The sequence below is a fragment of the Alnus glutinosa genome, chromosome 1 (assembly GCF_958979055.1).
Source record: "Alnus glutinosa chromosome 1, dhAlnGlut1.1, whole genome shotgun sequence".
Classification (NCBI taxonomy): domain Eukaryota; kingdom Viridiplantae; phylum Streptophyta; class Magnoliopsida; order Fagales; family Betulaceae; genus Alnus; species Alnus glutinosa.
The window spans coordinates 770,238-840,552 of NC_084886.1; the positions used below are offsets into that span (position 1 = coordinate 770,238).

The 70,315-nt window shown below is 35.6% G+C and overlaps 7 protein-coding genes across 16 annotated transcripts in view; 2 read left to right on the plus strand and 5 right to left on the minus strand.

Moving 5' to 3' along the window:
- Nucleotides 1-54: 54 nt before the first annotated feature.
- Nucleotides 55-2,902, minus strand: LOC133864006 (protein TIFY 9). Its single transcript, XM_062300191.1, has 6 exons — nt 2,600-2,902; nt 2,344-2,509; nt 2,155-2,242; nt 1,972-2,074; nt 1,712-1,769; nt 55-406 (listed from the first exon to the last, which is right to left on the minus strand). Exons 1-6 carry the CDS (start codon nt 2,703-2,705, stop codon nt 370-372), a joined length of 558 nt encoding a protein of 185 aa, XP_062156175.1. The 5' UTR covers nt 2,706-2,902; the 3' UTR covers nt 55-369.
- A 13,326-nt stretch (nt 2,903-16,228) lies between these two features.
- LOC133858374 (protein WHAT'S THIS FACTOR 1 homolog, chloroplastic-like) lies at nt 16,229-18,074 on the minus strand. The gene has a single exon (XM_062293832.1). It carries the CDS (start codon nt 17,703-17,705, stop codon nt 16,380-16,382), a length of 1,326 nt encoding a protein of 441 aa, XP_062149816.1. The 5' UTR covers nt 17,706-18,074; the 3' UTR covers nt 16,229-16,379.
- Nucleotides 18,075-23,672: 5,598 nt separating this feature from the next.
- LOC133864017 (elongator complex protein 4) lies at nt 23,673-34,871 on the minus strand. 5 transcript variants are annotated; one of them, XM_062300219.1, is made up of 10 exons: nt 34,696-34,870; nt 34,316-34,428; nt 34,081-34,230; nt 33,727-33,953; nt 33,553-33,628; nt 32,902-33,058; nt 32,051-32,129; nt 31,218-31,377; nt 31,040-31,131; nt 29,635-30,435 (listed from the first exon to the last, which is right to left on the minus strand). In XM_062300219.1, exons 3-10 carry the CDS (start codon nt 34,211-34,213, stop codon nt 30,268-30,270), a joined length of 1,092 nt encoding a protein of 363 aa, XP_062156203.1. In that variant the 5' UTR covers nt 34,214-34,230; nt 34,316-34,428; nt 34,696-34,870; the 3' UTR covers nt 29,635-30,267. The 5 variants fall into 5 exon arrangements, with proteins under 5 accessions (XP_062156195.1, XP_062156186.1, XP_062156203.1 ...); XM_062300211.1 differs by lacking the exons at nt 34,316-34,428; nt 34,696-34,870 and adding an exon at nt 23,673-24,073 and having other exon boundaries at nt 30,235-30,435; nt 34,081-34,305; XM_062300202.1 differs by lacking the exons at nt 34,316-34,428; nt 34,696-34,870 and adding an exon at nt 28,471-28,681 and having other exon boundaries at nt 30,235-30,435; nt 34,081-34,305.
- On the minus strand, nt 25,196-26,391 carry LOC133864048 (probable ribose-5-phosphate isomerase 3, chloroplastic). The gene has a single exon (XM_062300247.1). It carries the CDS (start codon nt 26,234-26,236, stop codon nt 25,385-25,387), a length of 852 nt encoding a protein of 283 aa, XP_062156231.1. The 5' UTR covers nt 26,237-26,391; the 3' UTR covers nt 25,196-25,384.
- A 9,155-nt stretch (nt 34,872-44,026) lies between the features above and the next one.
- Nucleotides 44,027-48,940, plus strand: LOC133864058 (pyruvate dehydrogenase E1 component subunit beta-1, mitochondrial). 5 transcript variants are annotated; one of them, XM_062300265.1, is made up of 16 exons: nt 44,028-44,147; nt 44,335-44,409; nt 44,548-44,622; nt 45,159-45,239; nt 45,327-45,353; nt 45,468-45,530; nt 45,798-45,884; nt 46,362-46,487; nt 46,647-46,780; nt 46,873-46,945; nt 47,043-47,108; nt 47,839-47,877; nt 47,959-48,083; nt 48,171-48,285; nt 48,499-48,604; nt 48,744-48,940. In XM_062300265.1, exons 2-15 carry the CDS (start codon nt 44,359-44,361, stop codon nt 48,565-48,567), a joined length of 1,131 nt encoding a protein of 376 aa, XP_062156249.1. In that variant the 5' UTR covers nt 44,028-44,147; nt 44,335-44,358; the 3' UTR covers nt 48,568-48,604; nt 48,744-48,940. The 5 variants fall into 5 exon arrangements, with proteins under 5 accessions (XP_062156274.1, XP_062156249.1, XP_062156256.1 ...); XM_062300272.1 differs by having other exon boundaries at nt 48,882-48,940; XM_062300290.1 differs by having other exon boundaries at nt 44,027-44,147; nt 44,335-44,382; nt 48,499-48,940.
- A 1,400-nt stretch (nt 48,941-50,340) lies between these two features.
- Nucleotides 50,341-60,023, minus strand: LOC133858362 (uncharacterized). The gene is made up of 6 exons (XM_062293819.1): nt 56,537-60,023; nt 54,456-54,561; nt 52,474-52,781; nt 52,272-52,373; nt 51,331-51,574; nt 50,341-50,581 (listed from the first exon to the last, which is right to left on the minus strand). The coding sequence occupies exons 1-6, from the start codon at nt 60,021-60,023 to the stop codon at nt 50,341-50,343; spliced, it is 4,488 nt and encodes a 1,495-aa protein (XP_062149803.1).
- Nucleotides 60,024-65,517: 5,494 nt separating this feature from the next.
- Nucleotides 65,518-70,315, plus strand: part of LOC133864089 (uncharacterized protein At2g33490) — a 7,413-nt gene continuing 2,615 nt past the window's right edge. The window contains exons 1-7 of one of the 2 annotated variants that reach the window (XM_062300302.1): nt 65,518-65,851; nt 66,279-66,351; nt 67,017-67,091; nt 67,825-67,886; nt 67,974-68,042; nt 69,803-69,831; nt 70,018-70,225. In XM_062300302.1, coding sequence (XP_062156286.1) covers nt 65,738-65,851; nt 66,279-66,351; nt 67,017-67,091; nt 67,825-67,886; nt 67,974-68,042; nt 69,803-69,831; nt 70,018-70,225 — 630 coding nt within the window. In that variant the 5' untranslated portion in view covers nt 65,518-65,737. The remainder of the gene's footprint in view (nt 65,852-66,278; nt 66,352-67,016; nt 67,092-67,824; nt 67,887-67,973; nt 68,043-69,802; nt 69,832-70,017; nt 70,226-70,315) is intronic. The other variant, XM_062300311.1, reaches the window with a different exon arrangement.

Genomic DNA, 70,315 nt, shown 5'->3' on the forward strand with positions numbered 1-70,315 from the left:
CGGAATTCAATCTAAAGTACAAAGAAAAGGTTAATATACATGTGACACCACCAATAATAAAATAACTTGATAAATAATAAACGAATGGCTTCAAAAGCCCACATGGATAGCCGACCATACGAAGGTCTAGAGGAAGGAGGCAGCGAATAATAATAATAATAACACCAGTCGGAATTGTCAAAGACATACAACACCCATTAGTCATTACTAAAAACGTGAACCACCTCCGTGGTCCCCTACCAAGCTTTTCTATTGGCACTCCATCTGTCTTAAGAGGATAAAGCTTTTACTAGAATAAAGCTTAAATCCTTGGAGGACATAAGCATTTTACAACTATTTGTGTTATAGCCATCTCCTGTCAAACGCGTATTAGGTGCAACAAGCATACGGCGAAACCGAAGTCAACCTGCAGAAATATCAAATCCACGTGTTATTCATTTTACGCGGAACATCCCTGTTATGCAATTTCTTATATATATATTATAAGACACTAAACGTTACCCCAAAAAAAAAATAAGGACAAATAACTTTGCCGTGAATAGAAAATGTCTATAATCATGGTCATCTCAGGTCGGCATGGCAACCCCAGTCAACAACCGCGTGCATCATTTACGGAATGAGAATTCCAGCAATTGATTATGAATTGAAATAACCAGTAATTTGAACGGTACATAGAAAGGGAGTCCATCCGGAACAACCTATCCAAATAAATTTTAAATTGTCCGGCCAACAATTGGGTTAACGGGATCGGGATTCCCTGTTTGGATTGTAGAAAACTTGATGTAATTGTGAGACTCCCGCCTCAGGATCGGTTCAATTCCCGCCCAAGGAAGGTGAACCTATCGGGGGCGTCTTTCAGAATTATCCGGCAACAAACAATTGTAGGAGATCTCTAATAATAGAGAATTTCTATCCAAGTTACGGATTACAAGTAGAGAAGTCTAAACATTTACCAGTTGTATTTCTAATAATAGTCCGTGTGAATCCTTTATTTAAGATGTTCCATATTGATATTGTTACGTACCAAAATAAGGCTAATTAAATTTAGACAATGTGGGATTAAAATGGGTATTATTCTTAAACTAGGAAACTGTTTACTAAGATAATCCCAACTACCGCGAGATATGAGTAAATCTTAGCACTTGTATCCATATCTCAACAGTAGATTCAAGATATCATATCCCTTTTTAGATAGAAGATATGGTAGAGTCAATCATTACTTCAAATCCTGTTCCCTCTTCTGATTATTGGGTGGATCGAAATAACTGATAGTTCCTCCAAATTTATCTAAAAATCACCTTGAATGATAATCTTTATCCTTTAATTTCAATCAAATTCCTTGCAGGAAATACTTTTTTTTCGCAGAATTTAGTAGTTTAAAGTAAAAGAAAGAAAAGAAAAAAAAAAAAAAAAAAAAAGTCTTGTATTATAATTGTGAACCTTGGTCTTCTGAAAGAGATCACAATATTCTTTTATTGAACGATTTATGATCCTTGAAATATTGCACAGATTTTTAATTTGAATTGTAAATATCAAACATTCCCATTTCGTGATTAAAAGTTTACTACATCAACAAGTTTGTAAATGTGTTATTAGTTTTAATGACAGAAATAATTAGCTCACTGGAAACTAATTTCACGAACAAAAGCACAATTATAAAGAGAAGACGATTTTAAAAGCATGAAACGGCTAGTATCCAACAGGGGTTTACCTCTCTTTGCGTTTCTCTAAGAATCTTTGCAACGACTTTCTTCGCGCAATTGGTAGATCTGCAATAGTCACCAATAATTCCCTTATTTAGAAGCAAAGTATTACTACATAGTTAGCATTATGTGCAATGATTTTGAAACCCCTGCCTACCCCATTATCATTTCTAGCACTATTGCCAAAGAAGAAAGACGAAGAAAAAAAAGTTGCTTCAATATTACGAAGTTAAAACTTCCAACACAAGTGAAAATAAGTGTCACTAACCCCCGTTTAGTGTATCGAGCAGCTGTTGTTGGTCGCTTGAAGGAACTGAAAGTTTCATCGAATCGAATGTTCTTTCCAGAGCAAGCTTCAAAATGTTCTCCGCCTGTATATGTACAATCGTCCCAATTACACCCCAAAAAAAAAAAAAAAAAAAGAAAAAAAAAAGGTTTAAATTAATCAAACCTTGTCTCGAGGCGCATCGAAAACCGAGACGGTCCCGTTGTAAAATATCGTTAAAGGTGCTGTATCTGAAAGGCTCTCTGGGATAAGCCTGGAATTTTTTTTCAATGTAAAATTTCCATGGTTCCAGAAAAAGAAAGAAAGAGAGGAAAAAAAGAAAAAAACAAAATAAATGTGAAATTATCTGAGTACCTGAGTGTAGGAGGAGTATAGACAGGTAAAGCCGGACTCGAAGGCACCGAAATCGAAATCTTTGAAGGAATCGGATTGCCGCTTTCGCAGCCGTGGTTCACAGAACCGGAGGCAATCACGGATTTGAGAACTTGAGGGTTGATCTTGGAAATGGCGCTTTGCATTCCTGCAAAAGAAAACGCAGCCTTCAACACCTAATGCATAACACATATCGAGAGCCAAAGAAATAAAATTGTGAATCAAAGTTCAAACCGACCTCGAAAGCTTCTCTGGCGATCAAGAAACTTCTGGAACTGAGATTTGGAAGAGTTCTCTTTCTCCATTCCGAAGAAATCGAGCTCAACAACGGTTGCCCTCGACATATTCTTCGTCTTTTCGGAGCTGAATGAGTTGGGTTTTGGGTTGAAGAGGAAGGGTGATATTTGAAACGAATGAGAGCGTTATAAAAGGCCGTAAATGATAGTCACGAGGGACATGAGATTTGAAAGAAATGACAGAGCGACAGAGAGAGAGAGGGAGCGCCTGTAGCTCTAAATGCCACACGTCTTCCACGAGGTGTCATACACAAAAGAAAAGAAACAGGGTCCAACTTATTTATATATAAATATAATACAACTAAACTTCGCTTTATTTTCCAGCTCCAGTCTCTCCGACTCTCTCCCTCCGCTACTCCGGTTTGACTCCTGCATTGCTGGCTTAAATTTGTTGAATATTTCTACGACAGATATTTGGAGCTGTGGACTAAATTAACTTGTTTGACAACTTTGCCCCTAAATTTGCTTTTATTTTTGAGAAAAATCCTTAAATCAGTTCTTGGAATTTGACCCTTTCACAAGTATATTACCTCTTTAAATTTTAAAAACTGACATCACTCCATATGATTCCCTATCTATAAATAACTTCGTTAGTATAAATTTCAGCCATTTTTTTTTTTTTTTAATGAGGATCATGGAATTACATATTTACCTTATAAAGAGAAAAAATTAAAAAAATAAAGCCAGGTGGTTGATCATCTCTTTTAAGGGTTTGAAGATGGTTCGGCCATTTTCATTGTCAGAATTTAAGAGTGGTTAAACTACCTCAAATTCAATTGGCCGACTATCCTATTTTTACTCTTTTTTAAAATAAATAAATAGATTTGTAATTTTACAATGAGTCATGGAAAAAATGGTCTAAATTTGTACTAAATTAATTATTTATCACGTATTTATATCAAAGAAAATGATTTATCACTTGTTTTTTAAAACTCAAATAGTTATTTGTCAATTGGCCAAAGCCCATTAAAATGGTTTTAACAATTTTCCTTTTTGTGTAATATTTCCGGTAGGCAGTGCCGTTTCCTGGTCTTGCTTTTTCTAGATGCTATATGTAATTTCCAAGGTGTTTTGTCTAACTTCTTTTTTGGCTTTTTGAATGGGTCTCTCGCTTTTACTAGTTCTTTACTCTTTTTCTTTTTTCTTTTCCTTCCGGTTTGAGCCTTTGAAATTTGAACAATATGAATCACATTTCGATAGAGGCCTGATTTCTAAAAGCATTCAAAGTATCTTCTTTTCTTTCTTTCTTTCTTTCTTTTTTTAATTTTAGAGAATAAAATTACTTTTATTTTTCTATTCAAATACACTCCTCAATAGTTTTTTTTTTTTTATCTTTCTATATATTAATTAAATATTCTTTCTTTACAAATATATGTTCATATCTACCCTTACATTTTTTCACAAAATTCCAACACAATCTCGAATAAAAAGCAATGAGATAAGAGAAAAAAGATAAATATTTTATATCAAATAATTGATAGGAATCACTTTTGACTCCCTACAAATTAGGTGGAACAATAGAATTCCCAACACTTAAAAGACCATAGTTTTTTGTGATTTTATATATATATATATATATATATATATATATATATATATATATATATATATTTTTCCTATATATAAGAAAGAAAATAAACAATACTAAAGCTGTTGAGATTTGAGAATGCTCTAAAGTTATTCCTTTATTATCATTTGCATGAAGTAGTTTATTTGGCATCAAGAGTTCTATTTTTAGGTTTGGATTGGACGGCAAGAAACTGGGCAGAATGTCTTCTTTTTCTTTTTTTCTTTTTTTCTTCTGTTCTTTTTTTTCTTTTTTTTTTAAGTCTTGGCTTTTTGAACAAACTTTACCAGGCTTTTGAATTCATTAGCTAAAAATTTCCAAATGTTAGGGATAGTTTGGGTGCACGATTTTTTTTTGTATCATATTCTATTACTTTATATTATATTCAAAATTATAAATACAGAGATAATTTCTTTTTTAAAATTATGTTTGGATGATTTAAAAAACCTGAGCTAAAATTAGATAAAAGTTATAAAATTTTAGTAAAATTTTAATTCTAAAAAAAAAACTAAACATGTTTAAAATATATATAAATAAAAATAATAAAAATTTGTTACCTAACATGCTCTTAGAATCCCAAAACCGTAGCCCAAAATTCAGGTAGGACGATTAATACGGTTGTCCTCATTTTTCTGGGTACATGGGAAAATCATGTCTATATTTAGAATAAAATTGAGAAAAATCATTTCAAAATTATATTAAATTTTACAATATTTAATAGTGCTCAAGGTATCATATGATTTTTTCATAAAAAAAAGAAAAAAGAAAAAGAAAAAGAAAAAAAAAATATCATATGATTTTAAATGACATGGTAATCTATACAACATTACGAATTTACGACATATACTTAGTTAGTTAGTTAGATGCTGTAAAAAGAGAAAGGACAAAAATGCCCTTCAAATATGAGAAAAGCTCATTTAAAATTCATTTGAACTTAAGAATTCAGTTTCTATGAAATAATCCCTCTCCATTTCATTTTAAATGAAAGAGAAAAACGAGTTACTATTAGCCTCCTCCTGTTATGCCTAGATTTACGTCAATTTAAATTTGAAGAGATCAATTTATAGTTGAACTTTTTTTTTTTTTTTTCGAAATATTTGAATAAGGTCATTATTCATTAACTCTAGCTAGAAAATATGGAAATTATGGTGGAATCCTTTTCTATACCTTAAGAATATCTAACTGAATTAATTAGATGATCATACCACAGGAAAAACAAAAGAAAAATAGAATAGATGATAGATAACTAATTTGGTATATCATTAAGTTATTTAAAATAACATACTTGTTTTAAACGTTGAACTATCGTTGAATTTCTTATATGTTTTTATTGTTCAGAAATAAGATTAAGATTTAACTCCAAAACGTACCCTTCTTCACCATCCTAAAACATTTTAATTATTGCATTGTGAACAGTTCAAATATTATAAAATCAATTAAGGATTTATTTGGGTGTATGATTTTTTTTTTTTTAATTTTTTTTATTCTTTTGTACTATTTTCAAAATTGTGAATACCCAAAAAAAAATTAATTAATTTTTGGATGGTTTAGAAAACAAAATTCAAGAAATGTGTTTGGAAAGGTGAATTAAATTGAATATAATACAAAATTTATTTTTGGGTGATAGTGGTTTTTCCTTGTGAAAAAAAAACAAAACAAAATGGGTTCAAAAAAATTTGAGTTGGGTTGAAAAGAAAATTGAGTAGGGTAACCAATCGATTAAATTGGTTTGAATTGAGTTTGGTTTATGCCAAGCATGAATTTAAAAAAGAACAATTGAAAATAGTTAAAAAATAATAATAAAAATAAACATCCAAAAATTATTCCACACCAATATTACAATTACAAATATTTTTGGCTCTCAACTTATTACTAAACAATAGGTCATAATTATTTGATTACATATATGCAAGGATAGAATCAGGGAGCAAGAGGTTCATTAACCTTTTCCGGTTTAAAAGTTTGTTCTTATTTATTTTGGGACTTCAATTTTATTTTATTTTTCAATTAAATTATTGCAATTTGGGAGAAGGATAAATGGAGACGAGCCGGTCCTTATCCATTTCAATATCTGTTTCCCACAATTTGCTCTTGATATATGCCTAATCTTGTAGGACTGGGATTTACAATAAGTAATTGTAACTAGTCTTTAAGCATTCTCAATTGATTATTTATCTCTCACTTTTAGCTAAAATAGCTAAATAAAATTATAAAAAAAGTCTTACATCCCATTATCTACTAAGGGTCCGTTTGGGTTTACGATTTCAAAAAGTGCGATTTAAAATAACGATTTTAAAATATGCGATTTGAAAAAAGTGATTTTTAAAAACGCAGTTTAATATTTAAAATCGTGAATTTACCTTTAAAATTATACGTTTTAAAAAAAGCATCACCTTATCTGCGATTTGAAAAAACAGATTTTCTGCGTTTTCAAATTGCTATTTTTAAAAACGCAATTCCCAAACGATTTATGTTCTGCGATTTGGTTTAAAATCGTACTTATTGTCTACGAAATCGCAATCACAAACGCACCCTAAATATACAAGGAGATATATTAGTTGCACAACAATTTTACACAATAATGCTGATGTGTCCAATATTTTCATTTTTATTTTTATTTTTTTAAATGTTGGATACATCGATATTGTTGTATAAGAGTTATACAAATAACATATCTCAAATACAAAATACATTTGGAGATAGAGATATGTTAGCCGCATAACAATTGTACAACAATTCTAAATGTTGGACACATTTAGAATTGTTATGCAATTGTTGTGTAAGAGTTTTGCAAATAGAGTAATGATTCAAGGGTTTTGATTCCTACACTTCACACGTACAACAATTGCACAACACCTCCTCACATGGGAGTGAGCTCCACACACTGGGCCCCACCCCATATGAGGGGGTGTTGTATAATTGTTGTGATGGTGTTGTAAATCCATCATTTTCCATGATTCAATGTCACTCAAAGATATAATTTTTCACTACCTTACCTATGTGGCAAGGTAGTCACTCACTACTTTTTAAGTTTTTTTATTTTTTTAAAATAAATTAAGGTGAGACAAACTTGCAATATAGGCAAGGTGGTGAAAAGTTGTATACTTAAGTAGTAGTGAATCATTACTCTTGCAAATAACATATCTCTTTGAGATATGATATGTTTACAACTTCTATACAACTCCAACAATTTATTTTAAAAACAACAATTAGATATGTAGAACCTACATGTATGAAAAGATATCCAATTGTTAGTTTGAAAAGAAAAAAAAAAAAAAAAGTCGTTAGAGTTGTATAAAAGTTGTAAACGTTTCATATCAAAATCGTATTGGTATTTACAGCTTTTTTTCAATTTCATTGATGATATTAATTTTAATCGAACTTGGACACTATAGTATAAACAGTTCAAAGATTGCAACTCTTTCTATAGTATGGTGCAAAATAGTGGTGAACTTTAATGACAGTTTAAAAAATTATTGTGTTAGAAAAATGACCGTTTTAACAAAATGATCATTGTAAAATAATAACTGTAAGAAAAATGTTCGAACATAACTGTAAGGAAAAGAGAAAAAAAAAAAAAACATTTGAAAAAAAAAGAGGACAGTAAAAAAAATACAATGTACTGTAAAAGAAAATGAAGGAGTTCATCTCCTATATATAAAACCAATGCATTGCTGGTTTATTTCATTAAGGAAAATACAACCCTTTTTTTTTTTTTTAATTTTTATTTAGAGTGATATTTAGCTCATAGCTTATTCATTATCGTTATTTGGTTTATTGTGATGGTTCTTCGGTGATACTGTGTTGGTGATGATGGAGAATAGCGTGGTGATTATGATGCTAAAGATGAGAGTTTTATTTGGTTTTTTTTTTTTTTTTCTTCTAGAGATGAGTTTTAAATTAAAATGAATAAAATATTTTAAAATTTATTATTTTAATAAAATATAGAAGGACTCTAGATAAATTGTTGGATTAAGGTCTTGAAAGGTGATTAGCTAAATTAACAAAAGTGAGTTTTGGTAACCATTTTGTATAAAAATTTACATAAACTATTGTGAGTGCTCTTACCTGAACTCTTTTATAGTAATTTGGAGTTACTTTAAAAATCCCTTCCAATTTTGTATATGCAAAAATCTAAGGTTGAAAACATGCATGTTTGGGTAAAAAAAAAAAAAAATCAAATATTGTTTTTCAAATATCAAATTCTACTCATATTTTATCTAACTTTTTTTAATTTTGTCTAAAATTTTCTAAACTATCTAAACACAAATTTAAAAAATAAATTCTATCTATATTCTTAATTTTTTTTAAAATTGAACATCCAAACGAGTTATTTTAACCCTCCTCTCTATCTCTAGGGCCTGCCCATTGAATATTTTGAAATAAGATTCATGTGCAATTTATAGAATTCCAACATTAGTGATCTCTAAGAGCACTAGCAGCAGATTTTTAACAATTTTCTCTATATTTAGGGAACAAAACTACTTTTTGCTTCTTTATAAAAAAAACTCAACAATAAATTTCCTTACATTTTCCTATATCAATTAAATATTATTTGTTTACTCTTATTTTATTATTTTTCTCTTTTTCCTATTTTTTTCTCTCTTTCATATATCAATTAAATATATATATTTTTTAAATTAAAATAATACATATGGAATGAATAGTAGACATGTATATATAGGGAATTATTATTTATTCCCGACCCCCTCATTCAAATATAAAGCATTAGCTGTAAGAGGTTTTTTAATATTTTTTATGAATTTTTTTTTAAATATAAAGAAGAGAGATCCGGCTTCCATGCGGTAGTTTTTACTATCGCATGGATGCTGTGAAAATTCTTGTGGTCCATATTTAACCACGTGTGCTACAACATGCTCACCTCCCAATGTTTCTCATCGCAGCCTGCATACAATATAAAGGCTTTACTCTTGTAGTTAATTAGCAGTTATTTTTCAAAAAGTCCCTACAAAACAAAGAAGATAACGAAAATAATACTAGAAAATATTAAACGACAATTTGTTTCTTATTTTTGTTTTGAAAAATATGTACATCCTGATGTAATAATGTAAACGAAAAAAAAAATATTTTTGTGTTTTTAAAAGAGAGAAACCAAAAGATATAAAATAAAAATTTTAACAAACATGAGAGATAATCCTCTGGTTTTTTCTTTTTCTAAGCATACCTGCTCACTTTAATATTTATTGTTTATTTGGTTGTCAAAGTATTGTAATGATCAAACCCCACCCCTGCCATCCATGTGAGTAGAGCTGTAAATAAATTGAGTTTGAGTGAGTAGTGTATGTGTAAGCTTGACTCATTTAAATTTATTATGAACCTAAGCTGAGCTTAAGCTCATTTATCACGAGCCCAGGCCGAGCTCGAGCTCATGACGAGTTTTAAAAATTCAGCTCAAGTCGGCTAAATGAGCTTAAGTCGAGCTTGAGCTCATGATGAGTTTTAAAAATGAAGCTCAACTCGGGCGTGTTGTAAGTTATATAATTTATTTAATATACAAAAAATAGAGATGAGCTCATTTAAAAATTAATATTACATTATATAACATATAAAAAATATATATTTATATTGTATGTTAAATAAGCTATATAACTTACCAAAAAAATAATAATAATAAATGATGTAAGGATTATTAAATATCCTATGATAATACTTGTAACATATAATGAAGTGATTACATGTCATATGCCAAAATGTTATATTATTATATGATTATAATCCTAGTATATTACATGAATAATATGATTAATTATCTGGATTGTCATTATATCATATGACAAACAATTAAGTATATTGATATTATTCACATTTACTATTTTATATACATATAACCAATTAATATATACTGACCAATGATCATTATTATTTGTTACTTAATTTATGTTTACATATAGTATGTTTTTTTATTAATATATATACTATATTATAAAAATGTTATATATAGGAGTCGAGCCTTAATAAATGAATTGATTCTTATACGAGTGGGATAACGAGCTTTAATCGAGTCGAATTTATACGAATTTGTATTATTTAATCATCGAGCCTAATTCTGTATTTATGAATAGCTCGTTTAATAATCGATTCGAGCATAAATCAAATTTATTTGAGTCAATTTCAAATAAATTCACGAGTAAATCAGCTCATTTACACCTTTAAATGCGAGTTTCGGGAAGAAGCATAAAGCAATTATTGAGCGACTAAATAAGAAACAAATTGTCGTTTAATATCTTCTAGTATTATTTTCGTACCTTCTTTGTGTTGTAGGGACTTTTTGGGAAACAACTGCTATTTAACTACAGGGTAAAACTTGGCTGGGGCAAAGCTTCCGGAAATCATCCGGAAGTTTTGCCTATCAATGGCATTTTCGTAAATATTTAATATTTACAAAAATGCCATTGATAGGCAAAACTTCCGGATGATTTCCGGAAGCTTTGCCCCATCGTAGCACTGCTCTTAACTACAAGAGTAAAGCTTTTAAATTGTAGGCGGACTTGCGGTGAGAAACCTGGGGAAGTGAGCATGTTATAAGGCACATGGTTAAATATGGGCCACAAAAATTTTCACAGCATCCATGCGGTAGTAAAAACTACCGCATGGAAGCCGGATCTAAAGAAGAGATTCAATATATGATAACTGTTATTAGTATTTTAATAAGCAAGTCGGTAGAGATTAGGTCCATTTGCCCAAATAGTTGGTTCGGTAAGTTGTCGGAAAGCTGGGGGGCAACAAGATATTTTTGTGCAGTTGGCACTTGGCAGAATTGCCCAAGTCAAGGGCGTGCGTAGTGCGCCAGTGCCTCGCGATAGCATCATAGCAATAGCCGGTAATGTAGACGCAAACAGTGAAGCTCAAGAAGCACGTGACTGAAACCTTTTCAATCACGTGTATAGACTTCCGGAGGCCACCAATACGTTTTGATAGCGTGACAGCAAAAGTCAGACGCAACCTAGAGATTCCACAAAAAAGCAACACTTGGCACGGTCTCTCCAGAGCTTTGATAATTGACCAACCCATTATTTTTCTAATTTTTCTAATTTTTACTTTTCTTCGAAGACCGACTTCAATTTTCGAACATTTAAACAACGTGATCAGAACGCGATGTCCACCTAATCCCGAAGAAGCGGGCCCCATTATTACTACTTTTGCCCACCGCTACACGCAACAACAGCCATGCTACTTTTTATTTATTGGTCTTCGGCACGCATATTGCAATGCTAAAAAAGAAGGCAAGTTTAACGTGTTTCCTGGGGATGGGAATAATGTCTGAAATTGCGTCCATTCTTTTTTGACAAAAAATTCTGATATCATTGAACCCATGAAAATAGAGCACGATACTATATCAGCGTAATATAACACTTATAATTAGGAATTTCTGCCATTCATAGTTGGACCGTGATGACTTGTTTAATAATTGTTTTGGCTAATTTACGATTAACAAAAGAATTTATCTACCCTTTTAACATGACCAATTAGCCAATCATGCATACAATTAAGCACCCTTTAAATTTTATCAATAATTTGACTGTACCTACTTTAATTTCGTCTTTGAAAAATGATAACATTTAATATTAATTGGGAGCGCATTGCCTTCCAATAAAATCTTATGTAAGCTCAAGTTTATTCTAAATTTTGCCGCATGTAGGGTAGCCAATGCCTTAACCACAACATACTCTATATTCTCTAATTTGGTCAAGCTCTTTGCTGCTAGAAAATAGTTCTCGTGATCCCTCTCGCTATGATTCTCATGCCCATTTGCCCATTGGTCTTATCGATGGCAAGATCTCAAATTACTTTTTGCAAGCCAAACGTAGGAAAGAACATAAAGACTATCTTCCGTTTCACATATATATATATATATATATATATATATGTTGATGCTAATTCCGGTCGGTGAAGCAGAAGTTACCGCAGGTGGACGCGACCGACTGACCTGCAAAGACAAAGGACGCACAGTGGGTTTCCCCAGCGGTCCTCCTCCGACGCCCAAATTAGATGAAGTATATTTTGAGAGAGAGAGAGAGAGAGAGAGAGAGAGTTCAGAACTTGTATCTAAAAAAAAAAAAAAAAAAACTCACTAACTAGGCCTCGTTATTTATAGGCAGCTGTCATCAGGGTTAGGTAGGAATATTCCGACTTTTAGGACACAGTGATTCCCTGTGCATAAATAGAACCAAGGTACGCCCATTGCAGTGATGGGTAGGTGGGCTCTTTAATGACGGAACGTGGGACTTCAGTAAATCTCAGATCTTCAGGGATTCAGTCACCTAACCGTCCTCCTTCATTAGCATCGTTATTATTACCACTTGTCGGTTAATGGAGCATTCGACACCTCCTGCTCGGGCAACCTGGGTCGGGGCCTCACCCACTCGAGAAGAAGGCTTTTATCGGCAACGTGGCACCCAACACCTCCCGCTAGGTGGGGACCCTCCCCTCTCGGGAAGGTGATTTTATCAACAATATATATATATATATATATATATATATATATATATATATATATATATATATATATATATATAAAAGGAGTATAATTTCATTTATGTTCACTCCATCTCTTTCTCCTTGGGATTTCAAGACTTCCAGAGCTCGATCTGCGGACAATGCCGCAAAACCCTGAATCTAATTTGATTCAAGCCAAGCAAATCATATCATATGCAATGCAAACAATGATAGTGAGAGCTTTGCCAGAGCCGCCACTTCGATAAGGCGATAAAACTCACAACTCTGTTCCTCCGACCTGCCTCCTCTCCCGAACAACCATGCTTCCATGCACCCTTGCAAAACAGTTACTTGGTGATCTAATCTTGTCACCCTCCATAACTCCAATCCAATGGAACACACTTTGGTACGCCTCCTCCTCCATCTCTCATCCCATATAGTCACCTCCGTCGCAACTCCAGAGCTGTAGCCCATAGTTTTATTCTAAGCATATAGTTATTGGGTTCTTTGATAGCTTGCAAGCTAACTCTCCTTTGATTTCCAGTGATTTGCTTATAGCTGGGCACTTGGGAAGGCATGTAAGCCGTGAGGTATGAGATGATGGTTGAAAAAATTTAGGGTTAAGTACTCCTCTGGTTTCTGAATTTTGAAAACTTTATTTTTTAGTTCTTGAGTTTTAATTTGTATCACAGATAATACATCAGTTTTAGAAAATGATCGAATAAGTACCTCGGTTAACTTCTCCGTCTAAAAACTAACGGACTGCCACGTGTCAACTTCTGAGGTTGACACGTGACACTATGTAAAAAAAATTAAAAATTAAAAAAAAAATAATATTAAAAAAAAATTGAAAAAACAAGAAAAAAAAAAAAAAAAAACAAGGGGTGGCTGAGCCACCCCCTTGGCTGGTCTGGGGTGGCCGAACCACCCCCCCCCATGGGGTGGTTCGGCCACCCCCAAGGGCCAAAACCTATCTTGATTTTTTATGGGGGGTGGTTCGGCCACCCCAGACCGGTCAAGGGGGTGGCCGGCCAGCCCCCATGGTTGCCAAGGGGGGTGGCAGCTACCCCTTGTTTTTTTTTTTTTTTGTTTTTTCAAAAAAAAATTTTAATTCATTTTTAAAGATTTTAAATTTTTTTTATATAGTGCCACGTATCTCGTGGCCGTTTGTTAGTTTTTGGACGGAGAAGTTAACCGAGGTACTTATTCGGTCATTTCTCAAAACTGAGGTATCATCTGTGATGCAAATTGAAACTCAGAGACTAAAAAATAAAGTTTTAAAAACTCAAGGACTAAAAATGTGTTTAACCCAAAAATTTAACATAATCTAAACCTACAAAGTTCAAAATCAAATATATATATATATATATATATATATATATATATATATAATAAAAAGAATATCCGCATCCGCATACTTTAAAATCGCTAATCTTCACATGAAATAAAATAACAACTTACCCCAAAAAATAAAAATAAAAAAACAGAGCTTAATTAAGGAACTTAAAAATCAATCATGCACCACAAGTTTCAGGTAATCTTCGCTGCATATATCTTATATTCCATCTCAGCCATCTTGGTAAGGGTCCCATCTCCCTAGAAGACGAAGAAAATTTTGAAACTTGCTTCTGATTGGCCCCAAATCCGTCCTTCAAACCAAAAATTCTGGTTCCGACCGTGATTGCAAGAAATGAATCGCAACAATCGGATTTACTCTTGACTTTCCAATTGCTGATGCATTGAACGTGCATAAAGCTAGTGGTTGGAAGCTCAACCACGCAGCTTCAAATTTTGGGGAGAATAGTTACGGTTGGGTGGTAATTAATGCCTGCAGGTGGAGTTAAAAACATGCGGGCTGGCGGCCGCAAAAATCAGGGCCGATTTGGAGAGTTTTGGGTCGAATTCATTTGAAAAGCCCAAAAGAGTTGGATTTGGAAAATGAAACCCAAAAGAGGCTTTGCCCAAAACAACACAACTGCATGCGATTTTGAAATTGTGGGTTCACGTGAATTCAAACTCATGGTCCACAGGAAATTAGCATATGTGGAGATATTCTGGCCCAAAAACCTTGCATCATTTACTTGATTAACCGTAAAGATCAAAATTCTATGATTTTTAACCTGTCTTCATAATGCAATGTATCCCAAACAAGAAACCAATGATATGCTCTTTAAGCAAGTTTTCATTCGACTGTTATTTTAAGAGTAATGATATTTAGTAGACTGATATACGATTGTCATATAACTTGATGATGTGTTAATAAAAACCAATCATTGGATCAAATACTTATTAAAAAAAGAAGAAGTTAAAGGTTGATTTCACTGCATGCCATGCCATGTCATCACAATTATATGAAAATCGTATAATAATATATTCAATAGCATTACAGTTTATTTAAAGCATTTTCTATGATTGTTCAACTTAATTATGGATATGTAAATTGATTTTACCGGTTCCTGATCTCAAGTATATAACTCATCCAAAGAAGCTTATGATGTCAACATCAAAATTAAGAGGAAACTCGAAAATGTTAATGTGTTTTTGTATCTTCTTTGTTTTTGGATATGTAATGTGTTTTTGTATCAACTACAAAAGCTAAATTTGCCACAGAGAAGATATACAAACTACATAAGCACCGTTATACCATTTCAATATAAGTTATACCTTCAATCTATGTCAAAATAACTAAACAGCCTAGATAAAAGCCCTGCAATCAATGGGGTCTAACTGAGGTGAGCGTTCCAAGTCTTTCAAGTGAAATGAGTTCACCAGACCCAAACTCCATGCATATTTCAGATTTTTACTTCAGAAATGACATGCATGTTTGATAAGTGACATCACACGAAACTCTTTTGCTTGTTTTAGACACTAAAAAAATGTAATTATAATAACATTTACGTCTTAATCACTTCTTAATTAAAATTCCTCTAACATTACATTCCCTATAAAGGAAAACCTGACTCTCCAAATTTTCTTCACTCTCTCTCACTTTTTTTCACAAGCACATAAATACACACACAAACGGATCAATATCTCCTACAATTTATTTAAAATTATAGATTCACAAATTATGTGAATTTAGGTCGTTTCCTGCATCGAACAACATGAAAAATGCTATATTTTAAAAATGTGATATGTTAACAATGAATTTGAATATATTTTTATCAATTCTTACACTTTATGTTGTATAAAAATTTTGAGCAAAAAACTATCTTTTGGTTTAATAAAGAAGAACCGTCTCTTCAAAAATGAAAAAAAAAGCATTTTTGGAATGATTTTTTTTTTTGCCTCAAGAACATATCATATCTTTAATATGTTGCATTTTTCACGCCATTAGATGTAAAAAAGGGCCTGAATATACATAATTTGATAATCTAATTTCTTTAATAGTCGCATGCCTCTTGACAAATGCAACTGCAGCAAGGGACCTTGCCCTCAAATCAGGATTCATCATTCCAGCGAGGATCGAAATTCGTGGAGGTCTAATCAATTGCTTCATTGCACAGATGGAGTTTCAATTCCATCTGTGCAATGAACATGCTTAATATATGGTAACTGCATACTTATACATTGATATCAACCATTAGCAGTAACATGAACCAACACAAATAGGAATAATTATTGGGGCAAGTCAAGGCCAGGTAGCTAGACCTCATGGCTCTGATGGGCAGAATCATGAATAAGAAATATCTCTATTCTCAGGTAACAACCTGTGAAGAAGGCATCCCACCATGCAAATTCATCTCTCTCCTACCACTTAGTGATACAAACTTATCATAGAATAATAATAAAGGACATTTATCTATCAAATTTGAACCACCATAAGCTTCCTTAAGGAAAACAGTACTTCTCGCACCTCTATTAGTGATGTAAAACATTCCATGACGCTTGACCAAGCAAAGCAATAATCGAGTTGGTAACAGATACTCCGAATGAAATGCATCCAATTGCGCAGATGTCATCCGCTTCTCCATAGTCAAACTGAGGAGCTCATGGAGGACTGCCACCACCCGTTTCCGAGCTTTTGGATCTTTAGCTTCAAATCTCCTTGCATTTAAGTAAGGAGAAGGAAATTCCATTTTCTGCCACTTCTCGAGTTCCTCAAGATAACTCATGTTTGGCCTAAAGCCAGAAGGAAAATCCATTCTAAACGCATATGGACCTTGATAGTTACCGTCTTTCGAGATTCTAACCTTCCCTCGACCCACAGATGAGTGCATAACCCCTTCGCATGCTAATCTTTCCTCGCGGGTAGTGACTGCCAATGAAGAATCCCAATTTTCCAAATGAAGATAAGCCTTTCCATCGAAATCCTTCACTGTAAAGAATTCTGGGTATTTCGGAATCAACGACTTCTTGAAGTCACTAGGCAAACCCAATTCAGACTCGATGAATTCGATTTTTTCGAGTGGTAAACGACAATCAATAGATAACATTAACAACTTCCTCAAATTCTTAACCAAGATGGGTTCCATCAATTTCCTAGCCTCAGGTTCTTCACTGGCAATCTTTTGCGCTTTCTCGGTGAGCCTAACAGAAGGGGGTGTTCGGTTACCACCATCAACGCGGAATATTGAAGGGTACTTCTCAATGACAGCCATGAAGCTCCATTTCTTAACAAACCCAATTTGTTTTTCAAGGTCTCTGAGAAGGAGAGACTGGTATTTCTGGGATTGGATGATGGACTTGAGCTGAAGGATTATAGATGGCTTCTTCTGCAAGTCCATTACTCTATCAAGTTCATGGACTCTGTGATAGATTTTCTTCTTGGGTCTTCCACCTCCACTTGATTTGTGCTTCACTGGAACCCACATAGAACCAGTTCTACCATAGATGCTCGTTTTGTGCAGAGGAGAATATTTGAGAAGCTGGTTTAAGTTCACGACATGGACCTCCCGTACATTTTGAAAGAACAAAGAGGTATGTCTCTGGGACCAAACGTCGATCAGTTGTAGTGCACAGACGGATTCAGATCCTCTGTAATACCCGATTCTAAAAATCCCCTCGATCCGTTGCTTCAGCATTTCTAAACCTACAAACAAAACATTCCGTTTCTAGAGCCAAACATTATATATCAATACCAATAAATCTTATAACTCTATCTAAGATTTAACTTTACAACTGGAGGAGAAGACAAACAAGACCCAATAAATGAATTTTCACAGAAAAGGGAGTATCCAAAACAAATACAGATTGGGTGGGAAAAGTCCAAACACTTCAAAAAAAACAATCAAAACGACTAAGGTATGGTTGAAGAGCGTCGATGGAATATGTTCGATTTTTTGAAAAAGGTGTGTGCTTAGAGAGAGTTGCCAAGAGAAAAGAGAAATGCTAGGCTTAAACAAACACTTATTTTACGATCCTACTTTTGTGCTGTGGTCAAAATTACAGGCATTTTTTTTGGTTAGAAAATAAAAGGCCCAAATTTTTGGAAGTTCTTTCTTAACTCAAACTGTGTCGTTTGAGTCTTCAATACTCAGTTTATGAAACCTGAAAGAGCGAAAGGGGTGGCTCAAGAGAAATGCTAAAAGTTTCTCGTGTGTTATTTTTATGTTTTTTTTTTTTTAAATGAAGTGACTTTTAAAATTGTCATTGGACTTGTGATTAATCACTATTGAATTTTGATTAAACGGTAATTATAAAAATCACCTCATTTTTTAAGAAACAAAAAAGTAACACATGAAGAACTTTCAGAATTACTCAGTAGCTCAAGTGTTTGAAAGAGTTAGTTTGGTATGTGTGTTAGGAGTAATGCTAAAAGTCTTTCTTGTGTCACTCGTGTCCCTTCAAAAATAAGATGACTTTCAAAATCACTATTGAACTTGTGATTGATCACTATCGAATTTTGATTAAATGGTGATTTTAAAAGTCACCTCATTTTTTTATAGACACATAACAGACTTTTAGAATTACTCGTATGCTAGTATTTGAGTTGGAAATGTGTAGATGTGTTGAAAATGAGTAATTCTAAAAGTTTCGCATGCGTCATTATCGTGTTCCTTTAAAAAAATGAAGTGACTTTTAAATAGAAATATCCTAACCGTTGATTAAAAATCACCATTTCATTATTCAATGCAAGTCTTTTGATTTGATCAATGAGAATGAGCTCAAGGAAATGCCGAATACCATATAACTCCACTTAGAAAAATGCGATATCACCGTAACCCACAATATCCATCCAACGGCTATAATTTTTTTTAAAAAAAAACGGATGGTCAATAATTCACAAAGGGGGAGGATAGGTGTAGGTCCTACAGATCTATCGGTTAATTTTAAAAAAGCAATAATAAGAGAATGATAGAAAAACAGTAACATTTCTTTTTAAAAAAAAATTATTAGCTCATCGTTCAGCGTGCATCATGTGTTGAAAGCTGTTCACGCGCGTCGATTGTAAGATCGACCCCATGTCAGTTAAAAAATAGATCATAATCGTTGACTAAAATGGTCATTTGATGATTCAATTCAAATTTTTAGATTTCATAAATGATAGTGGATAAATGACATAAATATATATTCCACATATCTTATTTTTAAATTTATCATTAAATTTTTGAAACCTACATTAGATCCCACAAATTTAATGATAAATTTGAAACTTTATTATTTGGAGATGTATAAAAAATATGTAGGGACGTATATATATCATTCATTTCATGATAATGGGCTCATGAATATGCGACACACCATATAACAATCATGTAAAAATATGTATTACAGCTGTAATCCACAATTGCCCTCCAACGACCCACATTTGACATTATTTTCATTGAAAATAGTCAACGTCATTAATTAATATTTATATGGACTATGAATTAAACTATAAATATAAATATAATTATATAATTATTCTCATATTTTAAATATCATACATAAGCATTGTATTAAGATATTTATTCATTGTATTAGTATGAATTTGTACACTTATGTAACATTATTATACCTTAATTTGTAATTACATATATATTTATGAATTATGAGTCATATCATATGATATCAAATTATCTATTCTAAGTATATAATTATAATACTAGGATTATATGATCTAAATATGATAAATCGGTCACAGCTCCACCAAAATTCTTCTCTTCCAAATACCATTATCAGTTGGCGAAATTACTTGGAGAGTTGGAGTTGGTTGAATTATGCTATAGATTTGGGTGGGGCATAAGGGCGAAAACCATTATCTTGGTTGAATGAGATTTCATCTTTAGATGCGAATTACACATTTGCCATGAATCACATAACATTTTAACAAGTTTTAAACTATTCATATGGGAACAAACATTTTAACAAGTTTTAATTTTTATGGATTTAAAATAAAATGAAGGGTCATATTTTTTTAATTCATTTGAACATTTTATGATTTTTTTTTGGTATAATTTACTTGGATTTCTTTTTTTTTAAAGTGTTTTCTCTGTTTTTGAAAGCAAAAGAAGGCAAAAAATTATTTGATTGTTGTGCAAAAAAGGAACGGAACGCTTTCAAAACACCAAAGAGATAATTAAGCATTAAACATGATGTGAAATGATTTATTTAATTGCATTAAATGTTGAGTAAAAGATTTTGTTTTATTTTGTATTCATAAAAAAAGGATTTTGTTTATTTTAGTCTATATTATTTTTTTAAAGTCCAGAGTTATATGAGTTTTATTTGAATTGAAATATAACAAGTATTATACAAACATTATCACAAATTTATACTAATTTTCTATTAAAGCTTTAATATTGGGAATTCAGATTTTTTTGCTATTTTTTTTTCTTTATACTTTTATTTGCTATAAACTAGACATATGAGAACAAAGATTTTAACACGTTTTAATTTTTAAGGATTTAAAATAAAATTAAGGATCTATAATAGTTTTTTTTTTTTTTTTTTTTTTTGTGATTTATACATTCATGCAATGTTTTGTGTGATTTTGTATCACTAATTTGTGCCAATAAATTCAATAATGTACTGGTATATAACCTTTATTGTCTTTTTATTGAAAGAGGTGTGACATTTTTTATATGCATTTTTTTACTTATAATGAAAAGTACCATGAAGATCTGTTTAAGTTTTTAAATTAAATTATAATAAAGAATTCCATGTATAGCGTGAATTATGAACTAGTTATCCCTAATTACTTCGGAAATCCCACACTTATGGCAGGTTGAACTTCAGATATATTAGAGCACTCACATTGGGTGATCTAAAACTCACTCTAAATCTATAATACATAACCTACTCACAAAAAACACTCTCCATCCAGTTATGCACACTGACGCTATTCTACATATGAGCTGCATTTGTGTACAGTGCAACGCTACCTGTAGCGTTGCACTGTTCACACATCCATCCTTTTGTTTATTGTATCTTTCGGAGCGAAACTGGAGGATGGGTGGCTTTTTTTTCTTTTTCATTTTCTGTTTCCCTCTACCTTTTCCTTTTCCTCTCCTCTCCTACTGCTTCCTCTCATCTGCGTCTCTGTCTCTCAAGGTCTGTTGCTTGTTTCTCTTTTTCATTTTCCTCTCCTCTCCCTTTTTCCCTCTACCTTTTCATTTTCCTCTCCTCTCCCGCTGCTTTCTCTCGTCTGCGTCTCTCTCTCAAGGTCTGCTCTTTCCCTCATCTTCTCTCTATCTCTCAAGCTCTTCTCTCTCTCTCTCTCTCTCTCTCTCTCTTTTTCACTCGATTTACGGTCTCTCTTCTCTATTTTCATCCAGGAGTCGTGACGAAATCGTTGAACAGAACTTAGTTCTTAGCCGCACAACCCATCCCCTTCTCGGCCCCTGCTTCCCATCGCACTAGAGAGAGAGAGAGGAAGAGAGAGAGCCAAGAGTTTGGGAAGAAGAAGAAGGTGAAAGAAGTGGGTGTCTTCAAAAAAGCACATGGCTTAGAGAAACGACAAAGCTAGCTAGGTAAGATTCTTCATTTTTCTTCCCTTGTGAGATTTTTGTTATGATGGATCCATCTTAATGTTAATTGATTTTAAATTTTAGTGGAATTTGGGTGTTGATTTCGTTGAATGCATATGCTGGTGGCCAAAATTTTAGAGGGATTTTTTATTTGCTCTTTGATATTTGGATTGAGTTTGCTTGTTTTGATGGGTAAATGATTTGTTGGGTTTCTGTGATTTGTTCAAATAATAGAGATATGTGTGTTCGTGGAAGTGTTTGTTTAATTTTTTGGTTCTTAAAATTTCGGCTTTGTTCCAGAATTTTCCTTTATTCATGCTTATTTAATCATTTCCTTCCATTTCCAAATTTCCACAGATGTATTTAACATGTTTGCAATTGGTTGCTAATATTCTCCTTTGCCGTATGAGGTTAAGAGATTAAAACACCATTTTGATTATCATTTATAACTTTGAAGGGTAATAGATATAATGCAGGAAATACTAGGACAGCCAAGAGCTGCATTTTAAGCAATCCTTATATACTTTAATGATATGTGGTCGCATGCAACCTGGTCATATGGGTGTCACTGCAGTATCAGCATTTGGGATGGACTAAAGATAATCTGTTGTTATATGCATTGCTCCATCCTACTTGTAATTGTCTCAATGGGATTGAAATCCCAGAAACTTGTAATTCATGGTGCATTCTGTGCCAGTACAATTTGTAATTAGTGTATCATGGATGTTCATTTAGACATTAATTATTAATTTATTGATTCTTCCCCATAGAACATCTGTTTAGTTGTGTAATTTTGTGGAATCATCTCTTTTTTCTTTTTTTTTTCTTAACAGAATTACAATGACCATTTCATTATATTTTCGATTGGTTCTTTTTTATTTTTATCAAAGTAATCTAGACAGGGCTGTAGACTATCGTATTTCAAATTAAATGTGAAGTATCTATCTCTATATTTTGAAAGCCGTCTGCTGCATTGTGCTTTAATTCTTTAGTCTATCCTCTATATAAGTCATTGTATTCACTGTTTGATATGCTTGTGTGTATATATGTATGTGTGTGTGTGTGTTTGCTCGTGTGTGGCATGCTTGTTAAGTTATAGATATTGAGTATCATCACAAGTACACTCCCTGGCCATAAGTTCTACAATGGGTGCTTCAAAGTACAAGTTAGATACAGCACTTGTCTGTGTTGTCTCTGTTGGAGATGTATATTCATGTCTACTTGGGTTCCCCACATGCACTGCTAATCATAGCCATTTATGCAGAACCTTAATGCAGATGATGATGTTAACCAACAAATGAGTTTCAAAATTAAGAAGAGGAGGTATTAATTTAGTTTGAATCATTTGTTTTGCCTTTGAGAGCCAGACCAATATCACAGTGCTGGGATGTGGAAATATAGTTGTTGACATTTTTTATTCTTTATATATTCAGTGATTTAAAATTTGAATGAAAAAGTTTGGCCAATGGTCCTTCAATAATTTTATGAACATAAAAATAAAGGTATGAAAGGTTGGTTAGGAGTTGGTTGGTAGAATAAAATGATAAAAAGTAGGAAAGAGAAAAAAATAATAAAATAAGAAAATAGAGTCAAGAATAGATAATCGGATGGAATGTGCCTTTTAAAATTCATTAGCTAAACTAGATAAAGTGAGTTTTGATTAGTTATTATAGATTGAAAAATACACGATCCAATGTGAGTGCTCTTACTTACCTCCAAAGTCATTGGTAGGTATAACGTTGTAGTTAAATACATATATTTAAGGTTTTGGGCACATTTGTCAAAGCCTGGAATCTTTTCTATCCACTTGATGCTAGACAGATAATAAACAAGAGTCTACTTAATAAATACCAATTTCTAAGACATGCAGAATCTCGAGTAAGGCGGCTACATATTACTCTTCTGTCTCTTTTTTGTCCCTCCAAAATTAATATGACTCTTAAAATTACCATTGAATTTATAATATACAACTATTAGATTTTGATTCAATAATAATTTTAAAAGCCACATCAATTTTAAGGGGAGACAAGGGTGATATGTAGCATTACTCCATAATCTCATTGTCTCCCAAATAATTATACACAAAATATCATCCAACCATAACCCAGAGCAAAATGCTGAAATATATATATAAACATAAAAAAATAAAAAACAAAGCTAGTCAAGTACAGCACAAATATAGTTACAAGATAAAAGAGAAAATGATAGATCACTCATTATATAGCAGACAAAGTGTCACAAAAACATCTGGGTCAGAAGGAAATTCTATTTGAACATATGGGACTGATGATGCACATTCATTGCTTCAATAAAACTACAGCTTGTCATCAACCCTTTTGCTCTCTAACTTTCAGCTCAATAGAATCATAACTTAAAGGACCAACTTCAAAGAGAGAATTCTGATTATTGAGGCTAAAAAAGCAAGTATATTAGTGATGAATGACAAGAAATGTTGCACTCATATACAGTCTATGACCTGAGGCAATGAAGCACAGATGTGTCTGCAGCAAAAATGAATACATTGACATATTGATGAAAATAACAGAAGCTCTACTACAGTCATTCAACAATCAACATAAGCGAGCTTCATCTGAATATCAGTGATCATAAAACATTCTTGGGAGGAAATAGAAAATGGATATTATGAGAAAAGCACGTGAAGTGAGTAAAACAGGCTAGTGAAGGATGAGGAGGTGGTACTGCAAGTCTATCTCTATATTAATAATAGCATACTTGATTCATACAAAGGTATTACAGAGAATGGCTTAAGTTTAGTACACAGACTCAAAAGCTCCAAAAATATGGCAGCAAAGATACCCTAGCTGTTCTTATTTGCTTCTTACTCCTATGCTTGCCAATTGCCATTACTAGCATAACAATAAATTTCTTTGGAACAAAGCTAAACCATCTGAGAGAGGTTCCCAAAATTACTACCAATCAAAAGTGCCTGCAGATTTCTAAATGTACCCGTTTCTAATTTGTCTATCAAAATATTTTCATTCATACATGTTAAAAACCTCATTTTCCATGAGCCTCATTGCTCATAAATTTTTACTACACTTCTTCACTAGTTACCGTTGTCTGTGGCCCTTAATACCTTCCGTTTCCAAGTGCAAAATGTACAAATAATTAGTCAGAAAGTTGAAAGAATATCTAATTTCCTCGGAAACATTGCCATTTTCAAGGACACCAATGAAAAGTACAGTTATTCACAACCCCGGGAGAGTAAGAGGTTCCTGTGCCATTTTCACATGATTGTCAAAGAACTTGCAACTGCCACGTTACTGGTTCAAGGACATACAGATGAGTATTCTGTGTGTATAACATTCAACTTTTCTTTTAACCAAAAGAAAAAAAAAAAAAAACCAACTCTTTTTGCTACATTCACGCCTAGGTCCACATGTGTAGTATGGGGCGACACGCAAACTGAAGTTGATAAAGATGTAAAATCATTTCTTCAGAGCCGCTAATTACTATAAGAAACAACTAAGAAAATAAATATACAAATCATATTATATAAATCACTGGGATCACCAATAATTCTTTTACCAAAAAAAAGAAAAAGAAAATAAATTTAAAGAGAAAAGACATCTCAACATTGAACGTTAAAAACCCTGAAGGCATGACAAAAATTTAAATTAGCATGTAAACTTACCTTCTCGATTATTTCACTTTATCCCATTTCCATTACTTAACATTATTTCTATTCTGCTGACCCAATTCAACATGCCCTTTTAATTCCAACAAGCACAAATAAGGCCAAAATCATCAAAAAAAAAAAAAAATTGATCAACAACAATCACACAAAAATATCACTTATTCGTCACCTCCACACCATTCTTCCCGGCAATAATGACCGCGGTGGCCATATTCAAGAACAACCCATGTTCCACAACCCCTTCGAAAGCCGAAATCTCCTTCCCAGCAGCCAAGGCGTCCTTTATTGGCGTCTTGAAATACAAGTCCACTATGTAATTGGAATTATCAGTTACATAGGGCTTCCCATTCTCACCCAACCTCAGCTTTGCCTCAACCCCTTCTTCCTTGAACAATTCCTGCAGCCTTATCAGGTTGTACTTCCAGCAAAACTGCACCACCTCGACCGGCATTGCCAACCCACTTCCTCCGAGTCCCTTCACCAGCTTCGTGTCGTCCGCCACGACCACGAACTTGTCCGAGGCGGCTTCCACCATTTTTTCTCGCAAGAGCGCTCCGCCGCGGCCTTTGACGAGGTTGAGATCCGGGTCGACCTCGTCCGCGCCGTCGATGGCGAGGTCTAGGCGCGGGTGGTCGTCGAGGACCGAGAGAGGGATACCCAGTTGGCGGGCTTGCTCCTCGGTGCGTTTCGAGGTGGGAATTCCGACGATGTTTGATAGCTGACCGGTCTGGAGGAGGTGGCCGAGCTTGGCGACGACGAAGGCGGCGGTGGATCCGGTGCCGAGGCCGAGGACCATGCCGGGCTTGACGTAGTCCACGGCCTTGTCGGCGGCGAGCTTCTTGAGGTCGTCTTGCGTGAGGATTGGAGCGGAGAGGGCTTTGATGGAGATGGGTTTGCGGGACTGGGTGCGTAGGTGAAGGGGTCTTGGGTTGCGTGGGATAAGAGGGCTGGAGGTTTGGTGGTGCAGGGAGGAGAACGACTGGGAGAGGGATAAGGAGGAGGCCATTTCTGGGTAGAGATGAGAAACAAGAGAAATGTGTGTTTGGTTTTGTTTTGCTTCTGTTCTTGATCTTCTATCTCCTTTTGGTTGGTTGGATGGTTTTTGGTGTGGGTTTGTGTGTGTTTGTCCCTTGTCGGATTGGTCTTTATGCGAAGAGACTATGAAAGTTGAAAGAGACTTTTTGTTGGGTAGGTGGTGGCTGTGACCAGTGAGTAGGGGTGGGCAAATTATCCGCCTACCGCCTACCGACCGCATACCGAACCGCAACCGAACCGACATTAACCGCCTACCGACTCTACCGACAAAATTCGGTTCGGTAGTCGGTAGAGATTTTTTAACCGAAAGTCGGTTCGGTTCGGTAGGCGGTTCGGTTGCACTGTTAACCGACTTACCGAACCGAACCGAACCGAAAATTAACCGACCGTTTTAACCGAACCGTTGAAACGAAACGACGTCGTTTGTTGATAACAAACGACGTCGTTTCATTACATCTTTTTTTTATTATTATTAAAAAATCAAAACAGCGTCGTTTTATCACACTTGAAACGTCGTTTTATTTTTTTTTATTGTTATTGGTATCCTACAGGCTACAATCAATTGAAATTAACATCAAATTTGCTATTGTGATAGAGATCTAATTATCTCATTTAAAAAATTAAATATTTAAATGTATGAAAATTCGATTAAAGATTGTAAATATGTAAAAAAGAGAATAATCAAATATTATTCTTTATAATTGATTTATTTGATTTGAATGGGCCAATGACTTGTGGTGGTGTTGGGCCTGTTGGCAAAATGCAAATGTTGAAAAATAAGACCAATTGTTTTTGAAAGTATTTAATTTTACCAATTTAAAAAATTAGGCCCAAATTATGAAGGCCCAAGTCGCCCTGGCCCGCCCAATCTGGCAATCCATTTGAAGAGTGTTACTGTTAACCGAATTAACCGACCGCTTTAACCGAACCGCCTTTCGACCGCCTACCGACCGACTTAACCGCCTATGCCGACTTAACCGAATTTTTCGAAATTTTTTTTAGTCGGTTAGATGTCGGTGAATTAACCGACTTAACCGACCCGGTCGGTTAACCGAACCGACTTAACCGACTTAACCGCCTACCGAACCGCTGCCCACCCCTACCAGTGAGGGGGGTGGGGGGGGATTATTTGGTGGAGGATGGCTTTCAGTTATCTTGATTTCCCTTTTTTTATTTAAGTGAGGGTTTAATAAAGCGGGCGTGAATATTTTATTAGGGGAAATGGTCTGATGAATTTAGGGCCTTTTTTTTTTTTTTTTTTTTTTTTTTACTATTGGGTTTGATCTGATTCGCCATCATCAAAACAAATATTGGGTTTGATCTGAATCGCATCGTCAAAACAAATAATCCCAAATACACGTTCCAAAACGAAAAAATAGAGCGAAAGCTGTCGATTTCTGGTGTCAGCCTTGGATTTACGCACGAAAACAACCAAAAAAAACTCTGAGAATAGGTTGGAAATCGATGAGACTCGGCCATTTTCATATTACCGAATAAGAGTAGTAGCAGTTTTTTTTTTTTTAACTTTTTATCAATTTAAAAAATAAAATTACTTTTTGCTTCTTTAATTAAATGCACTCCACATTCTACAATAGCTTTCCTTTATTTTTAAGTGAAGTGGCATAATTCCAATAACAAGTCAATGATATTTTAATACAGATAAATCAATGCAGAGAAATCTTGCAATATATATATAATCATTAATTATAAATTTCCTCTATACGGTCTACTTAGACCCTTAACCCATTTCCGCTCAGGTTGACGTTATCTTGTGGAACCTTTAGTACAATACATGTGCCTTGGTATTTTCTAGTTTAGGGGAAAAAAAAAACAAGAAAATATGATTCAATGAGTTTTTTAAGAGTTTTTTTTTTTTTTTTTTTAAAAGAGTTTTCCTTACATCTAAGGAATGAAATAAAATTTAGAAAAACTGCTGCAAATACCTAAGAGAGATACAAGTTTGCCAGGGGCGGGTGGCTTTTTATAGAGAGAAGGGTTTGCCTTTGGAATGGAGCGTAAGCGTGCGCGAGAAAGAGAGATAAGAAAGGGCTTGAGAGAGGCGTGCCCAAAAAATACACAACTTGTACGTTTGGGTGTGCGATTGGGAGATATTGCAAATCATTTGAAAATTAGAGAAAGATAAGATAAATGTAATTTCCTGAAAAAAAAAAATTAAAAAAAAAAAAAAAAAAAAAAATCAGCATCTCAACCAATACTGTTTCTTAGTTTGTCTTCCTTGTGAAGCAATTTATTGATTTTTGTAAAATTGACGTTCAAGTTCCAAACCACAATCTACAAGATTTGGTACTTCACCTTCACGTTTATGCACTTCGATTGCAGCAAACTGAGATGAAAATCGAAGAGTTGGGTCCTAATCATATATGCCCCATTTATCGTGGAAAGGCCAACACAAGATCTGCAAACAGAAATTATTCAAATATGCCTATATGTGCACAACCTGCGCTGCATAAGCATGTCTTTGTGCAGATTGGACAAACGTAGGCAGGAAGAATATGATTGAAAGAGTTTTCATGTTTGATTTTAATTGCAATAGATGCTTTAATGGCATAGATATATTTATCATATGTCAACAAGTATACTGTTATATATATATATATATATATATATATAAAACAAAACAAAATCTTAACAAACGTCTTTGGAAGGGGAGCAGAGAACATAGGACGCTTGAAGAGGGAATCACTCATTGATACCATAATTGGCTAAATTACTTGGGAGTTGTTTAAATTATGCTTCCCTACAGATTTGGGCGGGGTTTGAGGGCAAAAATGTTGTGATTTGAATTACACATTGGACATGAATCACTTAAACGAGATAAATGTCTTGGTTTCTTGGACTTGGAGATTTCATGTGGAAAGAGAGCCTATTAAACTGAGTGCCTTTATTGAATTAGTTGCTGTGGTTAAGGGCATTTCCCTTGGGAAAAGCCTTTTGGGGTTTATAGGGAAGGGAGAGTATGAAACGGGTTCAGGATCATGGGCCCTCAAAATGTTGTGATGCTCATAACGATAATATACATATCATCTGTCCTCTTTCCAAAAACCAATTTCCAATCAAAATAGTGGAACTTACAAATTTTACTTGAAAACAAAATTAAAGAAAGAAAGAAAAATGGACTTCATACTTTGCTGTGACAGCACTCCTGTCAGTGTTGCTAAGGAAATGGAGATGAGTTATGCATTATATGGCATGCGTATTAGATGGAATTTTTCCTAGACAACGGAAACCTTGGAATATTTTAGGATAATGTGTTGAATCAACACTGGTTTGAGATGTACTTCTTGTGCTCTGTTTTTTATTGACTTTAGTATCTTGTTAAAGAATTTGTGACAGTAAATAAGATAGTCATTAAGTTCCCAAACAAAGTGAGATTAACCAATGTCTCAACAAAAACTAGCTTCCCCCCCTCCCTCAACCCCCACAGACGGGGCAGATCTTAAGGGGGAGGAGGGGTGGCTCCGCCACCTCACCCCCACAGTGGGGGGAGGGCCACTTCCCCTGATTCACATTTACATATCTGGGGCAGCATCAATTTACTTCAATGGCACTACATGACTCTCAGTTTCCTAATTCAAAAGTGGTATGAAGCAGTCTACGCTTTGGCAGCGAAGATATGTAAAACACTTAAACACATAAGAGGAATGCTAGGCTTACAAAATATTTTACCTAAAAAACTCTTACAAAGTGATGTGGCACAACATGATTGAGAAGGAGATGCATCCAAATTTTGAGAACTTCAATCATGTTGTGCCACAACACACTTTGTAAGAGTTTTTTTTGTAAAATATTTTGTAAGCCTAGCATTTCTCAACACATAATGCCCAATTCAGATGATAGTATTGCTAAGGTCAGTTGAAGATCAGGGACTTTGGCAGCAAAGACCAGCAATTTTTTTTCTGGCAATGGTTGAGCATTCTCAAAGAAACGTAAACAAGCTGAATTGCTTACCGGTGATAGGGAGCAGTGATATTAAGTTTGGAACTAGAAATCAAGGGTCCCAGACTTTGAAGTTCCAGAACAAGTGGCAGATGTGCCATACGAACTCCCACTTGAACCGTCGATAGGGGCTTGATTTAGACATTCTAAAACTAAAAACCTCCGCTTTCGCAACTTTACTGAGAATGTTGTCGCCTCAAGAATCACAGGAACCTGACAACAGGTTTACACCAACAAGGTAAAGTAAAAAACAAGCTACAAAAAATAACAACCAGAACGGGAAAATGACCATATTTTCTCAGGAAAAGAATTTTCCCAGTTGTTTTAGGAACAATTAAGAAAGAAACAATTAGTGCATAACAACAAAGAATGTTCAAGAACGTAAGCAACAATGATGGCTAAATATGACATATTCAGTTGAGAGATAGGATGAAACATACAAAAACAAAGCCAGTGGTAAGTTGAATTAGAGTATACAACAAACAAGGCAATACAATGGGGCTAACTTCTTTTCTTTTCTTTTAATAAAAAGGTCTACAGGGCTAAATATTGATTGAGAAAATCACACACTATAAGACAAGCTCAATGAACAAGTGCATAGAAAAGCAAGTCTTTGTGCCTTTATGCATGAGTGAGAACCATACAAAAAGTACAGCCAACTGCCACCCAATAGAGCAGTAGGCAGATGCATTGGGTGTATTTGCACGTTCAAACTTGCATACATGTGCATGCATTCATGTGAACTGCATGCATAAGTATACTGCAATCTGTCCTAACTGTTATACAAAAATTGGGAAGAAGCATGGCTTAGTGTTACCTGGGTATTAATACGTGCTACTTTTTGTACATTCAGAAGACCAACCATGTCCTGGTAACCAGTGAGGAGTTTTGCCAATTCCTTGTCCTCGTCTGAAACAAGCACCTTCTTGAAAATTATCTTTCACATCTAACTAAAAATTACTGTGTAAAACCATTTGCGAAAGCTGGCAGTAAACCTGGGATTGCTCTGACAGACAGCAAGGTATCCGCCATGTGCTGCCATCTTCTAGAGAAGGATGGTGAAAGGATAGAAGGTGGAAATGTCAAAAAAACAACTGCATTTGAAGATCGGATCATGCTTCTCAGAGATCTAATAAAGGAAAGCATATCCCATTCCTGCAATGGTGACACGTTAGCAGAAGAAATATACTAACACTGGTTGGTAGCATTAAAATGCCAAATCAAAATATGTTGAATAAAACAGACTCAAAAAAGGGCGGGGTAATTACCTTTTTTCCCCCATGAATTACCAACTCGACCAAAATAGAGCGTTCAACTACCAAAGACAACCATTTTCCCCCCTTCCGTCAGTCAGAGGGGTTAAAACAAACGGTCAACGGGTCATGTGACCGTCATGTGCTGTTTTACACGGGGGCATGTTGGAAGATGGTAGTAGTTCATGGGGGAAAAGAGGAAGAAAATGAGGGTAAAACGGCATGTGACAGTCACGTGACCCGTTGACCGTTTGTTTTAACCCCTCTAACTGACGGAAGGGGGGAAAAGGTTGTCTTTGGTAGTTGAATGCTCTATTTTGGTCGAGTTGGTAGTTTGTGGGGGCTTTGCGCAAAAGTTGATAGTTCATGGGGAAAAAATGTAATTACCCCAAAAAGGGCCATGATTGACAAATCAAAATGCATTTATCAGGTTCAGCTATGAAGTAAAGAAGATTTCTCTCGGTATAAGTAAATCGTGTCAATAGCAGAAATGTGAAGCAAATGAAATAGGACGCAGTTTTAAAACAGAGATTTACTGTAAATAGGAGCTTAAAACAAAATGTAACTAGACTGACCATGTTGGAATATTCGCATTGTGGGGAACAAAATGACTGGATGGCAATACGACCAGCAGGGGAAACGTTGCCATCATTTCTGTGAATGCCACGCAAAGAAGGTAAGAATCATATCTCAGAATTGAAAATTTCAAAAGACAACACAGATACAAGAAGCACTAGAAACACCATCAAGTGATGGATTATTTTTATGACAAGCCATGTTTTCTTGTACAAGAAACAGAATTTGAGACCACTAAGAAGAAATAGATAGGGAAGCATTAATGTATACTTTAAATAGCTCAAAGATAGATATATGCATCAAGTGACTAACAAAATGAAACAAGAGAAACATAAGCCAAATTTGGCAGAAAGCTCAAATGAGTTTTCATGTCAAAGGATCTATAAACATAGTTGACAGAGCAACTGTTCATATACGATCTCATGTATAATTTCAAGAATGTCGCACAGCATGCTGTAGACAAGGTTTATAACTCTTAAACAAGATCTGTCTCAGAATCTACAAAGGCATCTATGTCAATGAAGTCAAAGACCAAAATCATTTCAGTTTCTGCATCCTGCAGCCATTGCCACGTCCACGTTGTATGAAGTAGAAGAACAATCTTTCACATAGAAGTCCTGTTTTCCTATATGGATCTTTTATTGCTAATTTCAAATCCTAAACATATCTCCCCATCCCAACCACATCCCCCAACCCCCCAGGGGCCGACCTTGCCTATGAGGAAACAAAATTCCCAGTTAACATGACACACAGAAGCTATCTTGAAAGCCAAAATGGTTTTAAAAATTTTAACAAACCAAATTTGACAACACCAAAGTAGATATGCGATAATCAAAGAATATGACAATACCTTGGAAATTGAGTCAAAAATGTTGCACAGCGGTTGCGGAGAGCAGCAAGATCTTGAGTTTCTTGAATGCTGACACAATCTATATGGTGACTATTTAGAAAGTGCCTTTCTAGGGGCTTCCGCAAGTCAAAGTCATTGCAGTACTCATGCTTACCATCTGCATTACTATAACATAATGAGTTCTTTGCATGATTGCACACTAACCAACTTGCAAATTTGTACCATGTCTTAAGTGACAACATGAACTATTCGTCATATAAAAATAAAATAGACCAAAAATAAATGTAAATTGCATAATTAATGGACTGTTTCACTTTCTTCTTCTTCTTTTTTATTTTTTTCTGAGCAATGGACTGTTTCACTTGTGTGGTCCTTTCAGCCACCCTCAAAGAATGCGTAATAACTCATTGAAAGAGACTATTGCACTGAAGATGAATGGGGTCACTAGGAAAAAGAATAGTTTTTTCATTGGTACATTACAATATTTATGATTTTGTGACTATATATGACAAACAAAGATTGTGAGAACTAAAACTTCTGCTGGGGAGAAAGAATTATTTTCTAGATCAGGACAGTTAACATATAAGCAGCATTGGCATAACTTGAAGCATAAATAAAAAAGAAAGAGAGAGTAGTTCTAGACAAGCTTACCTTTATTGCTATCAAAACTCTGCTGATGTTCACCAAAATATTTCTTATATTGCCAAGCGATCCTCAAACCCTTCTCCTGCAATTTGCACAAACACACTATTTGAATTTTTTATGTTCACCCAAATCAGAAATCAGATAAATAAACAATGGAAAGAAACAGAAGAAGTGGGGCACCTGTTCAGGATCACGAACGCGAGATTTATCATCTTTGGCTGACCCTGGACTAGGCAAAGTGCCCAGAAATCCTTTCGGGTCTTTGGATGGACTAGCATACAGAAGGGGTTGGTTGTGAACAAGTCCTTGAGACATAAAATTCCTCAACAAAAGCATGTGATGAGGCGCTTCTGCATCTTCCATCACCATGACTAGGCTTCCCAAAGGAAAACCACCGCCTAAAATCTCTACAAATCAAAGACGATTAATCAAAAACTTCCACGAATGTAATTGCTAAAACAATAATGATTTCACTGCTTTTACACAATTCAGTCCGTAACTAAGTCCAAGAAAGTAGTAAATGTAGAGAATTACTATCAAGGTCTGGTATCCCAGAAGACATAAAGATCGTGCCATTGGGACCATACTTGAGCCCCGGGTTAGTAGATGAGGGTACGGCTGTGAGGTTGCGAGAGAAGCTGCTTGTCCGAGACTTGGTCGTAGCCATAACTATGCTAACACGCTCTACAACATTTTGAATATGCATAATCAAATAGACCAATGCTCATAAGAAAAACAAACTGATAGCTATGGTGTTATACCGCATTACCTTTATTGTGTGTCCTTATAACATATAATTAATTCAAAGAACCACCTAAAAAAAAAAAAATTCTTTCTTTCTTTCCCTTTGAATGGTCCCAATCACAATTCGCAGCAATATCCCTGTTTAAATACAATGATTTCAATTTTAACTGTTTGCAGATTTGATTCCACGGAAAAACTACGAGTAATACTATAACAGCCATATACGCATTTCATCAAACAAATGGTGTGCAGTATTATCACTTTAACTATGGACATAATTTAGGAGAAACTAGCTGCCAAGTGAGAACAAGTAAGACCTAGTACACAATACCATCTGGTCGGCTACTGAGAAGAAGAAGAAGAAGAAGAAGAAAAAACAATTGTATAAGGGTGAAGTTGACGGACCCGGAGGTGCGGTCGTCGTTGAATGCGTCGAAAAGGGTACAGTTGGATAAATCGAAGCGACGAAGACATTGATTGTGCTGGTGGAAGCGGCGTAGAGGAGATTGTCGGGGACCGCGACGCAGCCCTTTTTTTACAAAGTGACCTGGCCTTGGCCGTGGGTCAGCACGGCTGGGCCGGGCTGGCCTTCTGTTTTTATTTTACTTTAAATAATAATAATAATGTTTAATTAAGGGTAATTTTTTCTTTCCATTAATTTTAAATGAGTATAAAAGATATTTTTTTGACCTTTATACAGTTGGATTTAACCTTAAACTCTAACATAAAAGTAACATTGCAAAGTTTGACAATGCAACTTTTTCAAAAGGTAGAATTACACGTATTCTCTCAAATTATTATTTTATTATTAATATTTCTTTTAAATTATTTATTGTACCAATTTTTCTTTTAAACTAATAAGATAATGTCAATCTTCTCCTCGAGGCAAACAAAATGACAAAAAAAACCCTTAAATTTTTTTTAATAAAACAAAAATATCCTTATAAATTCGAGAAAATAAATAAATAAATAAATAAGTTTTAAAAATTAACAATTTAAAAATTAAAATTAAAACAAAATTAATTGTTTTGAAAAATAAAATTTAAAAAATTAAAACGAAAAATAAAATAAAATAATCACCTTGGTTTTTTTATTTTTTTCGTTTTTTATTTTTTTGTTTTTATTTTAATTTTTGCTATTTAAAAAAAACTGAAAAAAATAATAATAATAATTGTCTTGGTTTTTAATTTTTAATTTTTGTTATTTTTTTTATAATTTTATGAAATGTACTTTTGTCATTTAGGACATTAACACAATTAATATTTTAAAAGAACATTAATAATACTTTTTCCTTACAAAAATAAGATTCTAATTGCAAGATGGACGAAACATAAAGTAACCGGAGCCATTTATTTTTAATTGATATATGTTATTTACACGTCATTTTGGTTTACATCAAGCATATATTAAGACACATTTGCTGCGGAACCATGCAAGTGGACCAGTGGTGATGTACAGCAATTATTAGAATTTTAAATTTTTGGAAAAAATAGCTTTTAGCTGATTTCACAAAACCGCCCATTCCATGCTTTCTCATCCAGAGTGCATCCAGAGTGTGCGAGTTTAATATAACGGGCGTGAATATTTTAGGGAATGGTCTGATGACTCTGATGAAGTTTACCATTGGGTTTGATCTGAATCGCCATCGTCAAAACAAATAATCGCAAATACACCGTCGAAAATGAAAAAATAGATCGAAAACTAACCTGCTGTCAATTTTCTGGTGTCAGCCTTGGATTTACGCACGAATCGAAAACAACAAAAAACTGTGAGAATCGGTGAGACTCGGTGGAGTCTCGGCGATTTTTAACCAGGGAATAAGAACATATGTGTCAAGCTTTTCAAAATTTTCTCCAAATAATCTATTTTTTCTATTTTATTCATCACTTTTAAAGTAATTCATACATTAAACTCTCTAAATATTTATCTATTTTAACTATATATTGTTTTTTATTAGTTTTGAGAATAACTACTTTAACTGTCTCTAGTTAACATCAAAGTTTCTTCATCAAAACTCCATCATTCGGCCATCATCGGCCAACCAAAACACCGAACAGGTTTGAGCTTCAAACAATCCCACCACAATCGGCTACCCACAAAACCAAGAACCTCAATTTCCAGCTATTACAAACATTAACACAATACCACAAAAATCCTAAAATTACACAATCAAACGTCCATCCCATCGGCCATTAACAAATAAATCCTCAAGCCTTAAACAGAAACCCAATATACCCAGAATCATCCAACAAAACATCACAAATAGAAATCCAACCCACAACACAACAACCAATTGAAACCCACAATTTCAAACCCTAAAATCAATTGAAAACAAATAATGAAACTCATATTTTGGGAAGGAAAATTCGGGGTCAAATTCGGCTTCTTCTCGCATATTTCATCGGTGAAATTATGATTTTTAAGGTTGGGATCTTCGTAGTCAAAGATAGTCGTCGACGACGAGGCGATCGGTTGCGTTCTCGGCGTTGCTCTAGATCTTTCGGTAGACTTCGAAGGTTGTGTTCTCGACGTTCTCGGCCGGCTGTGTTGTCAGCGTTCGCGACGTCGTGTAGTCGAGGAATCCCTGGAGGAGCTCGATCTTGTCCTCATCGGTCCAAAGCCGTTGGAATAGCCTACGTGAGTTGGCCCAATACCTGGAAGCGGCAAGCTGGGTTTTGGTTCATGCAGAGGACAGTGACGGGGAAATCTTGTGGGAGGAAAGTGACAAAGAACAGTAAAGAAAGGCGTGAGAATGACAAAAAAAAATAAAATGGAATAGCGTGAGCTCGATGGGTGTTAAATATGGAGAAGGATTATAACAAGAAGTATCCTGGTGAAACGATAGAGAGCTTGATGCAAAGAAGTTTTTGAAAAGTTTCACCAAAATTTGGTGAAATGTTTGAAATGCCAAGCTCGATGCAGATGCTCAAGAGAGAGATAAGAAGGCGCCTGGCTGTTTAGAAAGAAAAATGGTTGCCTTCTGATGTCGTGCGTATGTGTCAGCCCTAATGTTTATTTTATTTTATTTTATTTTTTATATTTATTTTGTACATGAAGAAATAACTACAAACTAAAGCTAAAGTCTTTAAAGAAAATTACAACAAATAAAAGGCTAGACAACCTAATAGAAATTAATTAAAAATGAAAGTACGCAGAGGTAATGCATCAAATTAAGATGCGGGCCTATTGATGCTTGGCACGGATGCCAATAACCCGGGCCACCAGTAAAGGTGGTAAATAGTGTGTAAAGAGCCAAGAGATCCAAACACATACAAAGAAAAAAAACGAGAAGTAACAAAAAATAAAAGGCTCAAAAATACAAAAGACAGAAGACAAACACAACGCAGCTCCAATAGAAAACAGGGGATGCAAGTCACCAATGGTGGCGTGTGGTCTAAAAGACCTGTATCCAGCGGGGATCGCAAGAGGCTGCTGGGAACTGCCGACAACCGGGGCGGGGGAGGAAACGCGTGGCCATCACGCGCCGAAAAAAGGAGACAAACTCCATGGCGCGTGCATGCCACACTTCGATGCGAGGACGATAGAAGAGGAGGCGACAAACATCGATGGAATCGGAAGACGCCAACGAACCCACTGGAAAGGTGCGTGTCGTGCAAAAGTTGACGAATGAACGTAGATCTAAATCCAAATATTTTAACCAAAGTGCAAAAGTTGACGAATGAACGTAGATCTAAATCCAAATATTTTAACCCAACAACCTAGCCAAAAATTGCAAAAAACACGGTGGATGAAGAGGATAGCCGATGAGAACTGTGTTGTAGCGGAGGAAAGCAAGTAGAATACCTTAAAGAAGGTGGATAACGCTAGAGCAAGCTCAGGCATAATAAAGGCCTCCGCAGAGCTGGTAGCAGATAAAGGATATGGAATAAGAGAATGAGAAAATGGAGAGGAGGAGAAGGGAAGCGCAGAGCTTTCCTCCTATGGTGCTGGGGTAGCAAGAGTTTTCAACAAGAGTTAGAGAGAAGGCAAAATGTCTCTCTTTAAAAAGGATGTTAGTCCATTCAGTTTTTCGAAGATTATAAGTATCTTTGTCGGTCCCAATGCTTGATTTCAAGCATATAGAACTCTAAAATTTCAACAATAGTGTGTTTATCATTACGATTTTATACGCTAAAAGTATAATTTTAAATTAAATTGTATAAAATATATTATTTAGAGTATTTTTTTAAAAAAAAATTAATATGAAGAATATATATATATATATATATATATATATATTTAAATTGCAGATAAGGTGGTGCATTTTTAAAAATTCTACAATTTAAAAGGGTAAACTACAATCTTAAATATTAAACTACCTGCAATTTTATCACACGTTTATTTACTTTTTTAAAATAATTGTATTTTCAAATTGCACGTTTCAAAATTAATATTTCTAAATCACACGTTTTAAGATGACAAAACTTTTTTTTTTTTTTTTAACAAATAACATGTGCTATCATATATTATTGAATAAAATCCAAGGGTAAATTACAGATAATAGAGGTACAAGACCTCTACACCATAAACTAGATAAATCTAACTTAAAACAGCAACATAAACAAAACACAAAAACATTACATGAACAACATTGAGCTACTTTTTACATTTAAGCACAATCAACAAATAAAATATAGCAGATTTAGCACCGATGCCAACAAACAGTCCCGTAACATTTGGGCATCATAAAGGCAGACTGTGAACAGGAAAAAAAACAATAATAACAAAAGCCCCAAAACACAAGCAAAAACATAACTGGCGACGGTACGTGTAGAACACGAGCCACCACCGGGGACCATCCTTTGCCGCAACCGACTGCCACTGGAACCACCAAATAAGCACCATCCACGCACTGGAAGACAAGCTGTAACCATCACGTGTTGGTCTAAACAGTGTCTTCCTTGGCGCGTGTTGGCCACACGTTGAGCAGGGGCGGGGGTTGCTGGACCGGAAAAAGTCGGCAACCACTGTGGAGAGGCGCGTGTCTTGAAAGACCCAGCCGAAGTTTGTAGATCTGACTCCAACGAAACAAAACCAAAAGAGCACGGTCGTAAACTTTGCTAGAGACATATCAAAAAGCCGCTCCCCAACATGTTCGTCCCGTAAAATCTTCTATCAGGGAATAATAATCACCACTAGATCTAATCCAAGGAACAAAAATTCCAGAGTTCTAATGGCTGAAGGGACACCTAACCTTCACTGGGTCATTCAAGGGAGGAACAAAAAACCTCAAAAACCCTAAGGAACTTAAAGGAAACTCACCATCGAGAGGAGGGAGGCGTGGAGCCTCGCCCTGCAAAAACCAGCCCCTTTAACTCTCTAGCTCTCTAGGTTTTTGGTCTTGCTCTCTAAGAGTTGTGCAACTAGACAGCAAGGCATTCAACATCATACCAATAAAACGTAGACGCTAAACAATTGAATATGCTTTTCTTAAAAGCATTATATTTTTCTCAGATTTTGATTAAGATATTCAAAAGTCAAAACCAGCTTGAACTACATGAAACATGTATCAAACAAGAAAAATGATGCCTTAAAGGGAAGGGGTAGTTTAATAGGCCCGAGACTATGCTTCATGAAATAGATGTTATTTTTCTTTCCATTCTTAGGTGGACTTCTGGAAAAAAAAAAAAAAAAGAAAAAAAAAGAAAAAAAAAACACTGGTTAGGTGAAGTTGGAAGCGCTATACACGCGGTTTTTCCTCCACCAAATCGCTGCTCGGGTGGTAGTTGGATGCAAAGCAGCACGCTGCTCCGTGCCCACCCACCATGTTTTTGTACTCTCAGTCTCTCTCTTTAATTGAAAAAAATAGGATTAATTAGAGTTGCTAATAGGGTTTAATTTAAAAATATTTGCAATTAAATGCATGATTTAAACTAACTTTTTAATATTCTGTATATCATTTAAATTAATGCCAAAATGAATAGATTAGTAAATTAGGATAGGATAAGCATTACAAATTAATATGCTTTATTTTGTTAGCTTTGGACTAAATTATATTGTATACTTTATTTGCACTTATATACTTTAAGTCACCCCTTGGTCATGTTTGATTATTTTGTTTTGGAATGAAAACGTCATAGCAACTGTCACCTGCATCAAATTCATTTGCGTGCCCAAATGTTTTGATTATCTCAAGCACAGGTGCTAGTCACGTGTGAGTTTTCAATTCAAAATAACGGTTAAATTTGATTAAGAGGTAATTTGAAATATTTTGATATTTCATAGATATAAGTTGCAATGAGTCGTAACTTAAAAGATGTAAGTGCAAATAAGATGATAATTCAAGGGGCAAATGTAATTCACTCATCCCTTAATTTTAGTTCTAACTAGATGATATAGTATAAATACTAATAAATCTCCAATTATAAGGGAGGTCAACACCTAAAATATTTAGTTTAAATATGAGATGACTTACGTATTGAGTTATGTTTGGCAAACCACTTAATTTTTTCTCTAAAAAAAGTTAACTCTAAAATATTGCACTTTTTACATCACATTAATAACTTTTTAATGGCTTTGTTTGGTAACCCCTTTCCTCAACCTCTCACTTTTTTTTTTTTTTTTTTTTAAAAAAAAAAACGTTAACTTTAAAATATTCAATTTTTTTTTTTTAATTTTTTTTATCACATCAATAGCTTTTAAAGCAAAAAACCCACTACAAAACAAATTTCCTTTTTACTTTTCCTTAAAAAAAAATTTATAATTTCTTTTTTATTTTATATCACATCAATCACTTCTTACTACTATTAAAAAAAAAAAAATCAAAAATTTTTACCAAACACACCTACTAACTTTATTTATTTTTTTATCTCATCAATTACTTTTTAACCACATTTTTTCACATTTTTATACAAAAATTTCAAAACTTATTTATACTTTATATTATACCAATCATTTCTTATTACTATTTTAAAAAAAATTCACAACCCCAATGTTTGTCATATACACCCAACAATGTTTGAACCGGTAACATTTATTCTGATACTATGTTAAACCACAATTTATTTCTATTGGAGGGATGGAGTTGAGATTTCACTGATTTATTCGATATAATAAATAACCTCACGAAATAAGGTTGATGATTTAGCAGTTAATCTTGAAGAATAACCTTACGAAATAAGGTTCACACTCTCAATTTTATTTTTATTTTTTCATTTCTAAAAAAATAAAAAATAGTTAAATAACCTCTTTTATTTTGTCTGCCTTATCTCGTCACTCCTTGTTTGCTAGTTTGGTTTGTTTTGTAATTAATTTTAAAGAAAATTATACATACCCTTCTCAGTACTCAAGCAACCACTCTATTGTCAAGTGCTTTTAAAATTACTAATTGTGTTAATATCTCTCTCTAAATTACACAAAAATATTAATATCTTTCTAAAGTAAACAAAAAGATAAAAATAACCCTAAAAAGTTTTAATAAGACAAATACATCCTTATAATTTAGAAAAAAAAAACTAAAACTAAAAAAGCAATTTATTTTTTATTTTTGGAAAGATTGAAAAAAGTTAATAGAAAAATGAAAATCTAAGAAAGTGGCCCAAACTGAAAATTATATAAAACAAAATCTTTTAAAAAAAAAAAAATGAAAAAACTTGGTTTTTATTTTTTGAATTTTCTTTTAAATTTTTTTAAAAATAATGTAATTTCTTTTTATATATATATAATTTTAAAAAATTTTATAATTTTATAAAAGATATTTTTATTATTGTGGGGTACATTAATATTGTTTAATAGTTTATGAAAAGCCATTAACGTAATTGGCAATTTGGAGAACGGATAACCATTGAATAGTAGTTTATGAACGTTTTTCAAAAAGAAAAAAAGAAAGAAAAAGAATAGTAGTTTATGAACGGAGGTATTAAATTTCAAAAGAGGTAGGCAAGGTTGTTACGTCTCTTTCGCAAGTACATTAAGACCTTCGATTTCTCCGTTTGATCGCCAACTACCACCTCTCTGCCAATTATAACCCTATGCTTCTACATAATGGCGGAGATGTCCCTATGCGCCATGCGGCGCCGGCGATTGAGAACTGCTTTTGTCAATTTAGGGAAAATTTTCTTAAAAGAAAAAAAAAAAGGGAAAATTTTAAAAAATAGCATAGTAAAAAAAAAAAAAGGGGAAAAAAAAAGGGATAATTGACCATTGGTCCATGTAGTATGCCATAATTATTTTTCACTCTCTATGGTTTAAAAAGTTTATGGGAGGTCCTCGTAGTATGCAATAATTACAAATCGATCTCTGGCGTTAAACTCTGTTAAAATTTTTAACAGATTTCGTCAAATGCCACGTCAGCGACACGTGTCATCAATAAGATGACGACATGTGTCCATCTTAATAAAAAAACAAATTTATTAAAAAATAAATAAAAATACTTATTTTTTTTTAAAAAAATAAAAAATAAAATTCAAAAAAATTCAAAAAAAAAAAAACTGAAAGGGTGGCTGGGCCACCCTTGCTGATTTTTTTTTTTGTTTTTTTCAAAAAAATAAGTTTTTTTAATAAATTTATATTTTTTTATTAAGATTGACACATGTCGCCATCTTATTGGCGACACGTGTCGCAGACGTGATATTTGACGGAATCTGTTAAAAATTTTAACATAATTTGACGCTAGGGATTGATTTGTAATTATTGCATACCACGATGGCCTCCCATGAATTTTTTAAACCATAGAGAGTGAAAAATAATTATAGCATACTGCAGGGACCAACGGTGCAATTATATATAAAAAAAAAAGGCTAAGAAATCCATGTATCAAACCAGTCGGACTCGGCCCTACAATCCACACCAAATGATCATAGCCCTTCGTTTACTACTTACTTTTCTATCAAATCTTTTTTTTTTTTTTTTTTTTTTTTCTATAAATTGAGACTCTTCCATGTTAATCAGCGGTCACGATTATGTTACGTTATTAATTCTAGTAAAATTTTATCTCTTTGTTTTAGAATGGTCAACAATCTTATAAAAGAAAAAGAAAAAGAAAGAATGGTCAACCATCCAACACAGTTTGGAAGTAGTGAGAACGAGGAGTGATTAGATAAAAAATAAGACTGAAATTTAGTGCAAGGAAGTTGCTTACTGCATATGCTTTTTGGATGGACAACTAGGTGCACCAAATTTCTATCCAAATGGGGGGGGGGGGGGAGATAAAAGTAAAAAAATAATGTTTGAAATTATATTTTTATTTTATAATTATTTTATAATATCAATGTGTCAATTTTAACTAATTCTTAGATTAATTTTTATTAAAAAACTAAAATTTAAGATTTTAGTGGAACTATCGTATTGAGATAATTGCATTTGTGGATTCATACGCAGTTTCTTTTGTCACTCCAAGCATAACTCTGTTCGGTACTAATTGGTAACCACTTTCCCTTTCTTTTCTCTTCTTCTATTTTTTACTTCTCTTAAAAAAAAAAAAGTCAATTTCAAAACATTAATAATTTTTTTTTTTCACTTTTTATATCACATTAATAATTTTTTAAATAAAAAAATTCACTATAAAATATAATTTTTTTATATTTTATATCACATCAACAACTCTTTACTACTATTTAAAAACAAATTAAATTAATAATCCTTACAAAAGACACCAATAATGAACTGTCCAAATGTAAACAAGCTGACGGCACTCCACGTGGGCCTATGTTTGACGCTGCCACAGCATAATATTCCCACTCGCAGCAGTAATTAGTGGTTCCCCCCAAAAAATAATAGAAAAGAAAAAAAATAGGAAGAGAAAAAATAATAAATATAATAGAGGACAGTGAAAGTCGAAATCGGCTGATTTCACGTCCATTTTCTTTTTCTACATCTCCTTCGTCTCCGTTCGGATCCCTCTATAATCCTATTCCAAGGTCCGTCCTTTCCCTAAATCTCCGTAATCTGATTCTATTCCCCAATCTTAAATCGCTCTTATACGATTTGCCACAAAGTTTAGGGTTTTTTTTTTTAATTGATCTCTTCAAGTCTTTCATCTATGTGTATCGATTTGATAGGAATCGCTGATAATCTCATTGTATTTTCGATTTTTTGTTTGATTAGAGAGACTGAGCGGAAGGGAGAAAGATGCTGGGGGTTTTGAGGCAAAAGGTTGGTGCCGGAGGGTCTTCTCTTCTGGTAAACATGACAAGATACTCTGTTGCTTTTTATATTTTGTTAATGTTAGGTTCATATAGTTGTAGATTTTGTTTCGTTTTAATTTTAATGATTTCTGATTAGCTTGATTAGCTTAGTTGTGAATTTCGGTTTGCGCAGATTTTGGGACAGTCCTTACAGAGGACTCGTTCTGCTGCGTCGGCGTTGAGGAGTTACTCATCAGCAGCGAAAGAGGTAATGGTGGTGCATTTCAAATGGATTGGCATTGTTTTTTAAATATTTATATTATTTTAATTTGAATGTTTTTTTTCACGTGCTGAGCTTATATGTGATGCGTAAATCTGTCTCAGTTGTTTGATAAGTGCAAGGTTTTTTCTTCACGGCGTTCAAGTTATGTCACTTTGTTTTTCGTAATATTTGAAAATCGACTATGAGGAAGCTGAGTTTTGGTTGGGGTGGGGCATAATTGAAATTCATCGAGGAGGCCATCGTAAAAAAAAATCATGCTTTATAAATAATTTTTGTGAGCATTCGATCTCACGAGTATGTATGGAGATTGGGGCATCAGCTAAGGAACCCAAAACCGTATTCTTTTTACCTACCTGAATTATAATTTTTTTTCACCCCAGTGGTGTGGTGTAGAGATCTAGTTGAAAGGGTTAGTCTTTTTCTTTTGGATGTTATGATATGAGAAGTTGTCTTTTCTCCTTCATGACGGTTCTTCTTCACAAAACGCTGAATATTTCTATTGAAATGATAATTGTGGGCAGATGACGGTGAGAGACGCTCTAAACTCTGCACTTGATGAGGAAATGTCTGCTGATCCTAAAGTATTTTTGATGGGTGAAGAGGTGAGGACAATTGGAAAGAAATTAGTATTTCCTGGATTTGATCTTCGCTCTTTCTTCTTATGTTCCTGTTTTATCTTTTGAGCGCAGGTTGGGGAATATCAAGGTGCATACAAGGTTAGACTTCTATATTTGAAGAGATGAATTCGTAGCTTTGTATTCCTGTGAAGACCAGATGTCGACTTTATACATTTGTCTAACAATCAGCTCTTTATCTTCAATTTTGTATAGATATCCAAAGGGCTTTTGGACAAGTATGGTCCTGAGAGGGTTCTTGATACACCAATTACGGAGGTTATTTCTGTTTGACTTGCCCTCTATTTGTTGGTTCTTTGGTTGCTTCTATAGTTGGTCAAGTAGATTAGTGATGATCCTGCAACCCTCCTTATACGCCTAAGGTTATGTCATTATGTTATATTGATACTTCTTGCTGTTCCTAGCTTTCCCTGCCCCCCGGCCCCCCTCTTTTTTCTCGAAAAAGGATATATACATGTATAATTCTTTTTTGTATTCTTTGGTAGCAGTTGTCCAAGACCATTTTTCTGTGAAAATATTTTGCAGGCTGGGTTTACAGGGATTGGAGTTGGTGCTGCTTACTATGGTCTGCGGCCTATTGTAGAGTTTATGACATTTAACTTCTCTATGCAGGTTAGAGGTCCCCTCTCTTGTATTAATTTTCTGAAACCTAAATTAAGCCTTTTTTTAAAAAAAAGGTTTTATGGTGTTGACTCAAGCACGCAACTACTCTCTAAAACCCTGAAATAGCATAATTTAAACATCTAGTAGAGTTCAACATATTAAAATTAACCTCTTGTTTTTCCAAGAAGATGATATCAAGATAACATGGTTTCTGTACTCTCTCTCTCAAACTAACACACACATACATAGAAGTCTTGCACTGAAGGATAATGGGTGTTTCCTCCTGGAATAATTCGATATGCTAATAATTTTGAACACAACCTTTGGTTCATTTATTTATAGTGCATTTTTGTAGTTTATAGCTATCTTGATGATGTCCAGTTTCTAATTTTATTTGTATTACTTGTATGTTGTTTTAGTTTGGCTTGCTAATTTATTTCAAATCTTTCATTTCCTCTTAGAATCTCATTCTACCTATCGCTGCAGGCAATTGACCACATCATTAATTCTGCTGCAAAATCAAACTATATGTCTGCTGGCCAGATATCTGTGCCTATAGTTTTTAGAGGGCCTAATGGTGCTGCTGCTGGAGTTGGTGCCCAGCACTCTCATGTATGTTTTTGCTGGCTTTATTTGTGTACCAATTGTCCCAATGTCCTTTATGACACAGCATGCTTGGGGTTCATTTCACAGTATAAGGGAGACAAACATGTGTCGATGCTCTATATAGTTAATTAATTAATTAATTTTTTTGTTTTTGGTTTAATGCAGTGTTATGCTGCATGGTATGCCTCCTGCCCTGGGTTGAAAGTGTTGACCCCATACTCATCTGAAGATGCTCGTGGACTGCTAAAGGCTGCAATAAGGGATCCTGATCCTGTTATTTTCCTTGAAAATGAGCTGTTGTGAGTATATCATTGCATTGTGATTGTGATATATTAAGATTATGAATATCGTGCTAAATATTGTTGCTATTGATGTAAATATTGTGCTTCAGATATGGTGAGTCATTCCCTGTTTCAGCTGAAGTTCTTGATTCCAGTTTTTGCCTCCCAATAGGAAAAGCTAAGGTGAAATTATCTCAAAGATGTTCCTGTTACTGTTATCCTACTTTTTCTCATTATAATGTCAATTCTTGTTCACTTTGTAATTGTCTACTGCTCACAGATTGAGAGAGAAGGAAAGGATGTGACTATTACTGCTTTTTCAAAAATGGTGGGCTACGCTCTCAAGGTTTGTCTCCCATACCTCCTTCAGAGGTTTATATCTATGTGGTTTTCTGTCTTCTAAGAAATAAATTGACCTGGCTGGTGCTTGACGAGTGGTAATATGTAATATGCAAGATGAGAAAATAAAAAGAAGATTGGGAAGTATGTAGTATGTATTGAAGCATATGTGTAATAATGTCCAAAGGATTACTAGATAAATAGGGGCGCCTTTATGCTTTTAATGATATTTTTCGATTACTTATAAAAGAAAAATTACTATATAAATTTTGCATTAGGTGTAATGGTCTTGACTGTTGCAACTGCAATAATTAGAAACTATATGCTTGAGTGCTCTGGCATCTTTCAGATATATTATTTGCTTTGTCATGAGCCCCAATTACTATCGAAGAGATGGCATTGTTCAGATCCTCAGATGGAGTTGATTCACATGGTTGTAAAGCAATATTTCTTGTACTGTGATTCATATTTCTTATAAAGGACTTGGTGCTCTTATCAGGGTGACATTGCATTGTGTGTTTCTCCTACTTCACTTTCAGGGATTGTTCCTTGAATATGCGGTTTTGCAGCATCTTTGTCCCCGACTAATCATATTTATGAGAATTTAAGACTATTCTCAATTATAATGATAACATCACTTCTTCTAAGTTTTTATTTATACAGTCCATGGGTTGTTGTCAAGATCTGTGTGTGTGTGTCCCTCCATCTAGGAATAATTGTACTGCTTTTATCTTCAGGCGGCTGAGATACTTGCAAAGGAAGGTATCAGTGCTGAGGTAAAGAATGAACATAGAAAATTCTTACGACTTCCTAGTTGTAGTTATGGACACATTAATAATTAGCCCCTCTCAATTTAGGTTATAAATTTGCGCTCAATTCGGCCGCTAGACAGATCGACAATTAATGCTTCTGTAAGGAAAACCAGCAGACTGATAACAGTTGAAGAAGGATTTCCTCAGCATGGTGTTGGAGCCGAAATCTGGTTTATCTCTTTCCACTATATATCTACCCCTTGCTGATCAGTTTTCTGGATGCATTGAACTTATGCTTTGCTTCCTCCTACAAACAGCACATCTGTTATTGAGGAGAGCTTTGGTTATCTTGATGCACCGGTTGAGAGAATTAGTGGGGCTGATGTTCCAATGCCTTATGCAGCCAATCTTGAGAGGATGGCTGTACCACAGGTCAGTTATTACTATTGTTCCCACAATCTGTAGGTAAATTGATAGGTTTGCACCTTTGTTGGATACTGGATCTGTAAGATATGGGAACTGATGTACATACTGTTCCTTGCTTGACGTTGTGCAAAATCTTAATTATTCTGGGTGTGTAAATGTGAGTCCTAATTACTGTTTTAGTATAATTTCTTTTTAATTCTTGGTTCATGGGTTGTACAGGTTGAAGACATTGTTCGTGCAGCAAAGAGAGCATGCTACAGGTCTGTAACGTTGGCTGCAGCTGCTTAATTCTACCAATTTCGTCCAAAAACTGTTCCAAATCCAGGTGATTGTTAAATTGGTGGCTGCTTATGTTTCGGGTTTTGAAGTTATCGCCCATAGCTGATGAGTTTCATGATTTGTTAAATGACTTGACTTCAGTTTAGATAACCTCTGATAAATGCGAATAACTGCTGAATTTTCAGGAGAGATAGAGATTGTACATTTTTTTTTCTTTCACTTCTCATAACATGGGGAAGAAGTTGCTTGTTAAAATAACCTGGAGAACAATGACTCAGAGGTTGGAAATTTTGTGACTCTTTGTTGTCGTTTTTATTTGGCAGTTGATGTGGTACTTTTGGAAGCCTTATTTCAAAGGTACTTTATTTGGCTTTTGTATTCAGTACATTTGCAATTACTTTCTTGTTAGGTCTCTTGTATTTTTTAAGAGTTTGTCTCCTGGTGAAATTTGTTATATTTGGTAGCTCTCTGGCCACAATCGCCAGACATGTGCTTTGTGCACACTTTGAGTATTCCCATCCGATTATGTATATCTCAATCTAAAATAGCTAACCAAAACCCACTTTATCTAGTTTAATTAATAGGTTTTAAAAGGCACCATACATCCGATTATCTATTTTTAACTCTATATTTTTTCTTTATTCATTTTTATTACTTTTTTTAATTATCGTATTTTTGCACATGTGCACACTGGTTTGGACCACTTCAGTTGCAGAACCAGTCATTTTCCCCCAACTTTGGCCATTCGGCCAATGCCCAAGAGATGCAAACTCTGAACCCACTAAATAGCCGCCACAAGCCTACCACCACTGAACCCACCAAACAGAGGAAAAGAGAAGGAAAAAATAAAAATAAAAATTGGGGTTGATTATTTACCTGTGGTACCTCCATAGGGTAATGCTCAAGAAAATCAACCTGAAGCTGGTAGGTTTCATTTGCGTACAGAGACGTAGAGACGAGAGAAAGAAGTGGGAGAGAAGAAAAGGGAAAGGAAAAAGGTGGAGGGAAAGGAAAAAAAATCAGAACTCCCCCCCCCCCCCCCCTTCTTTTTTGGGTCTTTTTCGCCTGGAGAAACAATAAAATAAAAGACCTATTTGTGAACAGCAGATCTACGCCAAATCCATTCTACATATTCTTTAGATAAACCGATGGAAGGGTGTTGTCATTTTTGTTGCCTATTCTAGCTAGAAGGGAAAGATACATAATCGGATGAGAATGCTCTTAGGGATTCTAGAACTATAGCGTATGATAATTAATGGCAAGCTTAGAGCAGGTTCAATAGTTTATATAAATTTTTATGTTAAATAGCTAATTAAAACTCACTTTATCTAGTTTAACTAATGGGTTTTAAAAGGCACTATTCATCTAATTATTTATTTTTAACTCTATATTATCTAGATTAGGTTTGGCAATTAGGGTTCACGGGTCGGGTTCGTGCCAACCCGACCGGTCCGATTATGTAAATGGGTTCAACATGAACCTGAATTGGAATCAGTGACCCGAACACGACCCGATTATTAATCAGGTAACCCGAACACGACCCGATGAACCCGTTTAATCGGGTCCAATGGAAAGGGTGTTTCGTGTTCTGTGACGTTTTCGGAGTAGCGGTAAACAAGGATCCGGCTCAGTATAGACTATGGAGCGGGAGGGCTTTGATAGTGTGTCGGCAGGTGTTCTTTCTCAAGATTGGCTTTTGCCTTACGCGTGGTACCCGTCGCCCGACACGAACCTGGTGTCAATCCAACACTGGAGAGCATAGGCTGCATAAAGAATCAGAGATTAAAGAGAGGGGACGGAGTGTGGAGTCGACGGGGGACGACGCACGGCTAAGCTGTGAAGTGAAGGTCGCGATGCCACGTGAAGTTGTGAACTGTGAAGCCGAGGCCCGCGAGCGAAGGACCAAACGTCCTGTGAAGCTGTGAACTGGTTACTGGTGTGAAGCACTGAAGCAGTGAAGGCGAAGCTGTCAGTTGTGAGCCTGTGAGGCGTGCCGCGGGCGTGAAAGGGAAACACCGAAAGTCTGAAATGGTGAAAGTGACAAGCAGCTAGGGTTTTCTACTTTTCTTTCTTTTCGATTTCAAGCGATTTTTTTTTTAACATAATCGGGTCTGGCGTGTCAACCCGCCAGACCCGGTTTTAACCAGGTCTTGACCCGATTATGATTCGAATCCGATTACCCCAAACCTTGTATTTTCGTGTCGTGTTCGTGCCGGGTTCGCGGGTCGTGTCAAAAATTGTCAACCATGATCTAGATATGTTTTTTTTTTTTTTTTTTTTTTTTTTTTTTTTTTTTTATTTACTTTTATAATTATAGTATGCTTTGACTGTTATTTATTTATTTTTCAAACAGTCATATTTGGCAATGGTTGTTTTATTAAAACTGTCATTTTTTCTAACGCATATTTTTCAACGATCATTTTTTCTCAAACGACCATTTTTCTAACAGTCATTTTGTTAAATTTGTTATTTTTCTAACACAATAATTTTTAAACGGTCATTCTTCTAACGATCATATTTTTAATACTTATTTTAATTAAATATTTAACGTGCTAAGCCTTTGTTTGAACCCACACGAGAAGAAAGAACGTTAAAATTTGATTAAATGATTAAATTTACCGTTTTAACGATCAAAGCATACCTTCAAAGAGTGTTTGTAAAAGAAATTAGGGATAGGGAGCTGTTTGTAGGTGATAATGTCAAAAAGCAATTCAACTCGATCCCTTGGCTGAGTTCAGAAGCAAATACTTCGATTAGGATTTGAAACCAAACCTCTCAAGGGCTGAACTAGAGAGAGACTCGGTTAAAGCTGTTACAGAGCATGTCACCACCAAAGACTCAGCCAAGTCCAGGTACATCTCAGCCATTTTGAACCCAATCGTCCCTCCATAGCTATGCCCTACCAAGGTGCACCTCTCCACCTCCAGCTTCCTCATACCTTTAGCCATACATTCGGCTCGAAACTCCGGCGAACGCTTAGCTGTGTTGGTGAGTGAACGGCCAAAGAAGAGCAAATCTGGAACAAAAACTCTGTACTTTAATTTCTCGCTAGAGCCAAGTACTCAACAATCATTTTCGCCCGTGAGATTAAAAAAAAAGGAAGAAAAGAAAAGAAAAAAGATAGATATGTGAACAATGCAACGCTACATGTAGCGTTGCATTGTTCCCAAATCTAAGAAAAATCTATTATAGCTTTTGTTTAGATAATCCAATGGAGCGCGTTTTTAACTTTTTGTTTATCTACTTTAGCCTAAAGTTGCAAATAGCTAACCTATTAGAGCATTCACAGCGGATCATCTAAATTTTAATTTAAAACAGCTAACCAAAATTCATTTTCTTTAGTTTAGCTAATGAGTTTTAAAAGGCATCCTCCATCCGATTATCTATCATTAATTCTATATTCTTTTTTTATAGACAAGTTCGCACTAACTGTTCCAGAAAATTGAACAACTCCCCATATTACACGAAAAACATAGAAATTCCACAGTGAGGTTCTCTCACATCTTTTGGTCACCAAAACACATAAAGAAAAACTTGCAGAATCAACATCTTGAATCACCCCAAAACACCCATATTCTGCCATTGAAACCAACCGAATCACCCTAGAAATTCCTCTAAATTTCGATCACCCTCACCCAAAAATCAAAACCTCACACTCAAAACCACCCCATCTTTCCTTAATTTTGGTCATTCGGCCAATCCAGAAAACTCACCCATCGGAAATTTCCAACAATCAAAATCAACAACCCCTCCACCTTCGATATCCAGGAAATCAAAACCCCAACACTGTTGAACAACCACAGAACCACCAAATCCTAAAAATCAAACCCACCCAATGAAATTGAAAACCAAACCAACAATCTTTTGAACCACTGTAGCTAAAAATTTCATTCTCTGACAAATTTGAAACCAGACCCAAGTCTTTGGCCTCGGAACCTGAGAACCTCCGACCCGTCAAAGCCAGCTCCATAGCGTGACCGTACTTGACGACAGCGGAGATCACTGGCTTCCGGCGCCGCTCAATCGAGGTGACCGCGTCCTGTAGGAACTTGATCTCCTGCCGGAGTTTCTCTTTGGCGCGGCCTCGGTCGCTTCTAGAGAGTGACTTGTTGGAGATCGAGCCCAAAGTTGTGAGATCGATACAGGAGCAGAAGTGGGCGCCGACGCCTGAGAGGATGACGACGACGTTGACGTCAAGGTTCTGGCCAAGGGTGGCGAGGGCGCTAGGGAATTTGGAGAAGAAATCGCGGGAGAGAGAGTTGCAAAGAGAGAGAGAGACGCAGACGGGAGAAAGAAAGAAGAAAAGCCAAAAGAAACAATTAAAAATGAATGCATCCGTGTAGAGTTGCACTGTTCACAAATGGATGAAAAATCTATTCTAGCTTTTATTTAGATAATCCAATGAAGTGGGTTTTTGTTATTTATTCTAACCTAACAATGAAAATAGATAATCCAATGTAAGTGCTCTTAGGAATGCTCTTAGACAAGAAAAGACAGATAATTAATGACAAAAAGGGGGAAAAAAAAAATTGTGGGGGAGGGGGTGGAGGGTTATACAAGGGATGATTGTTAGAATTAGTTGTATATGGATGATTTTATTGTCTATAGAGATCTTCCTGGTCTTTTAGATAGTGTAACTCGGCAGTGCATATTCTCTGTCATCAAGTTCATGAAGGTACGGTCCAAACTAATAAGGGTTTACAAAATCCAAACCCTTACCGTTAGTGGTCAGATATGCTTAATAACGGCTCTTACAGTACCGCTATATCTCAAGTACAACAATAGGACTAACTAATGTGCAAGAGTCTCCCTTCAAAAAAATAAAAATAAAAATGTGCAAAAATCGGAAGAGTGACGACTGACTGACGAAAAAAGTGCACATTGACAAGTATAATAGCGAAGTGTGCCCTATCTCAATTAGGTGGCGATTCATATTCGTGTGTGCCCGAGTCAGGGTCTTGTCAAAAAATTAGTGTAAAATTATATAAGTTAATCTTAATTCTATTTATGTAATTAAACATGATAGAACTTTTAACTTTAACTGGTTAATTTCGTATCGGGTTTGCGGATTGTGTTACGAATTGCCAGTCCTATTATCGCTTGTTGGATTCGAGTCGTGTTAATGTATGAGTATAAGACTATATAAATTTATTATAACTCGACTTATTTAATTAAACATGTCAAACCTCTAGACCTTAACTAGTTAATTTCGTGTAGGATTGTGGGATTTGTGCGTCGTATCAAAAATTGTTTGTCCTAATTTCAACTCACTACAAAAAAAACGCAAATTCTGGATGGTTTTAAACCGTTCAGAAATTGAGAAAAACCGCTTGGAAACAATTTTAGACGGTTTATTCTAGACTGTTTTAAACCATCCGGAATAAAAAGTCGTGAAATGGATTTCTGGATGGTTTGGGCCAAACTGTCTGGAATTCTAGATGGTTTGGGAAAAAAAGTCTAGAATTAATTTTAGATGGTTTGGGCAAAAAAGTCTAGAATTAATTCTGGACGGTTTGGAAAAAATCGTATGGAATTAATTTTGGATGGTTTTGCTCAAACTATATAGAATCATTAATTATTATTATTATTTTTTAAATCTATGCGTGAGTTTGAATACGAATTTTTTTTTTTTTTTTTGTCATGCGGTCATCTCCCTCATTTGCATCCACCGGAAATCCACCGAAAATCACTGGGTTCATCTCCCTCATTTGCAAATCTAAATATTTCTCTCATTTGCAAACAAAACCTGGCACCGAAAGTCACTGGGTTCATCTCTCGGGTCTCAAAAAATCATTCACAAATCATTGAGTTTATCTTCTGACCGTTTTACATGATTCTTGTCCATTTCTTCTGATTTCCCAGGAATTTTTTTTATTTTTATTTTTTCGTCTGTATACCGTCTCTTCGTCTTCAACTGATTTCCCTTCCTCTTCATTCGATTTCCCTTCGTCTGTAGCAGTTGTTGTCTTTGATGTACGTTTTTCTTCGTCTCGTCTGAAAGATCTGCCCAAAACGAAAAACACAACAATGAAGACCCAAATATTTTAGTAACCCAAAAAAAGACCCAAAAAACCAACAATGAAATCACACCCTAAAAGCAAGCCCATGCTAAAAATAAGACCCAAAAATCAACAACGAGAATAAGAGAAAGATTTAGAGGAACCGGCGATTATACAAGTCCCATTCGCTGTCAATTTGCTTGAAAGTTGAAACCAACAGCTTGTTGGAGAATCCGACGATTTCGCGTTAGGAAAAGCATGTTATTGTAGGAGCTCCATGACTGATGAATCAAACCTACTAACCTAGAAGTGCACATATCAAAAGAAATGGACGATTGCGATTTTGGCTGGGAAAAAAACCAGATAGATGTGGTGAAATCTGGGGGCATCATGCGGATTGATAACATGGCGTAGGAAAAAAAAAATTCTAGACGGTTTCAAAAGAAATCGTCTAGAACTGAAATTTATAGACGGTTTCAAAAAAAACCTTCTATAAATTTATAAACGGTTTTTATAAAACCGTCTGAAATTTTATGGATGGTTTAATTAAACTGTCTATAATAAATTTTTTACAAATGGTTTCGGAAAAACTGCCTGTAAATTTTGTTTTTTAGATGGTTTCTTTATAAATGTCTTTTTTTTTTTTTTTTTTTTTTTTTTTTTGGTGTGTGTGTGTGTGTGTGTGTGTGTGTGTAGTGACTAGTCCAAATTATTGGTGTAAGACACATAAAAATTGTCTAGAAAAAAACCTGTGTGTGTGTGTGTTCAAAAAAAATAACGGGACATTTCCTGAATATGGTGGTGACTAGTCCAAATTATTGGTGTGTGTGTGTGTGTTCAAAAAAAATAACGGGACATTTCCTGAATATGGTGGTGACTAGTCCAAATTATTGGTGTAAGACACATAACCTACTTTAGATTTCGCCATTGGGCTGAGGCTTGCATCCTATATTCCTATTATTCAAAAAAAATAACGGGACATTTCCTGAATATGGACTGTCAGGGACATTTTCAGGCATTAAGTGGGTTTGTGCTTAAAAAAAAAAAAAAAAAAATGTGGATTAAATCTTGACTGTCCTTGCTCAATAACAGGAGTACGGGCAATGAATGGTTGCCTAATGACAATTTCTTTTTGCTGCCACAAACGTCTGCAGAAATCATTTACAATGGTAATGTCGCATGAAAATTGTAAGAATAAAATCTATGTACTTGGCTATGTAATTTAATTACTTTGATCAATTATCAAATCAGAAGAGTTCTAATGTGCATTATAGATGGTACATCAGTTTTGAAAAAAGACCAAATTGATACCTCAATCAAGTTTTGAAAAAAATCATTTTTATAATGCCAATGTTCTCCTTTTTTCTAATAAATAAAAACTGATTCACGTGACAATGTTATTATGAATGATTAATAAGTAATATTTATTTTAAGTAGATAAATATTTTGAGAGTTTGTTGTTTGATGGTTTAAAAAATAAGTAATGTTTCTTGCACAACTCTTACACAACTTTTTGCACAACTCTAACTACTTTTTTTTATGATCAACCATTGGATTTGTTTTCTTACACATGGGTTATAAATATGGGATTTGATTCTTGTACAACACCAATACAACAACTGCACAACAACCCCTCACATGAGGGTGGGCCCCAGTATGTGGAACCCACCCTCATGTGAGGAATTGTTGTACAGTTGTTGTATTGGTGTTGTAAATCTAACATTTTCCTATAAATATTCAATAGTTAATTTTTTTTAAAAAAATTGTTAGAGTTGACTAAAAGTTGTGCAAGAGTTTTACTTTTAAAAAAATGGCCTAAAGCTCTTAAAGTAGTTTTGAGAGTTAAACTTAAAAAAATTACGAAGATGCCATTGTAAATTTTTATTTTTATTTTTATTTTTTTTTTTGAACGAGAAAATCTGCTTCTTATTAATTGATAACAAAAATGATCCCCAGTAAGGAAATCTAGAGACACAAACGTTCCCTAACAATAAGATCTGCAATACAGTTCGGAGGTTCCTCTAGCCAGACATCCGAAAGATTTTGCTCCACTGCCAATCTAGCCAAAGTATGAGCTACATTATTACACTCTCTTTTCACGTGAACAAATTTGGCAGATCTAAAACCTTGAAGCTCTTGTACTATGCTTTCTGTGATATGACCAGTTTTAGCTAGATGAGGAAGAGGGGAAATTATGTCATTCACTACCTGTGCTGCATCTCCTTCCAATATCACCTCAAAGAAGCCAACCTCTTTGCAAAACTTGACTGCCCAGATTGCTGCCAAAACTTCAGCCATACATGCTTCCGTTCTCTGAAGAAATACCATGCAACGTGCCCCCATAAAATCCCCCTTACTATCTCTTGCAACCATACCAAGCCCAATAGAGTTATTTTGTTTACTGATGGCTGCATCCCAATTGACTTTTATATGATCATGAGGAGGGGGCTTCCAAGCTTGTTGAAACCCCACCGGATGCTCAGTATGTGACTCAGATGTAGGCTGATCTGGATTTGAGCACCGCATAAATTCCTCCAGAGTCACTTTTGCTCCTGCAAGTATGTCAGATGGGGAAGAAAAAACTCCTTCAAAAATAAAGGAGTTTCTTCTCAACCACAACCTTCTAGCCATTATCACCATCAATTCCATAGTTTCTTTTTTGAAACGCACCTGAAATTCTTCAAACAGAGTTAGGAAGGAGCTATAGTTAGTCCCACACTTCTGAAAATTTGACAGTGATCCTCCCCAGACATCCTGCGCCGCCGGACAAGTCCACAGAACATGGATCACAGTTTCCCTCTCCGTTTTACACATTGGGCACAATTCATCCTCAATCACTTTTCGGCGCACCAGGTTTACCCGAGTTGGCAATATATCGTGGATAGCCCGCCATATAAACACTTTCACCTGATTTGGGACTCTGAGGCTCCATAGAAGCTTCCACATCCCTTGGTCACTTCTCCCTGAAGAACTTTGTCCTCTATCCATGTCATGCAAACTGTATCCCAAGTGATATGCACTCCTAACTGTGAATTTGCCATCTTTTGTGTCCTTCCATATCAGTCTGTCCTGGGGAAGATTAGGGCTTAGAGGAATATTCAATATGACCTCTGCCTCCTCCTTCATAAACACTTCCCTAATGAGATCTTCTTTCCACACACCACGATCTTGATCAATAATCTCCCCCACTAGAGCATTCGAATCAAGAAGTCTAGGAAAGGATTGGACAGTGTGGAGAGTTGGAGTTGGCAGCCACCGAGACTTCCATATGCTTATTGATCTACCATCGCCCACCCTCCACAACAAACCCTGTTCCAATAATTCCCTGGCATTGCAGATGCTCCTCCATACAAAAGATGCGCGGGGCCCAATTTTAGCTTCCATAAAAGTGGAGGAAGGATGGTATTTGGCCTGTAAGATCCGGGAAATAAGTGAATCCGGATTTTGTAGAATTCTCCATCCTTGCTTTGCTAACATGGCCTTGTTGAAAAGGACCAAATCCCTAAACCCAAGTCCTCCTGCCACCTTTGATTTACTCATTCTTTCCCAGCTCATCCAGTGGATTTTAGAAGACTTCGACATATGATTCCACCAAAAATTTTGCATCAATGCATTGAGCTCCTTACATAAAGAAACAGGTAACTGGAAGACACTCATGCAGTAAGTGGGAATAGCCTGAACCACGGCTTTAACTAACACCTCCTTCCCTGCCTGTGATAGGAACTGCACTTTCCAATTTGACAATTTATTATTCACCTGCTCCTTTATGTATTGGAAAGCTTGTGCCCTTGATTTACCCACAAAAGTAGGAAGGCCAAGATATGCGTCAATGCGGAGTGTTTCTGTTAGCCCTGATAATTGTAAGATCTCCTGCCTTCTTTCCCAACTTGTATTACGACTAAAAAACACTGAGGTTTTCTGCACATTTAGTTTCTGACCTGAGGCTTGTTCATATCTGCCCAGAATTCTCATCAACCTCCTCCATTCAACAGCATTAGATTTACAAAACAGAATGCTGTCATCAGCAAAAAACAGATGACTAATTCTCGGACCCTTCGGAGAGGTTGGAACCCCTGAAATATGTCCTCTCTGCTCAGCTCTCCCAAGTAATGCGCTAAGACCTTCTGCACATATAAGAAATAAATATGGGGAGATTGGGTCCCCTTGTCTGAGTCCTCTTGACGGCTGAATATTCCCAACCGGGCTTCCATTTACCAAAACTGCATACCGGACAGAGGTTACACACTTCATCACTAAATCAACCCAACGTACATCAAATCCCAATCTTAGCATCGCAGCTCTTAGATATCTCCATTCAACCCTATCATAAGCTTTACTCATATCAAGCTTTACCCCCATATACCCCACCCGGCTCCACATTCTTTGCTGCATTGTGTGCATTGTTTCAAAAGCCACAATTACATTATCAGAAATTAACCTGCCAGGTATAAAAGCACTCTGTGCAGAAGATATAATATGGGGCAAGACTGCTTTAAGACGATTGGCCAAAACCTTTGAGACCAATTTGTAAATGACATTACATAAACTTATTGGTCTAAATTCAGAGACATGCACTGGGCTATGCACCTTAGGAATAAGTGCAATATGAGTTTTATTTATTCCTCTGTCCAGAACACCCGTTTGGAAAAAATGATTTACAGCAGAGCATACCTCATTGTGAATTATGGCCCAGTTGGATTGGTAGAAACAGGCTGAGAAGCCATCCGGACCTGGGGCCTTCATGGCTGGCATGTCGTGCATCGCTGCAGAAATATCCTCCACAGACAACTCTTCCAATAGTTTTTTATTCATCTCCTCAGTAACTCTCCTCTCAAGGGCATTCAGACAGTCTTCCATATCTTCTTCTTCTCTTCCTGCCCTGAAAAGATCCGAATAATAGGATACAAATGCTGACTCAATTTGTTCCTGAGTTGTACACTCCAATCCCTCCATATTTTGAATTTTCTGAATAGTAGCCCGTTGCTTCCTCTGAGTGGCACATGCATGGAAAAATTTTGTATTACGATCTCCAAACTGCAACCAATTTACCTTAGCCCTTTGCCTCCACTTTAAATCCTCTTGTTCAAGAAGACTGTGTAAATCTTCCTGAACTTTGGATTCGGCTTCCACTTGGTTCCGGGGCTCAGCCATTTGGATACTCTGTAACTCTCTTTCCTTTTCCTGGATAACTTGTTCCACGGAGCTTTTCTGTTTTTGGACCCATTTCTTTAGTGTTTTCCTACACCCATACAGATTAGATTGGACAGTCTTCCACGGGCAATCACACTCCATTTTTGGCCTCCAAACTTGCTTAATCAGTCTCCCATGCTCCTTTATTTTTGCCCATCCAGCTTCATAATGGAAATTTTTCCTCTTTCTCCAAATCTTCTCCCCAGACTTAGAGAAGTTTACTTGGATTGGATGGTGGTCAGAGTGAAATCGGGCCAAGACCTCCACTTGTATCATGTTGTAAACAGAGCACCACCCTTGGTTTGCAACCACCCTATCCAGGCGTTCCCTAGTTGTATCCGGTTCCTGTCTTCCATTCCACCATGTGAATTTTTGGGCCAACAAAACCCAATTCTGACAGCTTGCTATCTTCCAACGCTCTCCTAAATTCAGCCATTTGAGATGAAGGCCTGGGAGTTCGACTCGACTTCTCCGAAGCTGATGTTATTTCATTAAAATCCCCTATACACATCCACGGGTCTGGTTGCAGAGTTGAGAGGTGCCGGAGCAGGGCCCATGATTCATTCCTTCTGGCTGTGTCTGGATTTCCATAAAATCCTGTTAATTTCCATGGAAAATCATCTTGGTTACAACGGACCACTGCATTGATATGACTCTGGCTGTAGTTTTGTATTTCTACCCCATTTTGATTTCTCTACAGAAGCATCAAGCCACCACTTTTACCAATACACTCCACAACAAAACACTGATCAAAGCCAAGTTTACAACGAATAGACTCAGCTCGTTTCTTATTTAATTTGGTTTCCATAAGGAAGACCAAATCCGGGCGCTTTTCCTTCACCAAATAGCAAAGGGATCGAACTGCCCGGGGGTTCCCAAGCCCCCGGCAGTTCCAGCTGAGCACAATCATTGCAGTCGGCGGGGCTGGCTACCAGCCTCCGCCTGAACCCTGACAATGGAGTTAGCTTCATCACCTTCCTTCCTTCCCTTTTTCGACTGTGCTGCCTCATCCTCCTCATCTTCATCCACTAGCTTTCGTTTCCCTCCTCCTCCAGACTGTATACCTTCGTAATTTCCCGAACCATCAGAACCCCTAGCTCTTTGTTTCCATGTGAGTTGACCTCCCTGTTTCCTCACCGAGTGGGATTGTGAGTTTTCCTGAAGTCTCGCTGAACCTGGAGACTTTCTTTGATGATTTTTCCTTGTCTGACACACAGACTTCTGCTTGCCCCCCTTCTGATGTTGAGGATCCACACCATTTTGACAGCTGTTAGGTGCAACAGCTTTACCAACGCATGGGAAATAAGTGTTGGAGACAGGATCTTTTAACAAGTTGACCACCTCCCCCTCCTTCAGCCCATTCCACCTCATTTTCTGCAGACCCGAGTCCCATTGGCCCACGTACTTTTGGGCCCATTTGCCGCCAATTTCCGTCGATTCACCATTTGAATTTGAGCTTTCAGATTTTCCAAAATGGAAAAAATCACCCCCTAGCCTCTGAACTTCCTCTGTACCTGATTTCGTGCTGCCGTTACCATTTGGTACATTAATACCATCTCCTTCAATTTCCGTTACACTATCTTTCCGTTTCCCAGGATCCCGTAACTCTTGCATCCCCACAGCTGACTCCCCCAATTCAACATGGTAGGGATCTCCCCCATTAACTCCTCCCCGACAATTGCGCTCTGTTTCCCGAAACTGTTCCTCCGTCTGGGTGCTAGGTTTCCGTCCATGGAGATCTCCGTCTTCGCCGTCAATCCCCTTCTCCATTGAACTGACTGATACGGACCTCCGGGGAACCTGGGCTGTGGTCCTCCCGAACTGGTCATCCTCATCCCCTTCCCCCTGTGTTCGGCGCTGCCACATGTCTCCTCCCTGGCCCCTACGAACGGGGAAAGTGACTCTCAGCCATGGGCCGTAAGAATCATGCGCCGATGACGAGTTACTGCTAAAACTGCCTTTTCCACTACATCCCTGTAAACCATGCAGAATAATTCCGCACTTATAGCAGAGCCCGGGTAGTTTCTCATATTTAAAAGCTACCCAAACTGATTTGCCCGGAAGGTGTAGCATTCTTCCCCGAGCCAGTGGTTTTTTAAGATCCACTGTAATTTTAACTCTGACATACTCTCCCCATCCCGGATCATCTTCATCTACATCAACATCCTCCACGGCACCAACAGAGGCCCCGATTTTCTGCACTGAAGTCTTCCCCATACATGCCAATGGAAGGTTATGCATACGTACCCAAAAGGACGCATACTCGAATTGCATTGCCACCGGCGGTGTAAGACCATCAAAATCAGCCAATGCAATGAGGTTACCGTCGAATATCCAGGGCCTACCCTTCAAAATTCTTATTTTATCCTCTACCTCTTCAAACTCTGCAACAAACATATTGCCACCAATAATTTGGAACGTTATTGTTCCCACTGGACGCCATATTCTAGTCAAAGGGGCTCTAAAGTAGTCTTTTGGTACAATCCTGTCAGCCAGGATCTTCCCAATCAGACACACTTTCCCCCGATGCACCATTGGTGCGATTTCTCCCACATCCAAAGCCACCCCATTATTCTCTTCCTCATTGAGGGAAAACTTACCCCATCTTTCTGACAATTCTTCCGCCATTCCAAGACTGTTTGAGTAAGAACAAAACCCTCCACGACTAAAAGAGATAACTATCAGGAATAAAGCACCAAGCCCTATAAGGAGGACTTGTGCCATAAAAGTTAGATAACATAATATTGACTTGTGCCATAAAAGTTAGATAACATATCATATCCATAAACATGCACGGTAATTAAAAATTTAAAACAAAAAAACTTGGATTTAGGACCGTCCATTTTCCCACACGATGGATCACCCCAACGAATTGATTGAAAACGTCCGGACGGCTGCCATTGGCTCGTGATTAATGAAGTCATCCTCATCCTAGTACTGTTCTAGCTTAAGCTTAAGTGAAGAGTTTTGATGGAATCCGGTGCATTAGATTTAGTGCTGATATGATCGCACTGATCATCTTCTCATCTCTGTTTTGCTTTGGATGAATTAGGTTTGTTCACTTTGATCAAGATTCTAATTTTGCAGACGTCGAGGCAAATTATGTTGTTGTTCCTTAATTCTTACAAGAGAACGTCGTTCTTTGCACAGGAACCTCCACTCAAAGCTGCAAATCAAACATAGAAGATAACGTACGTTGTGTTTGCCTGTGAGCTATCTGCTTATGAGGTGGCAATTTTTTAACCTTAGATTGTTTTTAAGGCATCCTCGCCGTGAACTAGCTGCTCGATCTCCATTTCTCAAGGATATCCTATTTCAAAAGGAATATAATACTCAGAGTCGGAGATAGGGCTCTAATCGAACCGAGTTGAGTCGAGTATTGGATGTTCAAGTGCGGTTCGTTTAATTTTTTTCGAGCGCGAGCCGAGCTCGAATTTATTACCGAATCAGATAAATTGTTCAAGCTCTATTCATTTATTTTTTTAACGAACTCGAGTTTGTTCACAAGCTACTCAATTAATTTAGTCATTCCATATATATAAAGTAAATGTTAAGATTGTTTAATTTAATTTTTCTTTTAAATTAATACTAATTATTAGTTAATTAATAATGATTAAGATTTATTATTTGAGTAATTAGAGAAATTAACTCATCTTTTTTAATCTCAATTTTATATGTTTATCTTATAGTATATATATACATTCATATATACACAAAGATACACACAAATGCACTTAAATTTATATCTAGACTCTTAATTACAATAATTCAACTTATATTTATGACATTACGAAGAATATATATATATATATATATATTTTAAAAAAATTTACTTAAAATGTTTTCATTATAAAGTTAAAAATAATAAAAATAAAATTATACAAGCTTATACTAGTCAAGCCAAAGTTAAATTTATACAAGCTTAAATTTTTTATTCAAATTCTATTCATTTAATAAACAAATAGCCAAAACTAATCAGAACCGAACTGAAACACGCTCACGAGTAACTTTACTCGCTTACGGCCCTAATTGGAGACAAAGAGGAAGCTTAGGCCTCACGGAACACGCTTTGTTGACCACAGAGAGAGAGAAGTCTTCCCACTTTGTTATTTGTGGGGCTTCTTTTTGGATTTTCCTCCGATATGGGGCTCAGCGACGACCGGAGAGTACTTTTGACTTTTGACACAGTTAATTAAGAAACATTCAAACAAACGAAGAAAACTAGCATCATTTACGCAACACTGTAACATGATTATCTAAACTAAAAAAAATGTACAATTCTCTTATGTTTTTCTCTACTTTCATTTCAATATGATTACTTTTTTTTTTTTTTTTTTTTTTTTAAATTATTATTATTTCTCGCTTTGCCTCTCTCTCAGCTCCTCCCTCAAGCGGTCTTCTCCCTCCTCTAGTCCTCTTCATCTTCACTTCTCTCTCAATTAAAGCCTCCTCTGTTTTCTCAGTGCAAGGCTCGATCTCTCTTTCATAAAAGCACCACCCCCCCTTCACCTCTCAAAACTTGAAAAAAAAAAAACACCTTTGCTGCCTGTACGTCGAACCAAGAGAGAGCAAGAGAGAGAGGAGAAAGAAAGAGAGTGGAATGGGTTTGGAGAGGAGATAAAAGTGGGAGGAGGAGGGAGAAGAGGGGAGTGGCCGGAGACACCAGGCACAGTCTACGCTTCCGGAGGCGGCCGCTTGCCGTCCCCAGTGACGGTGGTGCAGGAGAGAGAAAGAATGAGAGATGAGAAGTATGGAGAGAGAAACAATAAAAAAAAAAAAAAAGGAGAAATCATTAAAAAAAAAAAAAAAAAAGCCACGTGAAATAGCTCGAAACGGATTTGGGTATGTGGAATCTATCAAATGTCAGCCATATTGCATATAGTAGACAATTGCAAGAAATATCATCTAATTTATAGAATCGGATCTTATTTTGTTAGAGTAATGTTAAATATCATATTTTTATTTTTATTTTCTTCTCATATTTTATTAATGTGACAATGAGAATGAAACTTTGAATTTTTATTTTTATTTTTTTTAAAAAAATAAATTAAGGACGATCTTAATGGACAATGTCACGTATAAAAAGAAAGAAAGAAGAAAGAAAAAAGAAAAAAGTGCGATTTATATAATTTTTGTTTCTGGTATGGTAAGAAGTGGCGGCTGAAGGCTAAAGAGGTGGTTTGAAGGGCAAGTTGGAGATGGGTGTTGACCTCTCACCTCTCACCTCTCATTTGTAAAGTAAACATAGTGGACAAGATTAAGCGTGTCCATGCAAATGCGAGGAAGTTGATCTTTGACTATTTGGGGAATGGTCTTCCAATAAATGGGTGTGCATGGAAAGGTTTTACCATTTGAAAAGAATTATCTTTACTTTTCCACAAAATACAAATTACCTTAAATAAAAAAAAATAATTAACAGAACTTGGGAAATTGAGTGGGGGCACACAGTTTGAGTTTGACGAGCAGGGCAACTGTTTCGGCGGGCAATTCAATTAAGTGGATGGGGACCAAAATAAACTGAACTCTTATATATATATATATATATATACATATAATTCAGCTTAAGATGCTGGCGTGGCAGACTCCCATTGGCCCCTCAACTTTAATGGGGGCTTCCTTCCGGTAGAGCACTCAAAAACCATAAATAAATAAAAAATGATAGAACTCTAATAATTTTCCGCAAATAAATAATACCTTTTTACCGGTCTACCTTTTATTTTTTTTCTCTTCAAAGTAGCACTTACGAATTGGGAATATTATTAGTCGTAACAATCATAATTAATTATTGTAATTAATCTGCGGAGGTCTTCTCTCTGTCCCTGACGTAACCATTAGAATGGAGTTGAAGAGGAAATTGTTGTTCCATTTCCAGCTTCTTTCTTTTTCTTCTTCTTCTTCTTCTTCGTCTTCTTCATAGCTTTTGAATTTCGCGGAGAGCTCAAAGACAAAGACGCAGAGAGAGATTGTAGGAATAGGAGGATACAGAATCGATGAAAACTTCGCTGAGAAAGTTGAGAGGTTTCGGACTAAACAAGCACGAGGTCAAGGAGCGGAGAGATATTCGGCCTTTGGCGCAATTGGACGAGCTCGCTCAGGCTGCGCTGGTACGCTTTCTTCTTCTTTCTTGTGTTTTTTTTTTTTTTTTTTTTTTTTGTTGCCCAGAAAATGAGAAGGAAAAGGAAAGAAAACGAGGTCACGAATCTCGCAAGAGCGAACCATGTCGTGTGAATTCCCTAGCTTTCTTCTCCTTTTTCCTATGGTTTCTCAGCAGCCAAACGTGTTGATCGGGCTTCCTCTTTGTATGGGGCGTTCGGTCCTGGCCGGAAACTTATTTGGATTGATGATATTCATGACGAACCACAAATGCTAGGGTTTTTTAAATTGCGGGAAGGAATTCTATTTTTTATTATTTGGCTGAGATTTAAGAACGAAAATTGTTTAAAGCTTGAAACTTGGTCGAGTTCACAGAATGTTTTGCTTAAATAATGTTTTATAAAGTTGCTTATAATCTATAGACTCCTGTTCTTGCAGGGCATGCAAGATATGAGAGACTGCTATGACAGCTTACTTTCTGCGGCTGCTGCGACCACAAACAGTGCTTACGGTACTTGTTACTTTGTTTAGTTCTTCATTTCATTGTCTGATTTGCTTTTCTTATTCTTTGTGTATCATCAGAGAAAAGCACCAGAGTGCTTGTCTTAAGTGATGCAAATTGCCTATCTGCATCATGATATGATTTGGCAATTGGGTCTGTAATTTGTCCTTGGATTTGGTTCCTATAATAGTTATGAAACGCACAAGCAAGTCTTGGCAGTGGTCTTGTTGATCGCCACTAGAATTTTGCCTAAAACTGATAATGTGACATCAATAAATTATTTTACGTTATGATGGTATTTTAGAGAAGAGCTACCTTGGTTCTGGAGGTTTGGTCTCTTGTCAGAGCCTGAAGATGGGTATTGTGTGATGTTGTATTGAAGTGGCTTGGCACTACAGTAATTGCATGTCTTGAAATGCCAGATTTAATTGAATTATATTTTTTCTTCTCTGGAGTCAATTAGATATTGTGAACTAGCATCTGGTGAATAATATAGCATGTATTTACATGTGTATGCCAAATGATGACGTGTCTGTGTTCCATGTCACAGAGTTTTGAGTTTTGAATTTGTGCTTTAGCATGATGAAATGTCTATTTACTCATATTAAATTTTGAATTAGTTTGTGGTGTCTCGTTTTCGAGTAGTATTCTTATGTAGTCCATTTATTTTTCAGAGTTCTCAGAGTCATTGGGGGAAATGGGTGCTTGCCTTCTTGAGAAAACTGCATTGAATGACGATGAAGAGAGTGGTAAAGTGAAAGAAAACTTCATTATTTTGTCGCCTTTTTTTTTTTTTTTTTTTAATTATATGAATAAATAGTAAGTGATGTACTGCTTCAGACTTACATTAAGCTTCACAGAGGATCAAATCTTGTCACCTTGAGTATTTTTAGCTTCGAAAAATAAGAGAAGGAACATGTCTCTTTTCTGTGTGTTGGTTTCAAGTAAGACTTACCCCAGCCCCATGCTACCTTTAGGTTAGACTTAATCTTGTTTTGGATTTTGTTTACTCTTTAAATTTGTTCAAAAACTTAAATATTGAAGTAGCAACTATAACTTATTGGACCTGCAGAAGAAATCATAGAGCTGGTCATTATGTTTTCTTTCCTTTCCTTTTTGAAAGCAAACAATTGCCCAACTAATGTCTTTGACTTTTCTTTTTCAAATCTAATTCTCCTAATAGGGTGGTTGTGTTTACATTAAGATTTTGATTAAGTTGACTTTCTCTACCATGTGGTTATTACACTCAGCAAGTAAACTTGGCTTTGTGTAGTATTGTAGGAATCCATATCTACTTCTAGTTCCTATTTTCAAATATTTTATGGTAATTTCATGCACAAAATCGTTATTGATTCATACCAATTATCTTACTCCAACTTTAATTTCTTAAATTTTTTCGTCAGGAATGTACGTCATTATAGTGTAGTTTTGTCATTGCGGTCAGTGGCAAAATAATCTTTACTTGTTTTTGTGTGTGCGCAGGCAGAGTTCTCCTAATGCTAGGAAAAGTACAGTTTGAACTGCAGAAACTTACTGATGGCTATGTGAGTCCTTATTCTTAAGTGTAAAATATTAAAGAAACATCTCCTTGATTTTAACTTGGTAATGAGTTATTGCTTTGCATATTTCAGCGCTCTCATTTATCCCAGACAATCATAAACCCATCAGAAAGTCTTCTTAATGAACTTCGAACAGTTGAGGTTTGTTCGTATGGATTCTTTAGTCTAATTAGCTTATGACAAGTTTCATATTGGTTCTTGTCCCATGCATAAATTCTGCATGATCTGGCAGTTTGCATCCTAGATATTGATTTGCAGTTTTTCTTGTTGTTGCTCTCTTCCCCTTTTGAGCATCTGTTTAGTTGTTGAGCCTCTATTTCTGAATATATATATGTAGAAGACCCTGCTGTGACATTCATTTTCATTTATCGCATCTTATCATTTTGGTCTGAGAACAAGAATGGAGACATAAAAATACTGAAACTTGAAGTTGACTGGAGGCTTTCAGGGAGAACCAAGGAGGGAAGGAAGCAGAGTCTGGAGCTTCCTTCTTAACAAGGAAGTGGCAACTCAGTGAGTGGCTCTATTAGCCTCTCCTCTAACATGAGAAAATAAAAACCCAGGTACACAATGGCTGGACTGAATGTGTAAACAGTAGACCAAGGAATTAATTAGAGGTTGCATGAGCTTATGGCAGCTCGATCAGCTAATTGAGAAATCAGGTCCTACTGTCATTTGAAATGCACCATGGAGAGGACCTTGTCCTAGTGTAGAGCTTATTTTTATAAAAAAGAGGAGGACCTGGTCAATGCTCTATGCTGCTGGTGCTTGTCCATCCCTAAGTGTTAGGGAGATTGACACTTTGGGGAGTCTTTTTCTGTGAGACCATAATATAGCATGTTGGAATACCATTCAACCCAGAAGCTTAAGCCTAAGGGTTTGGTCCCATCTATGTTATATTAACCACTTACACTTGTGACATCTTTCCAATGTGAGACTCGATCTTTTTATACTCACACGTGTATACTAAACAATCTCCTCCTCACGTGTAAGTCCATCACCATATTGCTACACTCTCCCTCAAATAGAAGTTTTTTTTTAAAAAAAAAATTAAAAATTTGTCAATCTTATGCACCATCTCTAGGATCGCTTGTGGGCTATGTGGGTTTGCTCGCGTCATGCACATTTGCCCTTACTCTAGGGACTCATTTCTGCCTATGCCATGAATCTTTGCTCCTTACTCTAGAGACCCTCGTCCATGCTCGCAGCTTGCACTTTTGTCCCTACTTCAGAGATCCTTTATATGTGCCTGCACCACTCCACCGTGTTACACATCACCATCTCAGCTTTGATACCACTTGTTAAGAAAAATTGACACATTGGGGAGCCTTTTTCAGTGAGACCATAATATAGCATATTGGAATACCACTCAATCTAACAGCTTAAGCCTAAGGATTCGGTCTTAACTATGCTATTCTAACCACTTACACTTGTGTCATTTTTCCAATGTGAGACTCAATCTGTTTATATTACACGTGTATGCTCAACACTAAGTATACTAACCAACCTATGGACTCTTTCTTGGAGAGACTCACAAAAGGTTTTGAAAAGCCATGGAAACTCTCTAGAAAATTTAGATGCTTCCAACATTGTAAAGGCTTATGGGAAAATTGTCTTTCGGGCCTTATTTTAATATCTAAATATGCAGATTATAGTTAATGGCCAAATATAGATTTGTTAGGACTATTGGATTTGAACTCTGTTTGTTGGCATTGATGTTCCTTATTATTATATTTTTGTGTTAGTGATTGCTTTCCTTCCTGGCACATGAGTGTCTGCACCAAATGCTTAGTTTTTCATGGGTAGATGCTGCTTCTGTATGCAGATTCAATTGCATGGTTGTTTTTAATCGGCCATATGAAATAACAGTCAATGAGGTTTTTCCTTTCTTCTTGATGCAGGAGATGAAGCGACAATGTGACGAGAAAAGGTTCAAAAATTTACTCTCTCTCTCTCTCTCTCTCTCTCTCTCTATATATATATATATATATATATATATATATATATATATATATACTCGCGCGCGCGTGCGCACACGCTCACACCCGCGCACACACACTTACATCCATATATATGTGTATGCGTGTTTATTCTTATTTTGGTATGTGATCTACAGAGAGGTATATGAGTATATGATAACAAGACAGAGAGAAAAAGGGCGATCAAGAAGTGGAAAAGGAGAGAGTTTTTCTATGCAGCAGGTACAAACTGCTCGTGATGAATATGATGAAGAGGCAACCTTATTTGTTTTCCGGTTGAAATCTCTGAAGCAAGGACAATCCCGAAGTCTTCTTACACAGGCAGCTCGTCACCATGCTGCTCAGGTTTTCTCTCTCGTCTACGTCATCTTCTTCATCAACATCAAATGTAATCATTCTTCATGTTGCATGATTGTCTCTTTTCTGCTTGTAAAC

Excerpts from the sequence above, each read along its gene's own strand:
- LOC133858362 (XM_062293819.1), bottom strand. The coding sequence starts at position 60,023 with ATGATACAAGTGGAGGTCTTGGCCCGATTTCACTCTGACCACCATCCA. Across the intron at positions 51,575-52,271 it reads TTGTTGGAAATTTCCGATGG|ATTTGCTCTTCTTTGGCCGT; the intron begins GTGAGTTTTCTG and ends TTTTTGTTCCAG. Across the intron at positions 50,582-51,330 it reads TCTAGTTCAGCCCTTGAGAG|ACTTTCGGTGTTTCCCTTTC; the intron begins GTTTGGTTTCAA and ends TCACCATTTCAG.
- LOC133864006 (XM_062300191.1), bottom strand. The coding sequence starts at position 2,705 with ATGTCGAGGGCAACCGTTGTTGAGCTCGATTTCTTCGGAATGGAGAAA. Across the intron at positions 2,243-2,343 it reads TATACTCCTCCTACACTCAG|GCTTATCCCAGAGAGCCTTT; the intron begins GTACTCAGATAA and ends AAAAAATTCCAG. Across the intron at positions 407-1,711 it reads TTAGAGAAACGCAAAGAGAG|GTTGACTTCGGTTTCGCCGT; the intron begins GTAAACCCCTGT and ends ATATTTCTGCAG.
- LOC133864058 (XM_062300258.1), top strand. The coding sequence starts at position 44,359 with ATGCTGGGGGTTTTGAGGCAAAAGGTTGGTGCCGGAGGGTCTTCTCTT. Across the intron at positions 46,488-46,646 it reads TTGGTGCCCAGCACTCTCAT|TGTTATGCTGCATGGTATGC; the intron begins GTATGTTTTTGC and ends GGTTTAATGCAG. Across the intron at positions 46,781-46,872 it reads TTCCTTGAAAATGAGCTGTT|ATATGGTGAGTCATTCCCTG; the intron begins GTGAGTATATCA and ends ATTGTGCTTCAG.
- LOC133864048 (XM_062300247.1), bottom strand. The coding sequence starts at position 26,236 with ATGGCCTCCTCCTTATCCCTCTCCCAGTCGTTCTCCTCCCTGCACCAC.
- LOC133864017 (XM_062300211.1), bottom strand. The coding sequence starts at position 34,252 with ATGCATATTCAAAATGTTGTAGAGCGTGTTAGCATAGTTATGGCTACG. Across the intron at positions 33,629-33,726 it reads GCGTTCGTGATCCTGAACAG|GAGAAGGGTTTGAGGATCGC; the intron begins GTGCCCCACTTC and ends TGCAAATTGCAG. Across the intron at positions 31,132-31,217 it reads GTCTGTCAGAGCAATCCCAG|ACGAGGACAAGGAATTGGCA; the intron begins GTTTACTGCCAG and ends TGCTTGTTTCAG.
- LOC133858374 (XM_062293832.1), bottom strand. The coding sequence starts at position 17,705 with ATGCTGAAGCAACGGATCGAGGGGATTTTTAGAATCGGGTATTACAGA.